We start from the raw sequence: 72,089 nt of genomic DNA, 5'->3' as shown, positions 1-72,089 counted from the left end.
CACTGCTGTTAACCAGGTCGTCAGAGGAATTTGGGCACGAGGATAATTAGGTTGTACTGATTCAATGGGTCGCGGGTTCATTGAATTGGTCCTTTCACTCTGATCTGAGTAACTATCACCGGTATCGCAGTGAGAGGCCTAAGTGTCAGCAGGGAATACTTAACAAGGGAACTGGTTGAACTATGTTCTACAGACTAAACTGCGTTACCAAGCCTTGCTGGAGGGGGAAACTAGCGGTTAGATGTCTAGCTTATCTCCAGAATGATCAGTACGACTAACGCCAAAAACGTTACTTAGAGATTGTAAGTAGTTAAGAGCTCGCGCAAATAAGGTTATCTTTTGTAGTCGACTTGCAGACCCCTCGGGGATTTGATCTTTTTTAGACGGAAACGCCGGCACGCGGAACTTGAGCATCACAGTGTGTGCACTAACGGGAAATCCAAGCCATGACATATAACCCGGTAACAGTAGCAGCAATTGTGTTGAAACACGGTGTGGTGCGCAAATCCTCAAAAGTCCATCACCGAGGCCAGCTAGCTTGAGCATGTTAGTTGTTGCAAGACCTGCTGGTTATCGGTCCAGTGATAAGGAACGTTACCTGGATTGCATTACCGCTGCACGTAGGCTTGGGGAGCATAAGGAAAGTACGGAAATTCCGTTCACTGTGTCCAGTAGAAAGCTGGTAAGGCACAAGTAACGAGATCGATGGGTATGTGGGCGTCGCAGAGCAAAACTGAAGCAGTCGCAGTTTATATATATATATATATATATATATATATATATATATATANACTAGGCTTGCACAAATGAATTTTGAGCCCGATGAAAGCCACGTACTCATATGTTACACATACGCCAGGTTAATCGTCTGAGCAGGTATCCTGCCACCAAAACTATGGGATCCTTATTCTCTTTTCGGATGACGCCACCAAGAGGTATTACAGCTAATACCTAAATATCACTCCTGGTGACCTTATCACACAAGTAGCTACTGCAACAAAAATTAACTAACTCCAGAACTGAAAGAGATGAGTCCAATCAATGCCATTTGGACTCAGGAGGATGATTCTACGGTACATCAACCGAAATATGCAAGAATCTGAACGAAGCGGTCAAAAATTGGTGGGTTAGTGAATAGATGGTGTGAACTCCGAGGAGAGGTTGTGACTTGTTTTACGTACCTTGAATTTGTATTGAGTCCAATCAATGCCATTTGGACTCAGGAGGATGATTCTACGGTACATCAACCGAAATATGCAAGAATCTGAACGAAGCGGTCAAAAATTGGTGGGTTAGTGAATAGATGGTGTGAACTCCGAGGAGAGGTTGTGACTTGTTTTACGTACCTTGGAATTTGTATTAGTTCTGACGGACGTGTGGCAGATAAGGTCAATGCAAGAGGCTAAGGTCGCCTTTACTAAGTTGAAATACCTATGGCGCGAATTCGTATATCTCTGAATCTCACTGGGCATGTATATCAAGCTACAGTAAGGACACTTTCGTTGTATTGCTGTTAAAGGTGCCCAATTCGGAGTGACGCAAGCAGAGGTGATCAGCTTTCGGCCTGGCAGAGAGAAATGAAAACAAATGCAACAAGTCTTGGTGCCGCCTGTGCGAACCGCGTTCCAGGACTGGATCCCCACTATCTACGGTTGGAGGCAATATACAAGAGATGGTTGCTAATCGATGTCAGTGGCGATGTCGTCAGTTTCTATCCAAAATTTCAATGAGTGTCCGGATGGATATGCACCTCGGAATGATTTTGGTAGGCTAGCAAGATGTTCTTTCCCGATTCATTTTCACTCTTCTCTTCAAAACAAGTCTTTTAAATAAATTATGGTTGTACGGCAGTGAAGTATCAGTGTTGAAGAATAATATCACGCTGTCGTGGCTTCCCTCATTGTCGGTCCCTAAGCAAGGCGAAATATCCAGCAAAATGACGCATATCAATGAACTGAAGCTCTTAATCATACACTGGTTTTCGACACTTCTATCGAAGGTAGAGTGCGAAATGATAAAAGGTACGCTAATAATAGTGTACGAGTGCAACCTTCGTGTTACTTAACTGTAAACTGTGTTACCAGTGGAACGCAGAGAACCAAGTGCCTCGCTCTTGATGAGTACGGACCGCCGACAAAACAAAAGAAATTCGGTCAGTACAAGTGCCTCCACAGTGGACAGCTCGCCTCACTGACTCAGGTGTCACCTGTTTTGTGTTACCTGGATCGAACTTCTGTGAAGTGCTGTTTAAGCCCATACTAGCGGACGATGCAGGACTGGTACAGTATGTTGTTTAGTTCCAAGATTCAAACCCAGTAAGGCTCGCTAAAAATCGCTTCGCGTTCAGTGCGATTTACAAAGGAATGACGCATGCACACAGAAGTTCGGCCTTAATGTATTCGATTGACAAAACACACTGGGTCAGCAGTTGCTGTCGCTTACTCCAGCGTGACACAAACAGAATCCCACGTAGGGCTAAAACAGATGAAACGCGCCTAAGAACAGCCTGACGCAGTCGGAAAGGGTTGCTAAAAGCCATAGAAACTCGACTCGATTCAGTGCACATGAGTTCCTCAACTGTCTCAAAATCACATACCCTCCAGGAATCAGTTAGACAGAATCCATTAAACTCTATACCGTTTATATAGGTTTGATTTATGGGCTTTAAGGTGTCTGATAACCAGCTGAAGAATAGACTAAAAGAAGGGACATTCCAATTGGATATTAGTTCATAGTCAATGTGAACACCATTGTCCTCATCTAGTGTTGCAGTTCAAACTACTAGCCAGGAGGTTGCCAGTTCGAAACTCTCTGGAGTTCCATGAGATGCGCACTGCTGATAATTAGCAGTAAGGATGAAACAACTGTACACTGCTTTTCAGCCTTTCAGTACAGACTGGCTCCACTTACAGGACGAAATCTCAATTGAAAACGACCAGATCTCCACACACTACCATTAAAAATAAGAAAACTGGTTGGAACACCAACAGGAAGAATCTATTCGATAACCACATGATCAAAGTAGAAAAGAATCAGTAGAGAACGGGGAGGAGAAAATAGGAGCGAACGCCGATTAGCAGCTGAACCTGAAACCCAAACAAAAACAGTCGGTTATCAAGTGCGAGATAAATACAAGACCCAAATGTAATCAGTAGTCTGCAAGTCAAATTAGCCCAAGCTGCCTCAACACAAGTTTGCAAGGAGCAGAATGCAGAATGTCAGTACATACTCACTTGGCATGACAAAAATGCATCAGGCATCATTGTAAGGGCGCAGGCCATAACCGTTCTCCAGTATTTGGACTGTGGAATTGAACGCGCTGTGTACAGAAACGGAAAGCAATCAATGCAGGACTAAGGGTTCACACTGCGAACCATTTATGTACGATTATTTCGAGATAATCCAATGACAAATTGAACCAAATGAGCTGGGTTACAGAACAACAATCTGGTCAGCCTGTCTACAGCGGTAACAGCAAATGATGAATACGTCAAGTAAGGTTCATCCTGCTCAGTAGCAGTCAACTGCAGTTGCCATACAACGAAGCACCAGTGCATCATTATACCTACAATCAAATAATGATAGTGATACGTGAAACACAACTGGTGCAAGCGAACAAGATGAACACAGATGTCCAACTATCGGGAGAGTTTCTAGGGTTCCATTCAGTAAGTAGACGCCAAACAGGTCAAAAACAGTGGTGAGGAATCAGTGTTACAGCCACGTAGGATCTGCACACAATATATCTAGCAACAAAGAAGAGCCTTCAAAATATGGATACAGTGTCTAAATTCCTGGATGTTGCTGCTTTTAGGCTGATGAACAAATATGCAAAGCGATTCCAGTGTTGATCTGTATTGATCAGGCAGACTAAAACTGAACACACTGTTGATGTCGATCAAAACACCTCCAGGAGTGGTCTCAACATCAGATTGTATTTATCCATTCACCTGCAGTTACGGTGATGATCATACTGAGAGAACTGGGAGGCACCCTTGAAGGCGCGAGCAAAGAGACATGTGCCTGAATATGTCTTATGCACGATGGGCATGACAGACCGGATCGAGGTTCTTGTAGCGGATCGCAATCCACCTTCCCGATCGTCAGACACTTCAATCTGGCCATGTGATACTGATGACATATCCCCCATTTAAATGATCACAAATCGTCGGTCTCGAACATAGAAATTTCGTGAAGCAATAATAATACTCAGAATCCGAGTGTTTGTTCGAAGGACCTGAGTTCAACGTTGCGCCTGATCCTGTGCTGATTCTTAGACCCATACAGAAATATCAAATATCGACATCTCAAAATAAGACTCCATTGGTGATTTTATACCCTTAGCCTGTGTTCTGGTATGACAGTAAGCAAAGTAATCAATAAGCTGGAGACCCATCTTTACCAAGCAAAGGTGAGAACACGATCCTGAACACGCGTGCCATATGAATGTTAGCCCAAGGTGCACATTGACATCCAGTCCAGCACGAATAGTTTACTTTCTGATGCCAGTTTAGATTTAGGAACCAGAATGAATGCTTGCCTAGACCGACAGAGCCAGTCTGAACAAATCTGATGCCACCAGCAAAAAAAGACGGTTGGAGTAACAAGCGCGACATCCAAACATAAAAACGTAGAGGAACTACTTTTGCTGGTGTCTGCACTGACCTAGGGAGTGATGGCAGATAGATGGGCAGCAACAGAGAGAAGGACGAGGAACTCTATCAACTATATTGCTAGACGACATTCAAACGATCACTCTCTCAATGCAACCGCCCCATTTTTCCCGAACTCATGGAAATCATGCTGCATCCGGGATGCAAGGCACACACAATGGAGGTAGTGCTGTAGTTTTTTGAAGTCTATCGAGGATAGCACACAAGACAGAAGTTTTCCGAATCGCGGCATTCAGCTGCTCTACACACTGTTTTACCTGCTCGCGTTCGCTAAGGGAGATACAAGCTCTCAGGCTCGTTTAGCTGTAGTACCCTCTCAGTGCCTAGCCGCCATGCCACTAAAAGGAATACTGTCAGGTTGCCCAAGTCTAGACAGGGGGAGTCGAGAGGCAGAGGTCAGGTTCGAACCACGAACCTTCCGGTTAGTAAATTCGCGGTCTAACCACTGAGCCACCTCGTTCTCAGGTTGATCGGAGAGATGATTTCATCCCCATGAGAGACAGCAATATTAATCTTGACACATACTTCACTGTCGCACAACCAAAAAGTCTGTTAGATTATATTCACATCCCCAAAGGGAAGAGGCTGGATAGATGAGGGACCTGATGCTGGCCTACCATGATGGCACCAATGAAGGAGGGAATAGGATGTAATTCGTAGTCAGAACCTAAGACATCCTCAAGGACGTAAACTGGTCGGATTAGTGGAATAAACGATGCGGATCGGAAGGAAGTCATAAGTGTACACTAATCTGTATAAGGCTGCACGTTCCCAAACACTCGACAAGCAACCCTCAGCCAATTTCTATTTGTTCCCAGGATTACTGGTGGAATCCCAGCCTACACATTCGAATTAAATATGGGAAAGGTTATTGGTTTGAGTGATTCTAGAAAGAGACGCCAATAGGCCTCTCTGCTGTAACTTCTGAGATGTACACACTTGTTCCGGCACAACATGTAACTGTAAATCCAGACCTATTCTCCAAATTTCTGTCCTGTGAGAATAAGGTCTCGGTTCTGAGTCAACCTGGAGGATTCTTTGGAAACGGGTACTCCCAAGTTCCTGGAACGAGGCGATTAAGGAGTGGCTTCTTGTGAAAGAACCACCAGGCCTCGTTAACACCAAGATGAGGTGACACGGTCCTATCTACAGAGCGTCAGAGCGAGTTCCACAGAGTTCTTTGGACAGGCCTCATTTACAGGAAATATTCAGAGAAGTTTAGTGAAAAATCTGACAACAAACAAAGTTGGAAAGATTTAGTTCTATCCAATACTCGGGGCATTGAAACAATCCATTATAAGGCAATCATGCATTCGACCCCATCGTTCCATTCCATTAAGGATACAAGCTTGTGGAGGGCTTGGGCTGCGGACAACGATCCACCCCCCTCCTTCTTCTGAAGCAGGATGAAGGAAGTTTGAAGTTTTGAACTGCGGTAATGTCTATAATAATCGTCTCTGCTCGATATGCCCCAGCCAAAGCCAAAAGATGAGGAAGTGAACTTTGGAATCACGTGTCCAGTGCTTCGTTTCTCGGCTTAAATTTGCCAGCGAATGATGCGTAGCGGAACAGAGGTGAAGCGGCGTTGCAGAGTTCACTTACGCCAATTTTTCATGAACCCCCGTGATCAAGCTGCACGGAACAAACTCATGTAAAAATTAGCTGACTGAATAAGTCAGTGTAACCGTACTATGTGCGAAACTCCAAGGATACGAGACTAAGGTTTTGTTACCCTGACATGGGATTGGAAAAAGTCCACACCAGGAAATGATGAGAAACCCGTTGGAATTGATCAATGCATCTGGAGAAGGGAGCTACAGATAAAGAACAAAGGTAGGTAAGTTGAAAGTTTGTTAGGCTGCTGAAGTGAGTATGATTACCTGCCTGGTCGAACGATATGATAAAGACCTTTCGATGCACTGGACAGATCAACGATAGTAGACCCAGAACGAGCCGATTCTTTTGCACAAGTGCTGATGGGACCTCCGTCAACGATGAGGTCTAGTTCCGGCCAAATTGTTGAAAACTCCTTGGTGCGTAGCAAGAGTGGAGGCAAAAAAAGCATTACGAGTGGTAATTGACTGCAAACAGAACTCTGATTTTCACATCCTTCATGAAATGATGGACCAATGAGTCACACTACTGACGCCTTCTTCTATGCAACATAGAGTCGGGAAATAAGCTGACTGACAATTCAAGACAGGGGAATGCTATGAAAAATAATTGGTTGCTAAGATTTTAAAAGAGTCAACCTTAATTTCTTATGACAACATAACATCTTGTTAGGACAGTCAGTGACACTACTCAATGGTGGCGTTTGAGAGTTTTACAGAGGACAGCACTGACTCAGGACCATCATAGCTTTTCAGCTACTTTTACCCATAGTAGTACCTTCGCAAGATGATGCTTAATCAGGCACTGAATCTTCAGGGAAAAATCGTCGAGTGAGAACAGAAAGGATGGGACATATCCCGGTATTCCAATCTGTCTATTAACTGACCTATCTGTGACAACTGGACTACAACATCCATAATGTGACGGGAACTGGCAAGTTCAAACACCCGGATAACCATGGATAGTCAGACTGCTCGACATCTCCAGATTTTTGAGCTGTAGAAGGTCAGACAACCCAAACAGTAATTGGCACAATTCCAAGCTGCTAAGGTTCAGAAGCGGATGATTAATCAATCCGGTTGAGAGGCCTTCACAAAAGGTAGCGACAAGAGACACCAGAACTGTAATGCACCCCACGTAGTCTGTACACCATCCAGGAAGGAGCTTGCCGGTGCTCAATTAAAAGGTTGGGAGACTAATTGGAATGGTCCTACCTTCGCTGCGGTTGGCACAAACTAAATGTGTTCAAGCACGCCCTGTACTTTCTTAGGCCTTCGTCATTTCCACTGCAGATCAGAAGCCAATGGACTGCCTTATGTTAAGCTTTATCCGTGTCTTGTGGGCAAGGATAAATGGAGTTCTGAGGGAAAAAGTGTTCAGCTTACCTCAATTCTCAAAGCGGACGCATTGCCACTTAGGTTGGCCGAAGTGAGGACCAAAGGATGACCAACGGAACGGAATCCGTTGGTTTCCAATCGTCCCATGGTGGCACATAGATCCCGTACAAAGCCATGATCTGTAACTCGTACACCAACGAGGTGGGCATCGGGATTGAGGTGTGCATTTAGAGGATCGCATGAATGTTTCGGGAGTAGCAAAGTCACCGGACCGGGAAGGAGTGAGTTAAGAAGTCCTTGTGGCAAACCAGTCGTATCACACCAGTACGGTATAGAATCAACCTAAAAAAACAAGTCAGTTAGAGAGCATTCTATGATCACGACGGCGACATTACCCACGTATATTGTGCAGTAAGGAAGACAGTCACAGGAAATAGGAAGGTAGGCACTTTTTCACCACTGGATTGCAGTAGTTTATGAGCATGTAAGTGATTGTGTGCAAGAGCAACTCTTGCTAAGAAATACAAAGCAACACACCTCGTCCAGACAGATCGCCATCGGTTTATTCATTGGGCGACCTTTGAGCTGGTGGATCCGTTTTATAGCTTGCTCACAATGTACGGAACAAGAAACACCGTAGATGGTGTCTGTTGGCACGGCGACCACTGCACCGGATCGGAGAAGCTGGACAATTTGTGGGAGCTGAGCGGCAGCTTGGATGACGCAAAAAAGAAAACAATTTACATAATACTTCCCCACAAGAAAACAGACCGAAAAGGACTGGCTAATGCGCAATAGCCCCAGAGACTAGTGATTGTAGTGACGATGCAGTACGTCGGTTAGTTAGTCGAAAGCATCAGTAAGACAGCGCTATCTTGCCTAGCCTATTAGTGGTGTAAAAGTCTGAGTGAAATGAAGCCATGAGTACAAGTGCACATAACTCATGAGAATTAGGCCTGAAAAGTGAAAAAAACACTATCGGTAGGAACAGAGCATCTAAAGCCTTGATCCCCATTAATACACTGGCTAGCAGTGGAAAGCCGTAATCGGCGAAACGACAGCATTTGTTTTGGATAGGCGGGTGTAGTGAAATCAGAGGGCTTAAGGACAGTGCAGCGGGAAAAGCACGGGGACAGTTCCAAATACTTCGAAAAAGAGGATCCCAGGAGACCGTCTATTGGTAAGGTTACCAAATTTAATATTGGAAAATCTAATATACCAATAACAAAAACCAGCGCCTAAATCTCTGGGTAGGACACGCAGCAATCGGTAACCGGCTCCTGCCTATCTTTTATTCGACCCGCTCATCACGCCCCACCAGGTCAAAAGGGATTAAAGACGGTGTTTGATCCTAACCAGACAGTTTGAACTCACTTGGGGAAAAGAACGTGTTCCAGACAAGAAGAGTTAAGGCTGTTTTCTATTTCCAAGTACTCTTTACTTGGACACTCTCCCTTATGGTTTACGACAGTTAATAACAGGTATATAACACTGGAGTGTGGCTATCAATCGCGAGGGTACTGACGCTTTCTGTGGTTAAGGGAGTAACCAGTTCGGTGATAAACCAACATCAGGATTATGACAATCGTCAAATTTATAAGAAATATGCGAAAAAGAGACCAGTACTGGATAAATGTTGTGAGACAGGACCATTAACGCAGCTAAAACTCAGTATTGTGTCGCTGAACATTACCATCCAGAGTGGCTCATCACACTGGAATCAGGAACGGATGACACCTGAATGTATAGGAAAACCGACTTCTGTGCGGTTTACTCATTGCTGCTGTTTTGCGCGGAAAAGATACTTTGAAATAAGTGAACATGATCATACTGCGAAATAGTATGTTAGCTAGCCAAACGCAAAAGTTTTCTGTGGACAGTAGGCTTTCTATGGAGTCTCACTGATAGGGCGGGCAAAGCAAGTTACCAGAAGTGTATCACTAGGGTCTGTTAAGCAACAGCTCATAGAAATTAAACGATATTGTGGGAGACCAGATAAACCCTGACGAAGCATGGCCGTTCACTAATCCAGTCACCTTATCGATACACACCAGCAAAACTTAAGTTTGCTTAAGTTCGGATTTCGGGAAGGCATGAGATTCTTAATCATGTTGGATATAATTCCTTATGTTTGGGATTCTATTTACCTTAGCAACACCCAGTGGTTTGTCCAGCCATCCTTCGCATCTTCCATGCAACCAGTCTCACACGCCGCCCACACATGTGAGGCCACATAAGATCTGAGTGTTCCCCATTATACAAATCTTGATTCGAGACGAGTTTTATCAGAAAAAGGTCTTGAAGAACAGTCCAACTTAGAGTAGTTATCGGTTGTCAAATAAGTGCCTAAGAGCTTCAACAGGAGAAACTGGTGGATGAAAGTCAAGGAAATCAGCCAAGGCCATCGATGATGGAACTTGGGTCCAGCCTAGTGTGTCTAATTAATGGCCAGACAAGTAAGCTCTCACACTAATCGACCGATAGTGCATCAGTGATCATCATCATCATCATCATCATCATTATCATTATCATCGACAACATGACATCAGTGTTCAACACCGATGCTTCAATGCATCAGCGATAGTCTCTTTTGAAATACACATCACTCTCCGATTGATTGCAAAAGCATGAAGCTGATCGAAAGTGATTGTCTTAGAGGCGTTTAAGAAACGATCGGTGGATAGCAGCAGGTAGGACGAAACGAACTTGCGTACCGCAGTTTGGAGACCCCTGAGTTACAAGTGTACTGGCATGTCAGCGACATGTGCTATGCGTATTCTTGTGACATGCACTTTTACAACGGTGTGAGGCAAGCACCACAGTTATTGCATCTTCGACAGTACGCCATGGTTGAACTAAACATGCAATATGTTCAATGGCTGTCTTGAAAGTCGGGTGGTACAATCACGTATAATCGTATAGGGTTAGACCAGATGTACAACTAGTTTCGAGGCGTTTTGTGAATTTGCTTCGTATAAAGAGTCCTCCGTCGGACGTAGCGCATCGTTTGAGGCATCTAGCAAACCATTCACATGGCCCAAAAACACGATCGTATTCGTTTGTCTCAGTGAGATCAATCAGGTTCATCCAATATGCGCTAGTGAAGTGACGGTGACAAATCCGCATCACTTACTAGAGATCCAGGGTTTGAATCCCAGTGCATTGCTAATGAGCTTTAGTAAGACCACAATACGATGACAGTACATCTCCGCTGGTGTAGAACAACCAATGAGATATATATGGATATAAAGGTCATATGTTGAAGTGTCTATAAACTAACTACCTCTGTTGGAAACCATCAGAATCTGATGTCTTGACTTAAAGTTGATACTGAAACCTTTTAATGTAGCACCCCAGTATAAACACAGAGGGTGTCTAGTTTCTCAAGGGAATATGCATAAAAGATCGTGACCAACAAACGCCGTCATGGACTTTCCATGGGGGTGTCCTCTCTTCAGAGAGCAATATGAGAAAGGTATTATTTCAGACAAACTATTGGACAGTGATTTTTCGGGAGTTACCTACGTGGGAAAAATGCGCGAAATCCTCAAAAAACTTTAACTTTAGTACACGGATATCAGTGCAAATTTATTACCTAGGTTTCGGTAGCCCATCTAAGACGACATGGATTAAGGCAGTAGCAAAAAGGGGGAAAAACCCACCTTCGGAAAGAGAAATTATTTTATCTGTCATGGTTGACGAAATGTAGTTATGCTGCCGAGCACAGAAAATCCTTGGAATTTTGGAGAGCGACAACCAATGTGGGTTCATCAGCTCATTTCTAGGAGAACGTCTAATTTCCAGAATAAAATGGCCTGTAAAGAGAGAATCGGGTGTGCGAATTAATTACGTACAAATACGAGGACCAAATTACGACCACTTAGATGGCACATTCTAGCCAAGATCCTTTTTAATTGTTGTTGCCCAACATGAGCGAAGGTGTATATGGACTTTTGAAAGGTAAACTGCGTGGACGGAGGCTAAACTACAAATGAGAAGAACACGAAAAAAGCGCATCGCCCACAGGTTGGACCCAATGTCGGGCGTGTCAATGCCTAAATGTCAACTGCCAAGTTAACATTGCACTGGGAATGAAGACAACAGAACAGTTTATACTGTAAGAGATGATAATCGCCGTCCTAATTCAGTGGAGTATATGTGTACACTTTTAGGATGAACTGGATTTCTTTGAAAGACAACCAAGGTGAAAAAGCCACATGCAAACTTTTTTCCTTTACGATGTCTGCCACGCACAGGAAAACGAATCGGCTTCGGTGATGAGGTTTCGCAAGTAAAAGGTATAGGTCAGACAGTCGCGTATCTGCTTCTCAACTTCTGCCTGGCTTGAGTAGCCTAGCAATATCTCGACCCTCACGATTACTTCGGGTAGCATCCCAGATAGGAATTGGAAGTGCGTCACACATGAACGACTAACATGTTAATGTCCTCTGCGATGATAATAAGAAGGCAGTAGAGTGTTTCCTCTTATTATTTATGAAAACGGCGATGCTGTCTTCTTCTGAGGGAGCATGGGCTAGAAAACTAGAAAACTCACACTACCTCAACCAAACTTCCCTCTTCAGCCTGGGCACTGGAAAGTACCGTTCGCCCTAACGGCCTTTTACTCACCAATCTCTCCGCACATTTCCCTTATTCAGGTCTTTCTGATTCATTTAAGTGTCAACCGCCTGATAATTGTTCCGCATCTAAACATGTAAAAACTAAGTATCAAATTCAAGGGATTTATTTTGCATTCCTGTTTTCAGCGTCTGTACGCTGCGTCAAATCAGTCGACAGAGATATCTTTCCCACACCTTGTTTCCTCTTTGGATTGATGTTCTATCTCCAAAACATGCATGCAATACCCCGGTTATACCACTCGGGAAGAACCCTTTAATCTTCAGGTCTATAGTGGTCCTGATGAGCTGGCTCCTCGCATCTACGGAGCGGAAATCATGCTTAACCTCAGAACTGGCCCAGTAGTAATAATCAGATAATCGTTCAGCTGTAACATACTTTCGGTGCCTAGCTGCCATGCAACCCGAATGACTATATTGGAAGCACGACGGCTCGGATACTGCCAGGTTGCCCAAGCCTAGACAGGGGAAGTCGAGAGGCTGAGGTCGGGTTGGAACCACGGACATTCCGGTCAGTTAATTTACGCTCTAACCACTGAGCTATCTTAACTGGCCCAATTAAGATCAATAAATATTGACATGGTAAACTAATTGTTTGTGCGGTTCGACAGAAGACGGCCCTGAGTCCTCTATCGAGATTCGTCACGGTTGCTCCGGTCGGCAAGAAGCATCGACAGAGTGAGTCACTCGTGGTCAGATGCCTAAGTGTTCAACCACTGCCCGGAAGTTCGCGGGTTTGAGACTATCTGAGTTCCGTTCAAGGGAGACTGCACCTTAGAGTGGTGATTTATGTACCTCAGCTACCCATTGAGCTATAATGGGGGTTGTCCGTCGGACGCTCACAGTCTCTCATACCACGCTGGTCAATGGTTAGAGGTCTGACCAACACAGTCTCCTGGTCCTCCAGGTTGCGGGTTGGAACATGAGTGGCGACTTTTCCCGTAAAAATTAAAATATAGTTGCATTCCTCACCAAACACCACTGCCTTTAGGTCAGGTTTTTCAGCCAAACGCTTTGCACCCCAATCGTCCACTTGTCTAGGTCAGCGCTCCCTGGCAGTATCCCGACCCAAGTACAATCACAAAGTTGCACACATACGAATGAACTCAGGCACATCGGCCGTCGTGTAGATCGCCTTGCTTGCTGATGCCCCCATTCTTTCTTTTTCACATACATTTTCTTCCCCAACTCCCTATCCCATTTATAGCTTTCCCCTTGTAGACCCCTCAGTTTGGACTGTTGACTCCGTTCGTCATGTGTCGGTTTTGCAAACGTCTGTGCGTCATCCGGCACCGACATCCTCAGGAATCTCGAAATGAATCTTCAAGCCTCGACGTCCAGTCTATCTGGCCACCTTCAATATCCGCACTCTGAAGCAAGCGGGACAGAAAGCTGCTCTTGCTCTCAACTGGAATCGCATGACTTTGATGTGTGGTGTGTATCAGAAATAAGAATTTAAGATGCAAGCACGGTGATTGAGCTAACTGTCCTGTTACTCTCCACTCGCTTCTGGCTGCGCACCTCTGGCGATCCAGAGGTTGCTGCGGCATGATGTGCAGGGGTCGTTATCGTCCTAAAGCACAGGGTGGAAGGATCTTTGCTTGACTGGATACTCGTTGATGGTCACCTTTGTGCTGTTCGTCTGGCAAAGTACGTGAAAGAGTCTAACAGGGAGTTAGTTGATCGATGTCTGTTTGTCGTGTCTGCTTACACCCTGAATGCCCTGCTGCGGAAGGCTAAAAGTTCAGGTATCGTTGTGGTTGCCGAAGATCCGAATGCACAAGCGGACAGGCATAGCGCATTCGAGAATCAAGTAGGTGATCGACATGGATTGGACTCGGTACGTACGGACAATGAGGAACGATCGCTTCCGCTGTGACCTGACTGCAGACTGATTTCATACAGTATAACTTCCGAAATAACCGAAATCACCTGGTCACATGGCATGCTCGAACGACGTGCCAGCTAAGAACTCAGGTTGATCACAGTCATAAGTTACCGATTGCACGGATCAATGACGGCGTTCGTTTTGGAACACATTTGTGAATTCCGACCACGTGCTCTTCCGAAGTCACTTCCCCCTACGTTTTCTAGGGCCGCGCAAGCTGCGGAAAAATCGCTTGGCAACTGAGAGATTGGCAGATCCGGATGTTAGACGAACTCACCAGTATCCGAGCCTCGTGCTTTCCTCGGGCGGCATGGCAGCTAGGCACCGGAAGGGTGTCACAACTGAAAGATTTGTTTTATAGCGCTGGAAGTTTTGCTTGTGGCACAGTGCTGCCGGGATCACCCAAACATTGGATATCATACCGAACAGTGGCATTGCTCAAATCTCGGTGAAGCATCCCATCCGGTCCCGAACATAACTTGGGCCGACAAATTATTGGACGTCAAGTGGAAGTGAGCGTGCATCATCATCAAAGACATCAGTGCTGACAAGCGTGCGAGCCGACCGTGAGTTCTTGTGGACACGGAAAGCCAAGGAAACGGAATGGTCCCAGACGGCCGGGAACGCCCGAAGATTATTTCAGTAGCTTCGCGAGACCGATCCCCGGAAACCTTCTGAGCGAAACCAACAATGATAACAACAGAGCGACCGTCTTGAATAAAAAAGAACGCCTCGCCGAATACTTCGAATAACAGTTACCGTGGCCATCAGCTGTCACTCAGCTGATGTAAAACCTTGGAAAATGAAACTGGAACCCTCTACGGCCTAGTACGTTCATTATTGTGCCATCGAGCTTCCGGTATGAATGACCTCCAACCCGCATTGTTCAAAGATGGGGATGAAGTCTTCAGTCAGTGCCAGTCTAATCTACTGGCTTGCATCTTGGAAAAGGACACTGTCACAGTGAAGAGAGTCAGTGACAGTGTCAATTTTCAGAAATGGGGCTCGTAACGAGTGTGGTGACCACAGGGGGATCAGCTTGACCCCGGTCGCAACGAGGCTGTTGGCTTCATTGATGCTTCATCGCCTTATGGTGGCTCGCGAAACACTGACCTGAGAGCAGCAAGCGGGATTCCGGCCCGGTAGGGGTTGCATTGACCAAATATTCACACTCCGTCAGGTACTAGAACAACGCCATGTGTGAAAGCGACCCACAATTCCAGTTTTTTGGACTTACAAGGTGCATTAGACCCGGCTGACCGGCCTATTCTTTTTGACACACTTGCCCACCAAGGAATACCCCGGAAGTTCGTGAGCGTAATGAGCTATTTGCATTCTCGGATTTCCGGGCGTAAGGGAGTATACGGAGAGCTATTCGAAAGCTTCTGTACACACAGTGGTGTCCCTCAGCGATGTCCAATCTCTCCATTTCTGTTTAACTCACTGATCGATGTAACCAGGAGAAGTACGCTGGAAGATCTCAGAAACACTGGCGTTCAAACAGCCGGTGTAGAAAAACCCCTAGAGCTGGGATATGCACACTACATTGTTTTTGTCTTCGAAGAGAAGGCGCAGGTGTTTTCGGATGAACTGGCCAAAGTCATCCCGTCCTTTTTGCATGCACTTTACACCCACAAAGCATGCTTCTGGAAGTGCAGTCACTGAACACGCCACTTACAATCCAGGGAGAGGCACTGGAAGTTGTAAAGGGTTTTACGCATCTTGGAAGCTGTATTGATTCTGAATATATTGTAACACATGGAGCCAATGCACGAACCTCCAAAGCCCGGTTAGCGTCTGCTGATTTGGAACACCTGTGGCGTCAAAGTAGTGTATCCCTGAGTCTCAAGCTACGGCAGTGAAGCATCAGTGTCGAACACTGATGTCATGCTGTCGATGATGATGATTCTCAAGCTACAGTGCCGGCTGTTTTGTTGTATAGCTGTGAGACTTGGCTTGTCCGAGAAGCAGAACTAAGACGTCTTCAGGCGTTCGACGGCCATTGTCTCAAAAATATAGCTCTTGTGGTTTGGTACCAGCGAATCCGTAACCAGACAATGGATAGCAAGTATTCGGTTGTGCGACTGGGACTTCCAGTGAAGAGTATTTCCAGCACCAGATTTGTTGATTAGGACATGTATTGCGTATGCCAAAGAAGGTGCTGTTTTGCACGCCCCATTCAGAATCAGAGAGGTGGACGATCCTTGGCTAGGTTCATAGGCATGAAAGGGATAACGAAACGTTTGAATACTGTCGGAGCTGCTCGCCTTCCAGGTTGGGGACCGCGTTATCCTCACTGCGCCAGATTGGAGACACTGCAAGGTATGGATACTCATCGGTATCAACGGCATTCTTGTCGTCAGTTTCTATCCAAATAGCCTGAATGTGTCTGAAGGCGTAGGTACCTCGAAACGATCGTAGTACGTTAGCACTCTCATCCTCTTCTTCACAATAAGCCTTTTAAATAAGTCATGGTTGTACGGCAGAGAAGCATCACTGTCATCATCAACAGAGACAGCAACATCAGTGCCGACACTAGTACTTAACTGCCGTAAAACAATAAACTCTATCTAATTATATTTGAAGCCTTAGAATGAAAAAAGAACAGATGACGGAGGGGACCTAGTATTGGCTTATGTCAAGCATTCTGAGGTGTCCATACCTCTAAGCGCTCGGACAATCTGGGAAGAAACTGATAACACGAACGGCACTGGCGTTGGTCAGTTGCCATTTCTTGAAATGTCTCCAGCCAAGCGCAGAGGGAGTCACGGGGACCCCATTCTTGAAGACGTTCTGCATTAATATCTAAACTCTTCGTAATCTCTTTCATACCCTTCCGCCAAGTCATACGTTGTCCGCGTCGCAGTTTGCGCTATTCTGAAAGGGGCACGGAGAGACACTCCGTGTTTCGGCATGCGTGGCACATGGCCGAGTAACCGCAGTTGATGGTGCTGGATGTTTTTCGCGATATAAGTACCTGATGCACAACAAAATATCACCCCGTTCCTAATCCGTTGCCGCAATCCAAAACCAGCAAAGCTTCTGAGGCATCGGTGGTCAGAAACCTGGAGACGCCTCACATTATCTGTCCTCAGAGGCCATGTTTCCAACCATACAACACAACCCTCACCATAACCTGGTACACAGGACCCTCACGACGAAACGATATACCCTTCTGATGTCACAAGCGACATAAGCCACCAAACGTGATTCTAACCTTTCAGATTCTTGCGTCGACTTCATCAGACCTACTTCCATCTGAGCTAGTACAACCACGGGTTATGTATAATTCTGCAAAACCTCCAGCGGTTCTACTTGAACTGTAAGGGTTAAGAGACTGCATGTTACAAAGTATGACTTTGCACTTTGCATGTCGAAAGATGGTATGATGGCGGTCGGTTTATTCAATAGTTTGATTCTCCAGAAATGAGGGTGATATCTGAGTACTCTAGATTGTCAGGGTTTTCATCAGTGACAATTTGAACACCGGAATTTTGAAGTCCTTCCAGCGTTTACCGCATTATTTTTTATAAACGACGGAGTTGACCAAGAGTGGAGAGAATGGACATCCCGCCGAACATCAATTTTTGTAAGGAAACTTTTGGAGAGCTCAGCACACCCCCAGTAGTAAGTGAATATAGGGATCGGAATGTTTACAAACTTCTGGGGAATACACTGTTGAGAAAGTGCAGTTAACAGCACTGACTGACAGGAAGAATCGAAGTATCTTCAAAGTCAAGGAGGACCAAGGTTGTGGGTCATCCATGCACACGGCATTGCCCTAACACCTGAGGGACTGTGAGGGTGTGGTCGGCGCAGCATCCACCCTCTCGGTGTTTGTCGGTCTAGGATTCACAGAAGCCTTGTTGCAACCGTGGTTAATACAATCACGTCGGGGAGCCTTTATGAAATGGATGTGACGTCTCCGAGAGCAAATTATTACTATTTGCAATTGTCTCATTGCGCAGACGGTATTGTGGGTTTATCTTAGTAGCTGGAGGTCACTAATCCAAGTCGCGCCTGGAAGACAGAGAAGTGCATAGTTTGTGATGTAGGAGTTTCAGGTCTCCACTACGTGCACTACGAAAGGCTCACTGTGTGTCCAAGTGGTGCTGTAGTATACGGTGTCTGTCAGTTTGATTGACTTATATGTAAGTATTGGTGACGTACAACCTTGCTCACTGGGCTTTGCTTGTTTTCCATCCGCAGAAGTTGTCCTGAACACCCGCCTTCGGAGAATCACTGTCCCCTGGTGCTTCCACAGCGTGCACATTACACTATGGGACACAATAAGCGCCGAGCTAGAATGTTCGCTCTTGATTGGCCTATGTCTGGACCAATCGCGACACGCCTGACTTTGGCTGTTAGCGATCTTGTGTCATCCGTGTAGTCGGCGTTACGAATGGTCATTCATGGCATTCATGAGCAGTAGGAGCAGATTAGTTCGGTTTATCGACGTCAACAGACTTCAGCAGTCTAACCACATAGAGATAGTCTGGTCCTAAAGCTTCTGGAGAGGCATGGTCTAGGCTCAAGTCCACCGGGATACGAACACTGCCTCATACAAAACCTTGAGTAACTCTCCCCCCGCTATCAATTCACACATATCTTTCCGGTAGGTGATTCTGACGCTTCAAAGGCATCCTGGATGGAGCTTCAGCGCAGTCGGACGAAAAAAATCTACATAGAAGCATGCTTCTAGGTAGCTTGTAGGTAGCCAAATGCATTTGGCGTCTTTTGGAAAAGAAGTCGCAACTATTTTTTCAAAGGATAACTGCAGGTGACACAGAAGACGAGCTGGCATTTTGTAAAATGTTGAATTGCTGTAAATCAGAAATCCTTCAATGGAACATGTCACGATACTGGACCTCGCACGGAAGCACAAAAATGTTCTATTCAAGTACATGAGACAACGCCGGCTAGATAAGCCAACTGTCTTGTTCTTGAGGGACAGGAACGGGGAGCCCACAAGTGGTATATGAAGTCTACAGGGAACACCATGCAGGCCTGTATTCTGTCCTAGCGACCTCGTCACATCCAATCCTGTCAAGACAACTACGAACGACTTCTGACCAACTTGATCTCCGTCAACTCTTGCACAAGACAAAGCCCTTCATCGTGTTGGGGCCAGACGGGGTCCATCCAAGGATCCTAAAGGAACACTCGCTCACACCGGCGAAGCATTTGTACCTCGTGTTTCGTCAGTCGCTCGACGGAGCCTACCTTCCTTCTCTTTGGAAGGAAGCAACTGTCACGTCAATTTACAAAACCAGCTATCGTCCGGCAAATACAGACATATTAGCCCCACTAGCTCACCGCGCAAGCTGGTGGAACACATTCTGAAGCGTGCCATCTTGAATCACCTCACAACAAACAACTTGCTATCCCCGGGGTAATAAGAATTCCTCTAAACCGTTCTTGCATGAAACAAACACGTATTTATTTATCGACAGCCTAACCCAAGCTAAGGACAAACGACTCATATCGGATGCCATATTTCTCGACTTTCCAAAGGCATTCGGCCGAGTCCCCTATGTCCCGCCACTCCACAAACCCGAGTCCTACAGGATACAAGGGGAAATTCTACGCCGGGTTAAGGTGTTCTTATCAGATAGAACATTCCGATTGAAAGTAAACTCGACCTACTCTTCTTCGGCGCCGGTCTTCATTGGAATTCCTCAAGGCTCTGTTTTGGGATCACCACTGTTTCTGCTATACGTCAACGACCTACCAGATGTTCTTTCAAGTTCATGTCTGCTTTTTGTGGTTGACTTGAAATCTTGGGGTTCTAATGCCGTTGTGTTCAGATTGATATAGACGCTACAAAGCAATGGCTGGCATCTTCCTCTGAAAGGAAAAGTGCATCTATATGTCATTTGGAGGAGACTCAGCGAACGCCTTTGTCGTGCATGGTGAGAATGGACCATAAGGGTGGATACTAAAAAGGATTTAGTTGTCTGGCTGTCTTCATACATGTCCTCATTGCATCATGAAAAATCCACTCAAAAGGCATATGCCGATCTACGGATGATTTGGTGCGCCTTCCCCTGTATTACTCGCAGGACTTCCAGATACTCTATGGAGCCTACGTCAAATCGATCTTTGAGTACACCAACCAAGTTGTCTACTCAGGACGCAAGAAAGACATAATCCTCGTTCAGCGTATCCAACGGAATGCTAGAAAAATGGTTGGCGGCCTTAAATCCGTTGATTGTGAAACGCATCTCGCAGTGCTTGGCCTATTTCTCCTGGAGTGTCATCGCCCCAGATGAGACCAATACTTACGCCCTGTTTGAACAGGGTTTGGCTAACAGGTTTTTCACCGTTGACCTAACTAACACATGGCGGGAACAGGGTAAGAAAATTCTCAAGCTCAGCATACGCACCTTTATTAGGTAACAGTTTTCCTCATTTTGGATAGTGGGTGCGTGGAATTATCTTCCTCCGACGGTTGTTCATGCTGCAACTAGTACCCAGTTGAAAGCACTTTCAAACACCTTTCTGGTTGAGTCCTCGCGGTGGAAGATTACCGCCTCGCGCTGAGAACTTAATGAGCAGTGCTACACCCTTTTTGGTCTTTCAAGTGAACAGAAGCTGCTGGACGGAAAGAACGGACCAGACCCGGGAATTTTGGGCGAAAGCCGCGATTCTGTGTATCAATCCGTGAATCCGTAAACAGTTCACTCTAACGACGTAGATTTGCCACAGAATGTAGAAGCGTGTGAGAGGCGTTACCTCCATATCTTTCAGAAGTGTATGTCTAAGCCAACTGACCCAACCAAATAAACACTGGATTTAGTCGAGAGCAGCAGGTTTTAAGACCGGTACTTATTGGTTTAGCGGTCACTTGAGCGGTACACTTACAAAATGGCAATTTAGTTACTGGCTAGTACCCCAAAGTATTAGGAACCGAACATTAAAATACCATTGAATACGGGCGGCGGTGTAGTATTTACAGACCAACAAAACGACATACCGGTGGGTACCCGGCGAATGGAAATGATCTCTTGAAACCATGATATTTTCGAGGTTCGATGACAAAATCCTTATCTCGGTGGCGCAGCATTCGATAAGGATCTCTGTGTGGGGTTTGGAGGGGAAATGAACGTGGTCATTCCCACTAAAATGCATACTTGCTCGTCGAGTGATTCAGATGGTTGTAGGAAAGTAACCACAAGCAGCCGGACTGAATTTGTGCACGTGGTCGCGTAAGTGCTCCTTATGATGACCGTAATCGAGCCTCCATTTGGCCTGGTTGGCCCCCGCAAGGCGCGGAGTGGAACACTAATGTAACTTCGCCCCCCAGAGCTGTTTAAGCTGATAGGAAACAGAACGGACTTTATCGTCTCCAGCATTATCTTAAGCAGTGCTGTTATTCGAAGTGATGCAACTACCCAGATAGGTAAATCTGCCCACTTTCCCTAGTGGTTGTGATACTAAGACCATCGTTTTTGTGCTCTCCCGGTCTTATAGTATTTTGAAAGTGCAAGGTGCACACCAAAACACACGGCACGATTATTTAGATTATTTTGTGTCTTTTATCTGGATACAGTCTGAACTGGGTAGAGCATACTCCGAGTCTCTAGGGCTTCCCTGTGAATAATCTCCAAGGCAGAGGTAGAAGTCTTAGAGGGCGTTTCTTCGGTAATTAATTCGATTATGAAGTTTAACAAGAAAGGCGAAGAACGGTTACCCTGACGGATACTAATCTCAGTGGTGAACTCGGGAAAATACTCTCCGAAGACTTTCATGTCCCGACGGGTGTCAGAATATAGGAATCAGGGAAAGACGACCAAAATACTTACCACTCCCTTTAAGGCATTCGCCGCCACAAAGCAGCGCGATTGACTGATTCGAACGCTGCTTCTAAATCTAAGTGCACAACAATTATTCCTATTCTATGCGTGTGGCGGCGTTCAAAATATAGTCCCAAAATTATGTGGTTAGTGCACCCACAACCCGAATGGAGTTCTGCCTAACTCACAACTCGACCTCTCACGAGTGTTAGTTAGCCTGTAGATGATGATACGTGCGAGCAACTTAGAATCGATGGCGGTTAAACGGATACCCTGGTAACTCCTATCCAGATATAATAACTTCTTGAAAACAGTGACAACGTCGGATATCCTCCATGCATCTGACTTTTCCTTCGTTGTCTAGATGCTGTACATGAATCGTGCCACTGTGAATAGATTTCTCCATCACCATACAGTACAGGAAGAAGACAGTCAAGATGATGAAGTCAAGAACGGAATCAAACATTCAAAACGTTGAATTGTCGACTTCATCATCTGTTGCTGCCGAGTAATTCAGATGTTGTTTTGAAGTCTGCGATGCGTTAGGCGTTATTCTGAATTGCTGTTCGAAGTGCTTTGCTCACTGAAACGGGTTTCAAGACTTGGATTGCATGCTTGTGCCTTGTTTTCCTGCACTGACTTCACTGACTGGCGGCTATCTTCGATTTTGCGAACTAGTTAGAAGCGTGTTTGGATTTTTCCAATCACCGCCTCATTGTCCATTCCTTGGACTTTACTTGATCGCCCATTTTTGAAACTGTGGGTCAGGTGTCATTCCTGATTTCTTGCTGAGTCGTAGTCTTCCCTTTGGAATCGCCTGTCTCGCCTCGATCAAATGTGTGGATTGCTGTGAGCTCCAACTTGAGTTGTGCCGTGATCTTGTTTTCGGGCCTACACAGTCAAACGCTGAATTCATATTATTTGGGGTTACGAACCAGTCTTCAGTGGGATGACCGGTTCGTTCCCCGTTCGTCCAAACACCTGCTGCGGCTAGGGTTCTTATATGACGGAATTTTGCAGACGGTGAATATCTAATGCTAACTGGTTTTGGCCGCTAAGAAAGCAGTCGTAACGTGGACTCAAACGGAGCATAATCTAGCTCCGTAAACGATTTCTAAAAGGATTCACAGTTTCGAACACAGAATCACCGTCTATGGCTAATTGCTGTGTGGTAATTTGGAATTATCATCAGTATCACCATCATCAACTGTGAAAAATTGCGTCCAGGTTATGCAGTAGTTATGGCTTCCAAAAATTCGTCCGCTGTTTATTTTGGGGATGAATAGCTACACAGATACAACTGGTGCTTGAGTACAGGAGTCTCAGTAGATTTTTCGTTGGGGAGATCGGGAGAGGAAGCTATGCACGGTCGTCCGTACATATGGCGTTTCTCTAATATCTGACGGGGTGCGAAGATTTGGTCGACGCAGTCTCTACCCGGTCGCAATCCCTCTTGATGTTCATCGGTCAAGGATTCCCGTGCCACCGAAGAGTCGGTGAAGGCAGAAGCCTTGTTACAACAGGAGTCAAACTAACACCGCTTTGGTTACTACATTCACTGCGAGTAGCGTTTTCGAAAATGGGCATTATTATCGACTCAACCCAGTTATCCGGAACGGACTTCTTATCCCAGATAGACCCAAGTAGGCCAGAGAGGCATTGGGCTGAGGAATCGCCGCTACCGTTGAACAGAGCTGGTGGAAGGTCGTTAGTACCAGCAGAACGGTGACGCTTGAGTGAACTCGGACATTTCTGAGGCTGAGAGGTTCCATCTCCACAGCCTTTTCCGATTGAAGGCCGACCGACCCTACTGGAGGCAACAAGTGGCCATATAAATTGTTTGAAGTATCGTGCCCAGCGGTCCAAATGTTTTTGTTTTTTGGATATCAGAGATCCATTGTGGTCCCTGATAATACCGGTTGGTTACGCCACGAGACGGTCGATGTGGCACGAGAGTATTGTTAGTTTTGTCATGGTTGTACTTGGGCCGGAATACTGCAAGAACGCCAAGACTTAGAGAGAAGGACGGTTATGGTCTTCAACCAAGGCTTACCCCATGCAGCGGTTTTGGTGGGAAATATATTTCACCACACATGTTCTAACCCCCCAACCTGAAGGGCCAGGAGACTGTTGGTCAGACCTCTTACCGTTGACCAACCTAGTGTCAGGAACTCTGTGGGTGTCGCATGGATACAACCCATTATAGCTCAATGAGTAGCGGTGGCATGCAAACTGTCACACTACGCTCAGTTCCAGTCCCTTTGTGACGGAGTTACTTACATTGGCAGACGACTCAGTCACGCAGTCAGTGGTGTCCGTACATCAAGGCTATCGCTTCAATGCATAGCTGTCCGTTTTCCACCCCTCACAGCGACTTAATGCTAACTAACTGATAATGGTTCCACCTCCAATGCTTGTCTGCATCTCACACGCTCCCATTCTCGGGTGACCAAAACTGTAGCAGCTGGAACCAAATTATCCTTCGCACTTGGTTTATAGGTTTAAACTGAACTTTTTGACGAAATCTCTATTGGAACTTCAAAATCTCGAACAGTTAACAAATGGGTTACTAGCCCGTGTGCTCCAACAATGACTTTAACTAGATACTTTTGGGGGTATTATTTTGTCTAAACGCAATGGTTTATAGCATAAATGGCGTAAGAATTACACCAGTTTCCAGAGATGACGTTACTGTGTACTTGATTCTGATGAACAGGCATCTCTGATACGTGGTCTGGTTCGATTTAGACCTGTCTAGGCTTGGGCAACCTGGCAGTATCCCAGCCCTCGTGCTTCCTTCGGGTGGCATGGCAGCCAGGCGCCGAAAGGGTGCTACAGCTGAACACTTTTTTTCTTTCGATTTAGACCATGCAACTCAATCCAGTAAGCGGTGTCTGTTGTTATATCAGCATACGTCACGGCGGACTGCAACCTAGAAGATAAGATGGATGGTTTCTACCGAGATCTGTTAGCAGAATGCACGGATATTTTTTATCCTGGTGGTGGACACCAATGCTGATGTCGGCCCTTCAGTCCTATAAAAAGCATGTGTATGTAGTACTACTTGAGTTGATGCTTGCGGCAAGGATAATGGGAATTGACTGCTTCATTCTTGTAAACTTAATCGATGGGAATGTATCAGTTTAGCTGCTACACCCATGAGAAAATATCTCCTTCGTGGGATACGCCAAGAAGGAAGGTAGTGGAAATTTTCATATCCCTGGTGAAAATATTCAAGGACAGGTTTTCTGCATCTTTGGTTCGCATCGTTACGGGTATGAACCACCCATCGGGATCGACTCAGAATTTCATGTTTGCCTCACCCAACACAGCATTTAACGTAAACTTAGCTGTGCAGTTCGCATAGAAAGTAACGGCATGATCATCAGTGTTCCGTAGGGTTTCGAACCACTTACAGTCCCGTAAATCCCAAGAAATTCGCCGAGATCTTAATGTACTGAGTTTGGCATTACCCACTTTGATTTTGTAGGAGGTCGAACTCGTGGTCTAGCTAGTAGTAACTGAATATAACTTCTGCCAAAGTAGAGGTTGATGGTTTCCAGCGGGTTCACACTTGTGGACTCTTCTGCTGTTGCCGTGATCCACAAATCCAACTTGAGCACTCTCCCGTTATAACGAACTTTCTTCCCGGTTCACATGAGTTCTGTACAACTTCAACTGCTTCACATAAGTGGTTAAGCTTATAGCCTCACTGACTTATTCTGTGTGATGCAGTACTTTTCATTTTGTTTCAGCCTGATATCCTAGCCGTTGACCCGGAAACCTACCAACCATTGATTCTTCACCGACGTCTACTCGGTTATAGTATTTGACTAAGTGCAGGCGAAAAACGTGATGCTCCGCAACAAAGTCAATTGTTTGTCGGATTCTTCAAGTGAGATACACATGCACGATGTGGTTGATAATCTCCTGGCGAAGTTGGAGGCTTTGTGCAGGGAATGTCGTTCAACCCGAACGGATAACGCCCTATCCGTCCTGTGTGAGGTAAGCCAACTTCGGATCGATCGCTCTACGATATCCTAATGATTGTTTTCTAACCGAATGTGTGGCTCTGGATTTAGTTTTTTTGCCTGGGTCTCGGCTTTTGGCGAAGAATGACCCTTATTTCAGGACAACCCGCTGTTCGGCTCATCGACCTCCTTTTAGGTCTTGATGCATTGTAGCTGCTTACTGACCTACCTACCCACCCTACCTGGCCGTTTGGATTGGCTAAGTCCGTTTGGCCGTCATAGTTTGGGATGTACTTTTTTCTTGAACAAAAACGCCGACTATTTTGACAGTATTCAAAGCAGCTGTTTACTATTTGATTAAAACGGCAACCGACTACCTGCTGGGAGCTCACCAATTAGGTGTATCTTCATAAATACATAAATACCATATATTGCATCCAGTAAACGGTTAGTCTTTGCAAACTGAAACTAGAATTTACGGGTGAGTTTTCAAACAGAGCGAAACCGGTATCAGCCCATCGGCAAATTCAATTAGCGTTCCAACACTGCTTATCAAAGGAAGCGAGTGAATCCTCATTTTTAGGTGACTTTTTAAGATCAAGATACCTGGACTTCCAATTTATATCTTATTTGTGAATAGTATTCGCAGACGTGACTCTTTAGATCAGCTCTTTTTTCGATCCGATGAATCAGCTGGCGCCTATTTTCGATGATTCTGAACTAATGAATTACCTCCACAGGGTTTACGTTCTTTGTCGGCGCATGTGCGGGCAAAATGTATGGATGTGTTTGCCGCATTGGGCCGTCCCAAGCTTTGGCTACTTGCCAACCAAATTGGGGATCTGGTTTTGTGGCATACCGACGACAGTGATGCTCGTGTGCGTGAACGTGCATTCGACTGCCTTCGAATATGGTCAGTTTACGCGCCTGAGGAAATCACCGAACCAAAACTCGTTGGCTCTTCTTCTCGGCCGGAACAGTCGCAATGTCAGAATTCGACAGCCCAAGAAAGGCTCGGTTGGATGAAGACGAACTTAGATTCTGTCTATGCATCAGCCTGTCGGGGTCTACTTGATGCAGAGACTGTGGTAAGTTTCGTACCTTGGATGTTCGTAGATCAGCTGAAAAAGCCACTTCGAGGCATTTTTTTGAGTTCCACCCAGCTAGTCAGTCGTTTCATGCGGTCTTTCAGAGGAGGCAACCGTTTTTAATCGAACTGCCACTTTTATAGGGAAAATTATTTTCTTATACACTTATACACTGAGTCCGATCAAACTAAAAATGTATCCATGGGACGTCAACAGTGGAACCTCCTAAAAATCACAGGACGCTTTACTTTCGGATTTTCGTGGGCGTCTACTGCTTATTCGCAACTACCTGATTCTGATGCTTGTCGTTCATTACTCGCCCAGGACTCAGTCAACAGGAACCTAGGTGATGGTTGCACGTCTCCCGTCTAGCACATTTGTGTTTTATCATTCAAAAGATTAGCACTTCGTGTATATTTGTAAAGCACTACTCATAAGGTTGTTGAAAATTCGCTGACACATTCGCAGCACATTCACTTGCCTGGAAACATCACAAACGAGAGGTGCAGCTGGGTTCCAGGAGAATCTCTCGAAAAACCAAATTAGTTTGCAAATGAGTGTATTTCGTTGATTAGCGCTTCAGTTTATCACTTCTTAAGGTAAATGGGCTACTCCACGACCCTGAATGGGACGCGATTTCAACATAGAATCGCTGTATACTCTTCCGTTCGTTAATGATGCCAGTTCATTTGAGGTAAGAAATCACACAGCCATGGTAGGCGAAAAAAAGCAAAAACCGTTCAGCTTTAGCACCCTTTCGGTGTCTAGCTGTCATGTCGACGGAAGGGGGCGCTAGGACTAAAATACTACCAGATTGCCCAGCCCAAGACAGGGGCAGTCGAGATACTGAATTTGGGTTCGATCCGTGCCTTAACCCATGAACTATCTCGAGCTGAGCTCTCAAGCCGAAGAATTTATGTTTCTGTTTGGATGCTTCTGATAAAACGGCACTGTATCATTAGTTCTGGGATTATTACGGTCACATAGCTCTTTATAGTAGGTGCTGTCCCGAGATTGCCGTGGGCATAGTACAGACGCCGCTACCAATATACGTCCCTATTTTTCATTCTCTGAAGAATTTTCACTTTCTTCGAAGTGAGGGTTTCCTCCCTCAATAACTCAGGCATAAGAATACTGCCAAGGCTGCGCTTCACACATAATTTTAGTGCGTGCGGAACTGACTTGTTTGCATGCTGGATATTATTCATCAGCTGGTCTTTCATTGACGTACTAGCGACCGAGAAGTGAACAAAACTGGTTCCGTGAAAAACCCTGTTCTTAGTGTGTCGTGATCCCAAACTCGTATTAAAGTTGAAAAAAATATTAAAATACCGTTCAGCTGTAGCACACTTTTGGTGCCCAACTGCCATGCGACCACAAGGAAGCGCGAGGGCTGGGATACTCCCAGGTTATCCAAGCCCAGACAGGGGAAGTTGAGAAACAGAGTTCGGGTTCGTACCACGAACTGATGAGCGATACCGACCTCTAGTGTTTCAGTCAGCCGATGCTGACTGATGCTGACCGATGCAGGCGCGTTACTCGAGATGTTACACAGCCCATGTCTCTGATGGAATGTAGAGTTGAGTAGTCAATCTAGGTGTCGACCTCAACTTATGTATGTCTCGCTGGCATCCGATACAGACTCGTCTGACCTACCGGACGCCTGCGCCTAGTATGGGCTACCTGGTGCTGTATACAACTCAGTGGTGCCGATGTGAACTCGAGGGAATAAGATCCGCGGACAACCACGCACAAGCCTTGTTGCGAGCCATCAGCCGGCGTACGCATACTGGCATAACAATGAAAACTAACATTTTCACACTACGGCGCTGGCCTCGTTCGCCAGTTCCTCCAAGTTTCAGCGATAGGTCTCCATCCCACAAATGAATTACCATAGAAATGCTCTCAGATTGTAAACCAGTAGTGAGATTACTATTGGTTGTCGGGTACAGTCGGACTGGTGTCGATTAGAAATCACAGCAGACTTCTGGTAAATGTCTGCCACAAGTTGAAGAAAATTATCTGACCAATTCTCTGGCGCTGCCGTGGTGGTCTGGACTGGTAAATTGGTGAATTGTTAGTCCGATTATGCTTAAGGATGTGCGCCCGCAAGTAGCGCAGATTGAGGTTACTGTGGTTGTGCTCAACATTGTACGGCGGTTTCGGATGATGTGCCGGCGTTCGAGCATTCCGATGTGTTGTACTTCATGTCCCTTCAAGGGTGTACAGACGACAGTCCGCCAAACCGTTCTGTCAAATACCAGTTCTTCTCAGGATCAAGATTACAGTAGCGGAATTCCGGCCGTTCGATAGTTTAATATCCGTCCCTAAGCTAACCTCAAATAACTGTGATTATCACCCATTCCTTCTAATTGGCCTACCTAGCATGGCTGGTTGTGCATGATTTGATCTTGGTTCGGGATTTGATCTGACCTTTTAATTCTCTCTCTCTCTCTCACACACACACATCGGAATCGGATTTACCTTCAGAGTGTTGGGTCTAGCCATGATCTAAAAGGAAGGGGCTCTTCCAGTACCGGAATTTCAGACGACCCTAATTTTCAATTTCTTTCTTCAACAAACCGTAGAAAAGTTGTTTTAGACTGCGAATTTCAACGGCGCTCCCTGTAAAGACCCCAATTATCTGACAGGGGTTCTCCTATCATGGATTGTCCTTTCTCCGTAGTTCACCTTTGAATTATGATCTCATTGTGAGTGGCAGGCCATAACTTTGAGTTGTAGTATTCTCCTCGACTAACGGCTCTTTCTGTAGTGACTCCCTCTTTACTACAGCATTGTGTCTATCCACGGCGTTCACAGCTGTTAGGCTGTTTGCCGCTCCACAATACGCCTGATGAAAACGAATCTGTTTGGCATTTCTGAGGTTATTATAGAGGGTTATAGGGTGCTGTATCACCACGCTTACTACAACTGAATCAGGTTGCCAGTTTACAATGGGATAGTTTTCCTATACATTAGTTTGACTTGTTGGCCTAACCGTTGTCCTTGGTTTCAGCTTTCGCTCTTCGTCAGTCCGATGCTCGACGGAAGGCACACCAAAACGCTACCATAGACTTTGTCCAACATTTGTCAGTTTAAACATGGAGGTTGCACCAGCTGTGCAGAAGACGGGTGCATATGGGATTAAGGAGGGGTTATGTCTGGGAAGCATTGTTTGACCACAGCCCACTGGTTTTCAGCTTCTGTTACCCAGCGCTCTCCTTCCAGTGTACGTCCCATGGCCACTTCCCTCTTTGACATTGTCCCTCTCCAAATATTCGTTTCAACATGGCGATTATGTTTAAACTCATTTACTTATTTCTCACTACTGGAATTCCTCTCCTTTGTCAACACAGAAGAGATTCCAGAATGTGATAGAAACAGCTCGATTTAAAGCTTCAATGCGAGCACAACATTGTCACACTTTAACCTACGAAGTGTTGATCAGTCTTGAACAATGAACGTTCAGAGACTAACACAAAATGAATGTGAGATTTCTCGCCTTGGACGTGCGGTGGGACAGAAATCAACACTGCAGAAGCCGGGAGCAACAACCCTCATACCTCCATTCTTCTGTAACTCGGAATTCCCCCCTATGAGGGGGCTAAATCCACCAGTGGTTGTTATCCACTCTTATAGAGTATAGATATGCAACTTGAGAACAAAGTTTTGATACAAAGGAAAGTTTCGCGCAAACGTTTTTGGAGCCAACCTCAGCACATTTTTAAACATACTATTTTACCCGTTCTAATATCGTCGAGACGTAATCTCAGTGCTTAGCTCGTTGAAGTTGACTTCCTAAAGAACTACCTGGAGGATGTTGCTGCAATCGCTCGCTTTTCATGAACAGTATGCACCACGTGCGGTTCGTTCTGCAGTTGGCGAGAAAATCAGAAGTACAGTTATTTACATAAAAGAAACTACTCACAAGGTTGCTGAAAACTCTTCGACAGCTCACGACCGATTTCGCCCTTCTTGGGGCTCATCAGGTAGGCGCAATCCCCGAGTTTCCGTCAACCTTATGCTCTACTCGAACCCAAATTGAACTGTTCTCGAGAAATACACCAATTTGCAAATCAATTTGGTTTTCACGCGAGATTCAGTTGGTCTCTCGTGAGAACTACGGTTACTTTGAACAGCCTCATCCAAAGTTAACATTTGTCTGCAGTTTCCATACAGCTTTCGATTCACTACACTGGCTTCTTGACTCCCGTTTCTTCTTAGTCCATGTTTTTATTTTTTAGGTGCGCCGTACCAGCTTGCTCTTAGTCGCTAGGCTGAGCACACTTTGGCCTCACTACGAGCTAACCGACCCTCTGGCCATGGGTTTGCCATTCCCTTCTGGCTCTTCTGATCGTGTGGCTCTCGGTCAGTCCTCTTGCGGACCTATTCTCATGGCGGACGATGCATTTGCAAGGATATGTGTACGCCTTCAAGATCCCGCAAGACAAGTCAGGCAGTTGGCAGTACAACTTTTGTCCGAACTGGCCAATGTAGGTTGATTTTTGTACATTACTGCATATGGCTAATAAATAATGAATACATACTTGACGTTTGTTTCAGTCAGGCTTTTCACCCACCGTTTGCCTTCTTCGGAAATGCATTACACTCTCATTGAACCGCAAGCATTTGTAATTACCATCAGTAGTCTGAGATAGGCTTCAATACCGAAATCGTAGAACGGTTGTTCACGCTAAGAAGATACTGTCGATTTTCGTGCTACTGACATGCGCCCTTATTTACTTCCGGATTTACTTGAGTGATTTTACTATGATAAATGATGAATTTGGCAGACCTCATATGTGTAGCAATAACTTGATGACGTTCCATAAACCCCATACTATGTAATGTTCAACTGTCTCAAGAGGTTAGTCAGCATTACACCTTGGATGTACTTACTTCATACCACTACAGTAAACTCCATTCACGGTGACCATTCCTACAAACTGGAAGCTTTTAGTCAGTCCGATGGAGTTCCCATCGTAGCTATCGCAGCACATAGCAGCAGTCAACCATTCTCAGCCAAGTTCCCCCGTTTCGTTTCTAACGAAACTGTCTTATGCTAGTGATAGGGAATGCACGTAATTTGAAATTAACTAAAATTGGTTTCACGCTTGACACTGTCCATCCCGCCGGAACGTTCGCTCTTTAACGAACTAATTAGCGGTTGTTTTAGACTTCAAGGTGGCTACTCACTTACTACTTACCTACTTCCTTCAGAGAGTAAATCGCAGCCCAAAAACGTCAGTCAAGTTCCCCTAGAGCTACCATGACAGTGCACTTCTTTCTCAGTACTGAAGTTTTCTCAATGCGCGAGGGTCGTCAGTACGCTTTGACCCGTTCTGTAACAGCATTCTCCCTTTTAACTTGATAGATTACAAGACTGCTTTACTGTGCCATCTGATACCATTGCTATTCTATTTTATCTACAGTCAGTTGCTTCCAGTTGTCTCATTCAAACCCTGGAAAAAATGGTCATGACTGATCGCCGGGTACGTCGTGCCAAATCCGACGAGACTCCCATGACTGCGAAGGTGGGCAAACGTGGAGCGAGCGAACCGGCTACTGGTTCGGGTAGCATCATGTCCACTGGACCAAGTGGAGCAATTATCAGTGGACTGGAGGATGATTATTTCGGTATGTTGTCCATTGTTTTGGTTCGATAGGCAGAAGCAACCTTAATATTCTATGAGGTTTGTCAGTAAATCTCGTTTTTCTATTGATTTTTTCTTCAAAACAGATGAAGGCAGAATCATATAGAACCCTATCTTTCAGTTGCGAGCGATCTAGTTTAACAGAACTCAATTGATGCACTAGATTACCGTTCTTTCAATTCTGGTGAAGTGTGTTGACGAAGTCTCCTTTACCCAGTAACGTGGAGCGAATGCGGTTACCGTCACGCTGAGTCGTGTAGGCTCCTTACTCCTTGATTAGAATCAACGTGGTGCTCCCCGTATGTGTGACAGGAAGCTTAACTAATTCAGCATATTGTCACCTATCCAAACTGCCTGACAACGTGTTGCTTTTCGTTATTTAGCGGACTGGTCTTGGGTGAGGTGCACGAAGGATGCCGGACCAATCCCATTCATGGTGTCTGGCGGTATTCTTCACTCTCCTCAGTGCCTTGATGCGTGTATGAGGAACGCACTTTCCTTCAACTGAAACAAACGTTATATTCGGTTCACATACCCAGTCAAGCGGTTTGCTGTGCTCTCTCGATTGTGAACTTTGGGAGAGTCAGTCTCCGAAATCACCCTCAACTTCTCTAAGTAAAAGGAAGGTGTCATATTTAACTCACCTGTCCAGTACAACCTCAGCGTGGAAGCTAAGGCATCTCCTGTTGCCTTCTCTCGTAAAAAAATAGCGGTACTTGGCTCGTCCAATTAATCCTGTCTCTAAAGTTAATGTGCATGGATCAGCTAATTCTTATCCACCTGTAGCACGTCTCCTCTTTACTTTTCTGTTTCCCCATGCTTTTGTGTGGAAATTTGTAGATGAAACCTGTCAAACTTCCTTTGAACTGCGTGCGGAACTGTGACTCCCTCGGGTAGTACTAAAAACGCATTATTTATTTTGAAGCGAACGCTTTTCTATGGGGGTTTTGTCGCATATTGGTGTATACCCTGCGGTAGAAATTTTGGCTCGTTAACACCCTTTGCTTTCCATGGGACTGTTGCATGTTGGGAGGGTAGATCACTGTATTGTTGACGCTCGGTTTTTCGGATGGCTATAAAAAACCCATTTCGAAAGGGCAACATGATTGGTAGTCTGCGGGATCTCCAGCATGCGCCACCCATCAGATAAGCAACAAGACTAGCGCTCAAAGTACTTTGTTTAGGGGTCGGGGCGTGTTCTGTTGCAGGCTAATCGCTTTCCGCATTTTTTCCACAGAGGTTCGCTGTGCAACCTTGGCCACCGTCACACATCTTGCCTCACTAAACACCGAATTTGCCTCCGGTTGTCAAGATCTTTTGGTGGACATGTTAACTGATGACATTCAAGAGGTGCGCTTGGCCGCTGTTTGCGCTTTAGGAGCTGTGGGTGACCAGGTAAAGAGGCACGTTTTATTGACAGTTGGACTTTATCCTACCCATTCTTATAATCGAATTTAAAGGGCACCTGCTGTTACGTTGAACTTTCTACAGAACTTTTACTGATGGAATGATTTGTGGACGCCAACCGACTGTCCGTTTAGACTAGCTTCAGCCGGGAACTTTTGAGTAAAGTTAACGACCAGTTAATTCCTATACCTTTCTGTAAACAATCTATGGTCGACAGACTATACCCATTTGGAACTTAGTTTAGTCTTAAACAAAGAACTCGATTGAATCCTAGCTTATTATCGTTGATAATATTATTCAATTCAAACTGCTGCATAAAACTACCTCATGTGTCCGTTGATATGAATTCTAAGTACTGAAGTGTATTTTTTAACACAACATTCATGAAAACCGCTTGACAGTCCACTACCACTAGATGCATCCGATCTGCGACTTAACGAGTGCTTCTGTCAAGACCTCGACTACCATGGAATAGCACAGTCCTGGTGTTTCAAATTGGTTACTTACCAGTTATGTTTTACACGTTTGTGAACGCTTCGATTACTCAGGCAGTTTTGTGAAGCAATGTCACGTTTTATTATATCCTTTATTTGCTAGTTCTTTTGCTATTGATCGACAAATAAGATACAACTGAGGATGCTTTTTCTGGTAGTCAACGAGGACTCCAAGTGTACCTGTGAACAGAAAGATGAACGTCAGAGACAGCTTCGAACCTGCTATCTGTTGTTCCCCGAACGGTTCTCTCCAAGTTTGCTTTGGCCATCTGGTTCACCGAAGAAATGGTGTTGAATATGCCCCTCCCCCTGAACAATGGTTCGGCTACATATTCATGTACTTACGTCCACAGTGGCACACTCACTGTTCCCCGAGACAGTTTCTGTAATGTGTAGTCTTAATAATCCAGCTTTTTCCCATTCAAGTCTGTTTTGCTCTCTATTCGTTGTTCTAGGTTCCCCTACAAAGTGAGCAAGTTGCTATTATCACATCAGCATTAGCAGAAAGCTCTGGTCGTATACGGCGTCGCTTGCACCAGCTCTTGGCTCGATGTCGTCTCTCTTCAGCACCTTGTTTGGTCAGTCTTCTGGATGGTTTGTTACACAATCTGAGGCGGTATCCTCAGGACCGAGATAGCCTCTGGCGGTAAGCGATGTTGCTCTTTTTCTATTCACTATCTCCCCATACTGCTTCTTCGTTCCTTCGTCGCTTCTGTTCACTCACAAATCCTTGTATTGTCTAACCATGATTTAGTCTAAATGCACATGTGTAGAGGATTCAGACGCTGTCATATGCGTCAGTTTAATTGTCAATACCATTGATTGGGCTTGGTTCTCGTAACTGTGGATATTTTCCAAGACACATTTGCTATGTAAACTCGTAACCAACAGAATTAGTCTCCTATACATGGGATAGACATCTGACTGTATGCTTGCACATTCCAAAGATTGCTGATACTGTTTTGTTTGAAGCAACCTTTTCGAACCGCGTGCCCGCGAATGCCCTACTTCCTACCTGGACACGCCCCGTTCGGTCACGCCTCCCCAGCCTGTTCAGTTCCTAGCCGGTCTGAATCGTGTATTAGCACAGTATGGACATCCGTCCCTTCTGTCCTACTTCTTTTCGTATCTGGATTACTTGTCGCGGTGTATTCTGTTACCCCATGGGCTTTTTGGGCATAGCGTAAAACAGTGCTGCATCCAGACTGGGCTGGTGTACCAATCAGGGCCCCGTTGGTTGGATGGCATGCCATAGTTCAATAAAATAACAACCACTAGTCTGATAAAACGCGACACCTTTAACGTCTCACTCAATCCATAAGGATTTACAGTTAATTTGGACGCATTACAATTTTCCATTTGTGGCATGCCGCTTTCATCACAGGGTTAAGTGCACTTCTCACACTTTGTTCAACGCTTTTCTTCTCAACTCATCTGTGGCCGTATTACTCCAAGTTGTTTTTTATTCCAGTTGTGCAGCCTCTGTCGGCCGACGTCATCCCGCATTTGTTGAAACTTGTCTGTCCAGCTTGCTTCGAACTCATTCTTGGTTGAGTGGTCCCGAACCCAATTGGGAAGACCCAGCTTACCTAACTGTCCTGTTGCTCGTATTGAACGCCGAACCAGGGGCTCCAGGAATACCCGCAAAGTTTCCGCGCCACATATCGGCCACAAAAGTAAGCCGTTGTTCCCCATTGGAGATGGCTTCTCGTAAGAGGAGGCTTATAAGGGCCGTACAGCATACTTTCTAGAATTTCTGCCCCCCAATTTTTTCTACGGTTCTGTCGCAAACAAACTAACCACTGACGGAGTGTTGTAGCATCATATACTAAAAATGCAATTTGTGAGATAAATTGACTTCCCCTCTCTCTCCTAGTTATGTAAAGTTCGTTGGAAGATCAAGCATGGAGCTTTGTCAAAGCTTGACATCGCTCGTTTACTGTCGCTTTTTGGGACAAAGCGGCCAACGCATTAGCGGATAAAGGGAGTGTAAGCCCTTTTCATTTTGACCTCCATTCCTGAGAATTAAACCAGTCGTCTTAGTACCAGAAGGTTCATCGTCTTCGAGTTTATTGGTCCTTTTTCCCGAAGAAGTAGCAACAAAAAAATCCCTTTACCTCCAAAACCTTTCTTTCAGAAAGAACGTTTTTTAGCTTTCCTATCCCTGCTGATTCCGTCTTGTCATTTAGATAAGCTACTGGTGCTTTCAAAGTAGTCAAAACCCGACAGCGTTTTGAGTCACTTCTATCGTCCATGGCAGTGTGATCTATCCGAAAGCCCAAACTAACATCTGGTTACCTTAGAATTCTGTCGAACTGACTTGTATGTTCTTGCCGCACGTACATAGGTTTAGCGGTACGCGCTATTTTTCGTTCGGACATAAGGGCACAACCTAGATCGAGTTCACCTTCTTGAATCTATATTCAAGTCGTTCCCGCCATTCGACACCAAAGGGTAAGACTATTTTTTCTCAGCCCTACTGAAATTTGGACTCAGACTACGTTGTACTTTAGCACTTGCTCTGGTCTTTGCGGATTTACATGGGGGATTGGATCGTTCCTGGAGCTGTCCACATAATATCAGCAATGACTGTCAAATCAGGTTGTCTCCTAATTAGATGCCCATTTAACGCGGTCCTTCTGCTGTCTTCTGATTGCCTTTAATTTTGCACAGGCTAGATATAACCGTGTGGTGTTTGGGCGGTGGTTGTGCGGATTCGCGCTGAAATAATCATATCAATTACTCTCGGTCGTATCTACCCCTATTCTACGGTGTTTCTGGTCAGTGACGTTATCTCGCCCATTCTTACTGCTGGGATAAGCCGTTCGCAACCAGGCATGTAACGTGTAAAAACCTAGCTTTTCGTGCTTCCAAAAACGTGGACAGTGGCACTAACAGCCGTACCGCCACCGCTTGGACAAGCCTCCCACCGCCAGGTGGATCAAACCTCCGGGTCATTGGCCCTCGAGCCATGTCCTCTTAAAAAACCGCCTATGTAGGTATATATTTGTTCATTTGAGGCCAAAGCTACTTACCTGAATGGGTTAGTATGATCGCTCTAGGGCCATCTGTAGGATTTACCCACGCATTGCATGACGATCGAGCAAGGGTTCTGACAGCACCAGCGGATAATTATTGATCCGTCAGATCTCACTTACGCATCGACTTGAACTATCGATAGACCAGACTTGTGACCATATAACCCAAGTGATTGGACATGACGTCCCTCTTTTCCACCACCTTTCTTCATTCTCCATTCTCAGGTTTATTTGCGTGAGTTGGTTCCAGGTCTTCTTCCTAAGCGGACTGCTCCTTCGAGCGATGGCCCAGATGACCGTGTAGTGCCTATGAAGGTAAGAATTTTCACTGTTCATTTCATGTGGCTTAAACTGAGAGGTCGATGGTCGGACACTGGTGAACTCGCTTTCGAACCTTCACACATTCATGCCAATTTATTTTGAATAAAGCACAACACTGAAAAGAAGAGACAGGAATTCTAAAATTCTCCATACTTTTGGATCTCCAGTTTTGGCCCCTCTTGTGGTACTCTTTCTCATCCGTAACACTTGACGAATGAGAAGGGTTAGGGGTTGCATATACTCATCTGCTAATTAAGCTGGTATTAACAGGTGACGTCGATTACGGCCAGTTAAATTGCTCGTTGATGATGTTCTTCAACTGGACGTGCTGCTCAAAGCAATGAATAGATAATCGTTCAGCTGTAACATCCTCTTGGTACCTAGCTGCCTTGCAACCCGACGCAGGCGCGAAGGCCGAGATACTACCAGTTTTCCCAAGCCTTGACAGGAGCATTTGAGATGCCAGGGTTGAGTTCGAACTACACACCTTCCGGTCAGTAAGTTCGCGCCCTAGCCACTGGACTGTCTCGAGCTGAAGCTACAAAGGTCGCCTCATGTTTCAGTTGGGACGCTGTTCGAAGTATCCCAGTACATTGTCTTAGTCGAACACATTACTTGTAAGTCTACTGGAAAACTTCGGCACCCTACGACCTGTTTAGCCATTCCTGGGGCTCTCCAGGGACTCCTCGAGTTTCCGTCAACCTTATGTTAGCCGCACTATCCTCGTCCTGTACTTACGTTTTATTTGAATGGGCTTTTCTCACACGTTTGTTAACGAACGAAGTTACCTATTTGCTGTTGTTATTCGAATAAGGACAGGCTCTCTAAACATCGAACACATTCCACAAAGCATCGCGTTCAACTGGTCCAGGTTGGTCGTCATATCTACTCACAGTTATACGTTAAAAAGCTACGTAAGACCTGACGACAACGTCTTCGGTGGGAACTCTGTGGAATAACATTTGGATCTTGTGGAATTGGGAGAGAACTTTGCCTCGGCTGAGTTATCGATAAGATAAACCGCAGAAATCAGGACACATCTCTTCAAGAGAAGCGTTAAGCCTGTGAATCTCCGTAGAATTGGATCGATTGAATCGAATTATTGGAACGGTTTGTTCTACAACCAAAGGGGTGTCCAGAAGTTTTCGCCCGAGCGCATAGCGTTTGGATCGCCCCACCAAATCTTCCCTTGGATACCGAACATGTTTCCTCCGTGACATCAGTGTACATTCCACACCTCATTGAAGATGCATTCTATGATCGTCGTTCGTTTTGAGGGAAATTTTGGTAGTTTATACTGTGTTGATGATTGTTATCGGTTCTCGGAAGAAATAATTCACCCTCGATAGGTGAACTGGCCTGGCTTCGCCATGTGCTGCGTTTGCCTGTCATCAATCACTCACCCGATCGGGATAGGAAATTACCCTGTGTACTGCATCCTGGTAGGCAAGACCAGCAGCATTGTCCGATGCTGCGGTGTGCTCCGTATTACTATATGGATCAGAAATCTGGCCCCTGCGCACTGAGAACGGTGTCTTCGGAGCGTTGCCGGAATCTGATGGGAACACCGGACCAGCAAATGCTGAAGCTCGTCGAATGGTATTCTGGAGAAGTAACTCACCCTTGACAGATTAACAGATCACACTGCATAGGTTGCGCTGGCTTGTCCACGTTCTTCGTATGCCAGTCGACCGACTTCCTCGAAGGGCTCTTTTCGCACAACCACGTGAAGGGTGGAAGAGAGCCAGAGGCGGTCAAACAATGACTTGGTAGCGAAGTATAAAAGCCATTACCAGAAAATTCAGCTGCGCTGGTCATTGCCGTCCTCCTGGATGGGGACCCCGAGACGGGCCAAATCAATGGTTGGGGAGATTGTCAGACATGGCCGAGTCGCGCCCTCAGTGGCGCTCGTGCATCCAATCTTTTACCTTCAATGCATAGCTCTCTTCCCAATTCCCCTCATTAAGCACCAATTTGTCAGCCCCCGCCTCCAATGCGCAGCTACCTACCCCACCTCCCCGAATCATCGGTGAACGAAACTGTGGCAGCTACAACCACCGTACGACAAGTACGTGGTTCTTACAGCTAACGATGCTAATGTTGTTGGTTCTAATCTCATGTTCAACTCCATGGGTGTTCTGCTGGAGGTTTGAAGGACAAAGATTAATTGTTTTCAGCTCCGGTGTTAAGTAGCACTAGACCGAAGTTTGGTGACCCCCCGTGTGGACAGTCGTGCGACTAGCAAACGTGTCAAGATTGGGTAATTCTATTTAGAAAATATATCTATTCATTGTCCCACCTCCATATTTTCTGACAATATTTGAATGAAAGTTCCTTCTCGCCACTAAGTGCTCCTAACCACCGCTTTATCTTCTGTGACCAGTTAAAGTCTCCGTCGTATTACTGCGTACGAAATCAGATGTTCACTCTTTTAGACAAATGAAATGCCACCAACTCAGCTCTATGGATTCATTATCAGGATCTCATAAACCCACTGGGACATTGCATGTCATTTCCTTTCAATACGCCCCATTTATCTTTCTTTAGCGTCTTCGCTCAGACAGCGATGGCTCTTGTGCCGGTTTAGAGAGCCTTTGTCGATTTCTCCTTGATCTGATTTCTCGGATAGTCAGAGTGTTGACCGACATCCAAAGTAACCTGCCAAACACAACGACTGATGAGGGCGAAGCCACAGAAACTCCGGGGAAGAATGAAATTAGACTGTAAGTGATATGCTCTCGATTGATATTTCGTTATTCCAGGGCATGCCGCCATCGCCAGAATGCAATCGGATTTGAGACGCAATTCTTAATGTCACTTTTGAATTAGGTAGTGGTGGATGATTAAAAAGCCCCGAAGTGTTTGCGTTCGAATTCGACGTAAGCTACAGCTCGTCAGAAGTGCACATAAGCCGCCAACCAATGGTGTGATCGTGAGGGTGGATCGTACATTTTTACGGAGTTTCGTTCTTCGCCTACTGGAGATACAATGCGACTTTTCACGCCAACCGATGTGCAGTTTCTAATTACTGACCTTGGGACATTCTGAATTGAGACCGACGCACACTTCGGTCGAAAACCAACCCGAATTCCTGTTCTTCTTGCAGCCGTGTCATCCAACCCAACTACGTTGAAATCGTAGCAATGCAACAAACTAATGCAGCTTTAAGTGACATCTATTCGTCAGCACTGTTGAGCTGGAGAGCTGTATTTCTCGGTATGGAGTCAATTGGGGTAGACAGAAACCCTGAATAGATCTTTTGCTGAGCTAGGCCGAGTGGCTTGTGATCTCACGTGTGAAATTAAACGTACTTTTCCATGGGTTATCATGGGAAAAAAGGGGACATGGACGCTAGCGATTTGCAACTGATAACTGTCCGGTTTCTGAGAGATCCCTTCAAAAGGGGTCGCCTTACTGATCTTTTGAAACGCCTCTTAAAGGTTACATCCATCACGAAAGGAACTAATACAGTTTTTCTTCCCCAACATTCCTTCCTTGACCTTCTTTGACCAAAAGTGCCCGTGCTGTAAAATAGTCTGATATTGTTCAACCAATTTTTAGGAGGTAAGTAAATTTACCCACTTACTTGTCATCTGTACCACGGGAAAAATTCAATTTACGTGTACATATAATATTTTATGAGTTTGCTTGACTAATTGTCAATCACCTGGTTCGGGAAATATCCACCTTGCATTCCAGAACTCAGAAAAGATATATCTTCCTACAAAGGCGCCTCTCGTTGCTGACGCGCTTGGTGTTTACGGACTTGTGCCGTACGGTACGCTGCCTTGATCGAACAGGGCAGCTGAACGGCCTTGTTGAGTGGATGGTTCTTCTGTCCACAGCTGGATGGTGCTTGATATCTTCACTTTTGGATCCATCGCCGTCTTCTTCAGTTACCAGTTCTGATGTGGTCAATGAATCCTCAGAACGCATTTCTGCACTGGAAGTCTGTCCGGGCTTGTCTGCTCCCCAGAGGCGCCGGATATCTAGTCTGTTGAAGAGAACCTTCAACATGGTGCTCAAGGTAAGGGAATCGGATTATCAATACATATATACTTCTCAACCCTCGTACCCCATCCTTCGGGTGAACTACTACCAGCCAGAACGTAATGACTGTCGCTATTCCCGGTTATTCGGTATGAATCACATAAGGTTTAGGGCTCAAATCATAGGCTGCTGTTACGCGTGACGACGCACACTTTAGGCATCCAGCTCTGTGTTTTTGAACGGAAATCCGCCTGCATTTTATGTGGGCAGCTAACTAACTTTGATCCGATCGTTTTGTTTTGGGCTTATTTCTATTAATTTATAACATATTATAGTAAGCTGTCCTTAGCGGAATACATTTATTCACATGCCAATTTAGTTTCGACGGGAGATTCACATGTAACCCAGCTGAATATCTCGTTTTGTGATGTTTTTAAGCAACTGAATGTACTGCACAAAGGCCGCCTCATGTTTCAGTTGGCACGATATTCGAGATATTGCAGTACATGAATCTATCGTTTATGCGAGTTTTACTGGATATGCATAACCTGCGGCGAACTCATGATGACAGCCAAAACTGAACCGTCAATTCGTATGACAGTAAACGGTCTGTTATTGAGAAATTACGATCTCGTGTTCCAATTTCAAAGGAGGTTGCTTTTCACGCAGGTTTCACTTCAGTCAAGGTCGACGATCAAGTGATTACATGAATTTGAAATGCGCCTCTGCTTTTCACTCCATTACTCTGCAATGGCTTTAACGTCGACTCACCAAGAAACTACTGAGGTGTAATACAGAGTGGAGAAAATCCAGTTGTCAGTTCATCAGCTCAAGTTCTTCAACAAAACCTTGACATTCATGATCGTGTTTGCACTCTCCGTTCACGACTTAGTTTTCGTGCTGATCTCGACAAACGTGATTACCTCATTCGACCTCGGTCGTTTCGCTACCTCTTGTTCTGTTGGATCAACAAGTTAATGGGGATATTCATCCGGCTGTTCTGATGATCTTGGCAGTTTGCAGCAGGTACGAGTCTCATGAATTTCGGGAAACAAAAGGCAATGCCTGTTGAATCATGTTTCTCAGGCGTTCGTATTCGCTCAAGTAAGGTTACGTTGCTCTTTGCATCATTTGTATGCCGTCGTACGACAGTCTGCTTATTTCATGAAGCTGTCGATGTAAGGTGTGAACATTACATTGAACTGTGGTACTTTAGTGAGTAGAAATCAGGGCGAGATGGCCCAAGTGGTTAGAGCGCGAATTTACTGACCGGAAGGTCCGTGGTTCGACTTCCCCTGTCTAGGCTTGGGCAACCTGGCAGTATCTCAGCCCTCGTGCAACCTTCGGGTGGCGTGGCAGTTAGGCACCGAAAGGGTGCTACAGCGGAACGCGAAATCAGCTGTAGCTAATACGGCTACAGAGAGAACTTTTTGGCCTCAGAAATGTCATTTATAACATTGATTTAGTCCAGTACGAGGCTCATTAGATGCCCAATTCCGTGTGTCAAAAGACTGGAATTTCAGTACGTAACGGGCAGGAATGTATGTTGGGACAAAGGTTGACAGCCGAGTAACAGCAATAATAACAAGTCGTTCGATCGTAAAATGAGTATGAACACGTCAAAAAGTTAGATGGTCCTATTAACCTCACTGTGAGTGTTAAAATCACTTAATTATTTGCGGGTCAGTAGGCAACGAGACAAACTAAAATGCATTCAATTGGGGCGCAAGTCAGAAGTAGGGAAAAAGTTTCTTGATTCATTTCTCTATTTTTGTTATACCCTACAGGCGGAATATCTCTTTATCGGGAAGACAAAAGAAGAACAGAATTTGGTCTGTCAACTCTCCGAAACTGTTCTTTCCCTTATCCGGAAAATTTCAATGGGTGGTCCGCCTGACTATCAGTTAGTCACTCGTGGTCTTTCTGTACTAATCCCATTATTCTCCGGTCTGATCGCTGCAGATAAAACGGATTCTTCGGTACGTTCCCACTCTCTGCTCTTGCCCTCGATGAATCGTCTGTTCCCGGTATATGTTTCCCTCCTTCAACCCTCCTCCATGGACATCGCCTCGGATACGGCCAGATTACACGGACCGCATCATACATTACCAGCGTTTCTTTCTGCCAAACTCAACGATGAAGCAGATGAAGGCAGCATTTGGACAGTCCCCACACACAATAGCCAATCTGTTTCCAGCAATATTATTCCAGAGATACGGTTCACTGCCACGATAGCCACCGCGTCTGTCCGAATACGTGCCATTATCATTGGGCTGAGTTTGGAGTCGGCCAGGTTCGTTTGTTTTGTTTGAGTCACACTTCTCGTTTTCTCTCTGGTTTATTGGCCAGTCGTTGGCTGCTGTCAGTTTCACGGTTTATCGCACGTGGGCCTTCTAATTCACCCGGTAGTCAGTAGAGCCGCACATCTGGTCATGCCTTGCGTTGGTATCATCGCGCATGTGGTTTGTCTTGCGCGAACCCGAGGCTACTACTTGTTCAAGGTTCAATTTACATTTATCGTGGATAGCTACGAGTAATGTCCTAGACAAGAGTCTGATCTGCATTATCCGTTTACAGGAAGTAACCACTGTTTGTGCGGGCCCCTTTCAAGAGAGACTGAATTTCTTTTCAAAAACTCGTGTTGACTGGAAACCTAGTATATTCGTTTCATGATGACAATATTTGAACGCCTCATTCACCTCACCGGACTGTTTCCATACTTCTTGATTCCATGCTATACTATTCGTCCATCATTTTACTCGGTGGTTCGATTCCTATTCGGTAAAGATAGGTTTCTAAGTTAACCAATAGGTTTATCATTTCTCGATCGTTTACGTTTCAGAGAGCACATCTGTGTATTGTTCCGGCGTCCAGATGTGGCGCATGTTCAGCACCGTGAACCGGTCAACCGCCACACCACTGCCTCAGGACTTCATGAATGGTGGCCCCCAGTTTCTTCTTGGCACTTACTAGACGAAGGACTGCCTTTGAGTTACGACGAATTACATCCTCACACCGAGGTAGTGGAGCGCGTCGAGTTGCGCGCTCACATGGAACTAACTGCGGGACGTTGGTCTGATGCTGGCACGGTCGAAATAGGTTTGGGTTATTATCTGGAGAGATCAGTTGCATCCGGTCAACCGACAGAGGATCAAGTTGTTTCATCTGTTCCAGTTCAAGCTAAACATCGTATCATTTTGCCCCTTACCCCAATATCGTTGTTCGCAAAGGTGCGCTTTGTTCCTTCTGCTCCGATTCCGCAATGGTAACAGCATCCGGCTCACTGTACAGTTTTGTATGATATTTCTGACTCTAATTTCACAAGTGCCTGCCTCAGCACTGACATTTTTTGTTGAATTTTGTCATTACACCTATGGCTTCTTGATGGCCGCAATCGGATCCGCAACATCTTTTGTCCCGGCTGGCATCCGGTGTGACTCGGGTGCCAAGTCTCCTGACTAACTGGTTTTCTTGGACCTTGATAGTGTGCTCGAATACCTAGTTTTACAGAATAGGTTGAAGCATGCAAGTCGCTGACTGGGTGATTTGCTCGAATACATCCATTTTGAATGCAACTGTTCAGCAGAACGTCTCAAGTTCGTGAACGCAATCCTTTCTGTTTACTCAGATGTTTCTGGGCACGTGAAAGCGTCCTCCATTCCTTAAGTTCGTATTTTCCCATGGAAAATACTAAAAAAAAGCGGTGTTCACATTGTTGTTGATGTGAATCCTGCGGATTAGGAGCATGCAGATGACAGCGTCCCAATTTTTTTTAACAAAAGTGCAAGCAACATTAGTTAAACGAACCACCATTCATCAGCTTCCGTTTAAAAACCCGGAATACACAGAGTGTACAATCACAATTCAACCTGAAGCACTGGAGGTAGTTACGTTAGCTGTGATAAATGTGTCTCGTGGAACGTATATATGGGACCCGAAGGCCTGAACAAAGTTCGCCAATCCAAACCGCTTGCATTGTCAGAAAACCTGTAGCACCATCTGTGTTGTATAGATGTAAGAGATCCTCTATGGGCAAAGAATCTGAGGTGTCTTCAGATAATTGGCCACCAGCGCGTTGGCCGAGCGCACTCGGATTCAGCAAAAGGTACTTTGAGGCACAGCAGATTTCATTGAACAAAGAACGGATTGACCCTGGAGCAACATATTGGCTACATACACCTGCTGGCCAGCGTAATCCATTCCGAACAAGTCATTAACTCTCAGTCAAATTGAAACCACTTTGATCAAGTTCCGCTGACTGCTGTACTGTCTCACTACTCTCCGTCATCTACGGAGCGCTTCTATGCTCGCACAAGTTGACGAAGTGCATACAGCAATGATACACTCGACCTACTTTATCATCCCAATTTTCGTCGAAATCAACTCACGCCTAGTTTTTCTTCCCGATTGTATTCCGTACGAAAAATAGTTTGCAAACTCTCAGATATTCCTGTGGTCGTTTTTTTCTCATCAGGGTTTTGCTAGTTCCACTCTCTGGTCCCGCTTGTCGCCTCGATAATTTAGACCAAATCACCAAACGGTAAAACCGATAAAGTCATCACTAATAATGTTCTAATTGGTAGGCTTGTCTCAATTCCACTCGACTGGCGGATGAGGTTTTCGTTCGTCTACTGTGTCTCCGCTCATCTCAGTGATGCGTGACTTGAATTCGTTAGACTTGCTACTGTGTGCCAGTGTGTTTGAGTGAGAGTGAGGAGCCAGACAACTTTACACATTACGTTTGTTCACCCGCACACACACCAGGTGGATTTTCCGTTTTCTGTTAAGCATCGGTGGTTACTATGGTGTTGCTTGATTTCTGAGGGAGTATCTCCTGTGTACGTGTGTGCGCGTGCATGCTCCCTCTCCGTATACGCAATGAGGATCATTGTGACAAAATGTCTCATCAAATAGCTGTCATTTTCCTCCCCGCTCTGACGGGAAGCAGCGAGGCTTGTTGCTTTGGAAAATTACTTCACGATTTGTTCAACCATGGGTGGCAGCGTTATGCTAATGAGGCGTGTCTCTCTCCCTCACCACACGAGGCCAAATTATTGAATGCTCTTACCTGTTTAATTGCACTTCCTGTCGGGAATCAAAAACCGTCTTGAATGTGGGTTTTCATACCGGGTATGGGTGAAAGAAACCACTCCGAAACTGTTTATGAGCTACTCGTCATGTTGGTAGTCTTTCTACGGCAGAACTCATCCCGTTATTTTTATCCATTCATTCCGAAATTTCTGTAGGTTATAAATTCGCCGGATGATAAGCTGAAGCTTTTTTGCTGTTTGATTCAGTGCTTGATTCTTCTAGAGGAACAATCGTTGAATTTAGCTTACCTGATATGTTTTAGTTACCGCTGAATTGTTCTTGGCTTTAAACTATTGCGAGCACGCTGCTGTATCGGCTCATGAATACATCCTTCTTCCGGTTGGTGATCGCCTTGATCAATCGCCTGGGTTGATTTTTCGTAATTTCGTAGTACTGCTGCAGGACACGTCGGTAAGTAAGTCTCTCTTACGGTGGACATTTTTGCCCGCTTGAAGCAATCCGAATATCTGTGTTCACTAAAGAAGTTTCGTAAATAAATTCCAGTTCTAGCAGTCATTGTGTCATGGGAATCAGCTCCCCAAGCACCACCGGGGGAAATCAACTCAAGCTCTATTTAGCCGCCAGGCACGCGACCGACGTGATGCCATCCAAGGCAGTATTCGTGAACCGAAACTTAAACCAGCTTAATGTGTAGACATGCTAAGCGACTTGACCCTATCCGAACGCAGGGCCTCCAACATGTACATTCTCCCAATTGTTACCATGAGGACTGACGCCATGTGGGCGAAACTTGCCAGCCGCTGCCCTTTGACAGAATGCTCAAATCCAGAAAGGCACATGCGGCTTTTTTGGTTAACTCTGGACCGTAGGAGCTCGATCTTGTTGCCGTCGTACCAAGGACAGTTGACGTGAACTTAAAATCCAATTTGGAAGTTTAATAAGCAAGTAGCTAAGCTAGTTATACCCTAAAAATGAAACTGAAGTTGACACTGGTTAACTCGTATTACCCATACTCCAACCATAAATTGAAGTGAGCACTTGACAAGGCGGTGTTTTAGTGCTTCGAAGCTTTTGCAGCTGAACAATCCGAACCTTAGCGTTTAAAGGTGGCGTTGGAAGCCTGTTAGTGAATAAATTCAGGTAAATTAACAGGAGGGACGATATTCCGTCTGAAAAATCCCGACTTAAAATTGCAAAGTGAGAAGGCCGAGAGAATGACAAAGCAGACGGTGACCACAATATCAGCACGTCATAAGAGTATTATTCTCATGACTTTCGTACCAGATCTCCTAAATGATGGAAAAAATCATTCGATTGCGCTCACGAGCGTTTTCCTCACGTTGAGAACCGGATGAACATTGTTGTAGTGGGAGCCTGATATGATTGCCGGTTCGGTTTGTGCCCACAGCCGCCGTTAGGGATGTCAAATATGGCTTGCCAACAGCCTGATTATCTTCGCATAAAGACGGTGTTTTTGAAAGGAGCAGGCCGATTACAGAATGGACCACCTGACTGTCAGTATTCCGGCCAAGTTTGCTTTGTAAAGCTTGTCGTATAAAAAACAAAGGGTTTAAAATGTGTATCATCTAAGCCACTTTCAATGGGTTGGATTTTGTTTACATAGGCATGTCGGCAAAACAAGTCCCCAACCGCATTGTTACTCATTGAGCCAAATACAACAGCATCGCCAACCAGTGTTCCCGGAAAAGAAACTGAGAGAGAGAAAGGTAGCCCAATTAATTCAAACTGTTTATCCTGACGGTACCTGTTGATTGGAGCGGAGCCTGCATGATTACCTCAACATTATGCGGGCTGATAAAATGTACGCAATCGCATGAATCATTCGTGGTATCACTCCTTTCCCGTACCCGTACTTATCTTGCAACCTCAGCTGAGCCTGTGGCAGTAGAAACAAACAGGAAACCAGCGTCATCGTTTCTAGCCGACACAACCTGACTGGACCTATTGAAATGCACCAAAACTTAGCTTATCTGCGCGAGATGTGTAGTCCGGATTTCTTTTGTTTTCAACGCAGATGACTGTAATGTAATCCGCCCCACCACCATTAGAAGGAAGCGAGAGATAGACTGAAGATAGAAATCTCAACTTTGTGAGGTCAGGTACCGAATACACACCTGAAGTGGTCGTTTTGAAAGTCAAATTTCTCACCCCTCAGAAAAATGATTATGAGGCACAGCTGTATGTTACTACACAGTGATATCATTGCATTATTAACGAACTGACTGTTTCAGCGCTGCTACACTATGACCTCGCTAATAGTTTATAGGACTTATCTAATTAACAGTCATCATAATTATCTTACCAGCTTCAACACATTTTAGAGGGAAAATATGTCGGTCTTTCTCAGTTTCTTTTACCAGATCTAATAAGGAGCGGGAAACGTACGATCTAAATAGGAAACAGACTTCTGTTTGCACGCTTACTCCGTAGAATTTGCAGACTTAACTGAATGTCATTTGATTCTCTTTTTCACTGTAGTCTTCACCTAAAAGTGTTAATCAAGACCGATTCATCTTTCAGTTGGACTGACATTCAAGGGATCGACGTATCTTCCTTGATATGACAGTACTTAAAAGCTCGACTAAGTTATCATGTGGACGTGACCCCCGAGCTTTCGGTCGGTCCTTTTTTTACTTAAATACCAAACCGTACGTAGGTGGAATTATAAACTCATTTGCAAAACAATTTGATGTTTTCGGGACTGTAGAAATTCTGAGACTGGCAGTTTTCAACTCTATGGGTGATGTTTCGCCATCTCATCGTTTCAACCGACACATGAGGTGGCATCTTCCCTTGATGGTTATCGTAAACGAGGGTTTGAGTCGAATTTACGTTACAGAAACTAAACTACAAGCTACATATTTACCACAAAATGGACACAATTGAATTTTGAAGTACAAGGTAAGACTGATGAAAATTCGGGAACCAGGCCTACCTGAGCTCCAAGAAGGGTGGAAATGTTGGTGTACAGCGGGAAGTTCTCAATAACCTTGTGTGCACTGCGTGGTTTCGAATACTACCTGTCATTTCAGTACTAATTAAAAGTTCGATGAAACTCAAGACGGCCCACGACCGGTTTCTTAATTTAACGGGTCACATTGAATACATCTAGCTCTGAAATATCCGTTGAGGTCATTTCTAACTTGCTCAACATATTTTGAGTATTTTGCAATAAACACTCATTTTCAAATCAAGTTGATGTTGACGGGGCACTTAGTTCTAATGTATCTGAACAACCCGCATACAGTATTCCATTGTTTCGTCAGATTCCGAAGCTGGAACAAACACAAGAGTACACCGACAGTACTGACGTTCGTTTTTTGGAGGCCACCCTTTTAGAGCAAAATTCTCACAATACTGGACCATATTATGGGGTCCTGGCACACACAATTTCGAAGACCTTCCTCTTGGTAATAAGCAGCCGTTCCCACATCGATTTTTCTGGTTGCGCCAACTTAGTTTAGTTTGGAAGTGAGTTGCATTCAGAAATGAGTCTCCTATTGACACCGCTTTCATCGTATCTGGGTGTCAACCTGGAAAATTTAGTCAGCATTAATGAAAAGACGAGAAGACCGTATGGCTCTCTTGTCCTCAGTGAGAATTAGTACCTCAACAGTGCGTGGGAAATTGGGACCTGAGACTACGGTGCTTATCTGGTAACCCAATCTGTTATGTAATTCCAATCCCAGCACCAAGTGGTGGACTATTCTCACCCACCGATGTATTAATTTAGTAACTTACACAGGAATGTGGAGGATCACACAACAGATATCATGCTGTTCGTTGATCTGCCAGATCTAAGTACTAATTGCGCGGTGTAGTGACGAAAGCTGTGTGAAAATCTAATTGTCGCTAAGCATCAGTTTACTTCCAGCCTCGCTTTCAGATGATGGCTATGATCCCGAGTGCTCACTTTCAGTTGCTTCCGGCAAATTTGGCTCGATGGCAAGAAATTGCAGCTGACCGGGATTAAGCTGGATACCGCATTGTAGTAAATGGCGTATCGGACGATAAAATCTGACAGTCCGAATTAAAGCCCATTCTTACTAATCGACCGTACTGAGTAGTATTCATCCTATCCTGACTACTCACATCGTAAGTACCTGCAGTTCCGACCCATCAACAAGCCTTCGGCAACAACGCGGTCTGGATAATTTACGATTGAAGCGGGGCATCGAACGCTGTCCGTTACAAGTGATCGTCATCGCAACAGCGTGGTGGGTAAAGAACAGTCTGTTTTTTGGAGATGGTGAGCTCCAATAGCAGCGAGATGCGGGATGAGGTGTTACGAAATTCCGAATTCCAGTCGCCCATCCAGAACAGTTTGTTGGATGTGTGATCAACAGGAAGCTTGGCATATGGATGCTCAGTTGTGTACAGGCTGACAATCATAATTATAACACAGAGAAAGAATCAAAAGAGTGAACTATATTAGTCCTTCGGATAAAAAATTAGGACTCTAATATTTCTCCGTTTGGGGGAAATATGATAAGAACATCACATTCGCTCACCAGATTTGCAAAGTCTTCATACAACATTGTATCAGCAATAAAGTCAGATATTTGCGGGATGAGAAATTCAACCACATAGTGACGGCACCAATTAAGTCACTTCGAGACTCAGCTGCAGAAATGAAGAGAAAATTTCAGGAACACTCACCGATTCAGTGTTCTCCTCAACTTGGACAATCAACTAAATGGGAGGGCTGTTTCCTGGACACGGAGGATTTGCGTCTGGTTACTCTGGACGGTACAGTACACCAAGGTACTGGTTGACATGATAAACCACTTCCGGAGAGGACGCCCGCAGTATTGCGACTTGCCGACATTTGCTGTTGTCTGACGTGGGTTGTTAATAGACAGTGCTCACAGCAGGACTACACGTACATTTGCGCACCTGTCTGCGCAAACAGCCACACACAACCTGGACGTCAGTCACCAATATGTTGTACTTTATTGTGAACCGTTTCGGCTGCCGAACTGACAGCAGGGGATAGGCCAACAAATACCGCAGAATCGGGCTCGTTTTTTGCTTTAAAGTACGAACGTCGTAAATGTCAAGACAACTTCGCCATTCTTGCCTCACGGTCACATACTCGGCTTTTTTCACCCCACCTCCGTGGAGGTAACAACCTATAAACTGAGAGTAGATTTGTCCACTCCTTCCTACACCCTACATTACAGTGCATTTTGATCCCAACGACAATTGAATTGTTACGGTGAACAGCTGAGAACAGATATGAAGAACGCTCTGGCCAACATCGGAAATTGGCGGGAGTGGGCGGGGGAAGAGAGTTGCTGTAGAAATAAATGAAATCAAACAGAACAAGAGAACCGGGTAAATATAATGTCGTACGTTGTACCTTGTATATGTAACCGTTCACCACAAACAATTTCCGGTCTCATTGTGACAGCTGGACATGCGGAAGTTGATAAACCTGTACGTCTTTTTCTGTGTGTGTCTGTGTGAGAATTGGTGTTTGTCTATCAAGAAGCGAAAACAAGTTTGAGGGCGACAGGCCATCCGGAAAAACACCGCCTCTGAGTTAAGGAACTGGTAGGCTACTTTTTCTCTCAAGTTTGTGCACAATCTCATTTTCGTGACAGACACGCACCTTTCCCTCGTGCATTCATTCTGCTTGATTGTGGTCATGTGAACACATACACAAACAGGTTTTTCCATCTCTAGTTTCTTTCACTGGTCCCGTTTCCGTTCCTGGGTCGCTCACTGATTGCTCATAATTAGCCGGAAGAGTGCGGCAGTTGGTGTGACAGTTTCAAGAACTGAAGACAGACCGTTTGAGTTGGGAACCTCCAATGTGATCTTGCGAGCGATTAGCAGCCCTTGAGGGAAAATGCGGCTGGTTTCAAAGTCACTGGCAGCAGCAACATAAAGAGCAAACACTGACAAATGTTTTTCAGGTCGAATGAGCTGTCAAGCTGCAGCGGAAGTTTATTATCTTGTATTTTGTATGCTTGCGTCAATCACCGGGCTTCAAACCACTTGATGATCAGGGCAATATCACCCGTGGTTTAATAGCATGTCTCACATAGTAGTTAAAGGGCAAGGAGCGGGTCTGAATTGTTGTGACAGTTACAAACTTTCAATTCAAGTCAAGCTTTTGGCAAGCATCCCCAGATAGTAAGTGAATGGTGCCAGACTGTCAGCCTACTTACTCAAAGACTCTTTAAAGGCTTGGGAAGGGGAATCACCATGATTCCATGTAAATCACAAGGGTGCTGTCTGCACGATACGGAAACTTATGTGGCCGCTGGATTTTGCTAATATGCTGTAACAAAATCCATTCCCGCCCGCTTAAGTATGGTTGCCGTTTCGGCCACCGGGGTTCGATCTCCTATGGACCACTTCTGAGGGGCTTTCAGCCACCACCCTGAAAACCTGTACACTTCCTTTCAGATCTATAGGAGAGGAAAATGCTATTTTTTTTCCAAATATTGAGATGGTAAAATTCTATAACTGGCTAAGAAATAATCAAGTAGTCGCAGTAACATGAAAATATTGTTTCATAATCATCAGTAGCATGTATATCAGGCTTATAGTGCACATCTCAGCATCGGTTCACACGGGCTGAGTCGTAGTCACCCCAAACACCGTATAATTACCCTCTGCAGTTCACACGCTCACACTGGGGAGTCATGTATATTTTTAGTCCCCAAAAAAGAACAGCTTAGCGAAATACACTCATCTGCATACCAATCTGGTTTTGACGGTGACTCACCTGGGACCTAGCGGAATCTCTCTCTTATGCTGTTCTTAACGGCTTGGTATCTAGTGGTGTGCAGATGAGTGATAATATATAACGTAGAGTTTGAAAGGGTGCAGTTTGACTTCGGGGAGCCTTCTTTCGAACAAGACGGAATACCGAGATAGTCCATTTTGAAACATGACGTATTTGCATATATTGTCCTGAGGAAGGACAATATGCCGCATTCAGCCTTGAACCGTAGGCTCACGAAATGAGCGGACATACCACTATTCTATACTGTATTTTAGAGCTCTTGAATTCTTTTCGTTGGAGCTCTTCAGCGGCTGCTGCTAACCGCTCTATCCAGATTGATTGGATGGTGTAGGGAGTGCCATAATCCGGTAATTGTTCTTGAATCCTTGTGGCTATCAGGAACTCGATAAAGGCAAGCGCATTCGGCCGTACGGCGTACGACACTTTCGGTCACCGATCACGATCGAAAAGAAGAAGAGACATAAGACAATCGGGATATTGTATAACTTCTAGTTTCTTTAGCTAATTTCGGTGAAAGAAATACAGTTCTTGAAGTGAGGAAAATTCGTCCCTACTGCGGAGACCAGAAAGTTCAGAAGAACTCACTTTAATGAGTCACAAAAGTATCACGGCCAGGTCAATTCAGAGGGTCGCCAGGGCGAAGTGATGACGGCAGATGAGTTTTATTAGGCCAGTGTAAACCTCTAGGTTTTTCACATACTGTTGAAAATAAGAGCAAGGATGAAAGTAATAAACATTATATCAAAAACCACCACCCACCCACTGTATGTGAGACCTTTACACAACGGCGTTTAGTGACAGCTCTCTCACGATTTATTGTGATAATAATGAGAATGGCAGCTGAAACTCGCATCCTTCCATAGAGTGACCCAACCAATTGCCAACACAATGGAGATGTTATTGTTGACGGAAACTCGGGGACTGCACCTACCTGATGAGCCCCAAGAAGGGCGAAACCGGTCGTGGGCTGTCGAAGAGTTTTCAGCAACCTTGTGAGTAGTTTCCTTCATGAAAATATACCTAACTTCGCTTAGCAAACAAGCAGCCATGAAGCTACGACTTCCAGTGATGCCAAACGTCCTTTATTCGGGTGATATCTTGTGACATTTCAGGTTAATCGCCCAACAGACGAAACTGCTGCAACATTGGATTCATCAGAAACGTCAGTCGAATCTGACAGCAAGCCTCTAGGCCATTTTGAGATACCCCATCGTTAAAATGTAGATCTTATAATGCCGTGAAATTAAATACGTGTGATTGCAATGACGTTCAATGCCTTCTTCGTTCAGGTCGATACTGCAAATAATCACAAAACCTAACCTCCAAGAGAGACATCCATAAATAAGCCAAACCTCTTTGGGGGAAAGGTAGGGCAACTTCGCGTTGTGTTTAGGTTGTACTCACTTCGGTATTCCTGTATACTCTTTCGAAAGAAGTGCTGAGACATAATATGAGACCTCTTTTAGTTGTGCAAAACAATTAAGGTTTTGCTGCAGTGACAACAGCGGTTCCAGTAGTTGACAATCTTTAAATCAACCGAGTCGAACTCTGTTGTGCCAAAACCGGCTATCTGTATACGAAGTTCCATCAAAAGCGATATATTCGAGGTAATGTTGAACCCAAATCATGAATCTCCTTTGAACGACTTAGCTGTGCGCTGTTATAGTGACTGCTTCGAAGCCGCTACACCTCGCCATTCTTATCACATTGTTGACAGTTGACTTTTTATGACCATTGCCAATCGTCTCACTGGTGGCCGAAAACGTGTCTGATCGTGAATCTTCATGAACAACATGGATCTTTTTCTGGCTTCTTAAATCTGCTTTTGTATATGGCTCTTCTAGGCTTCGGAATAGTCTAAGGGTACTCCATGTTCCGCTAACCATAGAGGAGGAAACCCCTATAATGCAGCATGCTTATGTGACTGTTCGTACGACAACTTGTGTCAGAGGCTGCAGTTAGTGGTCTCCCATTGTGGGGTTAGACTTTGATCCTCGTTTCACTTTCTCTAAGCTCATTCACTCGTCCGTGCACATTCCTGTTATCAAGACCATCATCTCTGTGAACACTCAGTCGGTCGTAAACGCCAGAATCATTTGAAACGAGTTTTCAATTTGACTGCAGCTCTTCTAGACTGTATGCCCTCACCTCCCAGGATGAACCGCATCACTGGCATTACCCATGACGGAGAATACGATTCTAACATACCTTTGTTTGATCCTGCAAAACACGCACCCCAAAAGAGAAATATTCTGACTGTCGGCTGTCACATTTTTACGGGACCTTCTGTGCTCACCATAAGTCCCAACAATTATGCTTGCAGTACTACTGGTCCAAAAGAGAAATCTCGAAACTGATGCTCAAACGAATCACACATATCAAGAGGAAGTTGCCCTCATGACTCTGCTATGTAAATTACATTGTTTAACTCTACGAAAGGATAAATTCGAGAATCTCCACAATTGGTGAACTGCTCTAGTGCATTTTAGTCTAGAGGCTAGAATATCGACCTTTTTATTAATAACTTGGTTTTCACTAAAGCCAACGGTATGTAATTGTCAAGATTCTTTACTTTTATGGTTCCGCATCAGCCATTATTACTGGTGACAATCATCTAGTCTTACGCCAGGACATGAATGCTACTTGGAACGCGAAATGTGAGGTAGTGAGAAGGGATCTGGTGGTCGCTGGCTTGTTCACTGAGCTGGGCACCTGAGCTACTGACATTTTCCTGTATAGAAGGGATCTGTTTGGATCTCAGAACACCGAGACTGATTGTGCTAAAAACCGGTCAGTTTGCATGAGCATCCGTTACATACCTCATTGGAAGAACGTGAAGCAGCTCAGAATCAGAGCATCACTTCCTGGATGAAACGTCTGGGATAGAAATTCATCCCCCCACTTCCACCTCACTTCTTCCTATGTAGAAGTTTGGTCCTTAAAACCTCATCATGCGTGTAAGGTTTAACAACTCAAATGGGGCTGAAAATACATCTTGTAAATGATTCTACAGGAAATTCAGGGAAGCCTAGGGTTGCTGAATCCTATACATCAAGGAAAGGCTCTCCTATTATCTGTGCGCTTCCACTGTACATTTAACCACTTCGAAAAGTGTTTAGGATGTACCCAGTCTTTTCTACAAGGGTTTTGGACCAGAAAAGGTTAGAAAAACAGCTATCTACAGTTTCAATTTCGGCGTGTAGCCTGTCTTTCGAATGTGGTTCGGCATGTGATCCAAACTCCAGTTTTACACTTCAAATTTACTCCTGCTCGCACTGAGGTGTCTTAGTAGCATGTTGAAAAAGTGTGGATTTGGCCATCAGACAGCAGTCTGGTCACCTTCTGGCTATATAAAGCAAGACAGAGGAAAGAAGTTCTGATACTGTTGCTGCTCTCCAACAGCAGCCTTTAAATCCTCCATGACTGTGCCTAACGATCAATCTACTTGATGGGGAAGCACTGGCAGACAGTGCCGGTGCCCTACTTATCCCAATTGATGATGGAGACGAGAAGCAAATAGGGACGCACCAATATTCCTGTAATACTACTACCACTACTACTTATAATAAGACTGTATTAATAACTTTCCTTTTGGTGAGAACTCTTGAACGACTTTGAACGTTATACGCTGTTCAATTTATTGTTTTCTCTGTCTTACTGGGACTTTACATCCATAGGTTGAAGTTGTTATTGTTGGCTCCAGCCTTTGTCATTCCAATACAAAGGTTTGAAACTTGGATATTATATTGCACGTTATTTTTATAACAGACCAAGAAAACAGAAGAAGGTTAGTGCATGAACCCTCAGCCTCATATTGATAATATGATTGAACATATCTGCGTAAAGCAGACATTTTCAGCCTTAATAAACTTTGCAAGTGTAGGTCGTTACTGCGCCTTCATATAAAAATTGACTACTCGTCCCAAGTCAGAGTTTCGTTTTGAATCGTTTCCACTAGACAGTCATTTCAGTAATACAGTTGATTTAAGTTCGCATACACACAGGCGTTTAGTGATGCAGATTTGACTTGCTTTTGAATTCCGATGACGAACTTAAAATGCGTAGTGCAGATGAATCAGCAAGTTCTTACAGACATGAGACCTTGTAAGAATCCTCCCAAGGACAGAAGTACCATGATTTTGTTTCTAGTCTACTACATAACTGTGCAGAAGTTTTTGTACCGTGTTTGAGTAAAAGAAACCAAGGCAACCTCTGAGAAAGTCTTTGTAAACCTTTCCCCTCGAAAGAAAGATTGACAACTTTTCTGAGGATTCTGCACATTAATCTGGGTGGAGCTTACTGAGGATCTCGACAAATAGCAACTATTAATTTGTCAGTCTAATTGCGTCTATCCACTTCCGGATTACTTTTGTTCACACTGCGTATACTTCCACCTCACACTGCAAAAATGATTTCCAGAGCATTCTGGCTCTCTATCTCTCCTCCGAACATCTGCTGTGAAGGGCACTGCTTTAACCAGAGGGTCAACGACACCTCTTTCAATTGGCAGTGCTGGATATCTGTTAGGGTATGGGAAGCATTTTTTGTCTACATCCCGCTGGTGAACCTGAGGTCATCAAAAGAAAAAAGTACATATAGCCTTCGAGAAATACTCTCATTTGCAAATCAATTTTGTTTTCACGAGAGACTCAATTGAATCTCTCGTTTGTGATATTCTACAACTGAATGTGCTGCGCACAGGCCGCCTCATGATTCAGTTGACACGATATTTGAGACATCGCAAATGAGTGTGTTTCTCGAAAACAGTCCAATTTGGGTTCAAGTAGGACACAAGGTCGACGGAAACTCGAGGACTGCGCCTACCTGATGAGCCCAAGAAGAGCGAAACCGGTCATGGGCTGTCAAAGAGCTTTCAGCGACCTTGTGAGTAGTTTCCTATATGAAAATACATATAGCCTTACATGTGCTTGGTGTGAATTTTGCCCGAGAAAGCTCGAAGCCCTCCTGATCAACATTGAAAGTGACGCACACCGGCTGTCATCGTTAAAAGTCCTAGGAGGACACAGTTTTTAACTAGTGTTAGTATTCGCTAGATTTCCCCATCTAGAAACCGGTTTGGTTCTAGTGGAAGACTTAACTGCATTCCAATTAACTCTGTCGTTTGTGATGTGCTTCTTCAATGAGTGTGCAAGTGAGCGCATCACACGAATCATCTCCCATTGGGGTTTGACCGGAACACAGGGTTGACGGACGCCAATGGACTTCGCCAACCTGATGAGCATAAATAAGGGCGAAACTGTTCGTGGGAGATTAATTATTTTCATCAAACTTATAAGTAGTACGTTCAGTCTGGATATATTATTATTTGACATCAGACGAACCGTAAACTTGAGCAAGAGTCTTGGACAGCCAACTATTTATTCCTCAGTTTTTTGAGATCCATCAAGCGGACTCGTTTTCCGAGCTTTCACGTTGGTGATTTCATACTTGAACGGCAATTGTAAGGAGTGATAGCGTGATTCGGACCGCGCGATTGGAGAATGAGCACGCTATATCCCGTCTAACTGCGAGTTAATCACACTACTGATCAGCCACTCGTGGCCGAACGGTTGGTTGTTCAAACTAATAGCCGGGATTTCACGGGTTCGAGTCTTCCCAGAGTTTTGCGAGGTGAGTAATGCTGACGATCCACAATAATGACGTAACAGCTGCACAGCGCTTCTCAGCTTTTCAGCATATTCTGACCTTATTTACAGGACGAAATTTTCACCAGAATATCTATTTACACATATATCCGACCACATGTGCAGGTATGACATAAGGCCGATAGGAATTAAGGACCCAGGCTTATATGGCCTGCACAGCCGGTAGTTGGTCGGCCTAGCGTTTTCATCAAGTTTATGAGGTCACGTGGAGAAAATACTTCAGTCTGTTGTATAGCACTCAATCCGAAAATAAAAAAGCTTTAGGGAAAGGAGCATTAAAAACACTACTCGTGCTTTGGATGATAATGACTTTAAACAAAGGATTCAGCCAAGATTTAGTTTAACCGTTCTTTCCCAGAATACGAATTTGCAAGAGAACGTTCTTCGGCTAATATTGTTACTGTTGTCTTAGGTTCTCATATAGAGTCTGCAGACAATTCAGTTCTGTCCGTTCTAAGAGATTAGATGAACAGGATCGGCTCGTTCACAAAGAAAGGATTTGGTACGTCTGCAAAGCAAACTGTGATATGTCGCGTGCAAACACCCTAAAATTATTTGCCGTCTTTTCTGAACCGACGCAATGCACATAAAAGCATAAAAGCAACGTATGTATACAGCGTTCATGTACAGTTCATCAACTCCCAGTATGAACCTTTTAAATCCCATGTCCAAATAGCTTGAAAACGGCACGTAGATGGGCCAAAAAACCCTAAAAGTTCGATCAAACCAATGAGAGGTCTGCCGAAGGCATGTTTTTGGATGTTGTTAAACGTAGGCCTTGAGCAGTATTTTCAAGTCGTGAAGAGCAGATTGTCACTCTTCTAAACATTCTACGATTTATAGCGTGAAAAGCCCTATGGTTGAAGTAATTCGATTTTTGATGTTCCCGATTCGGAACTGCGAGTCACGATGGCGAACGGAACGTTGGCCCGGTAGTGTGGCCAGACTCGTGATTCTTACTGGCGGTGCGATCACACCGAATCACGACACAACAAGTCAGCGGGCCCGGCAGACGAAACCGTGTGAGTAACTGGGTCAACAGCTCGTACGCACATACACACACACATGCTATAATGGTAGCGTCAGACGAGACGGCATTTGCAAAAAGATGGATAGGGGAACGGAAGAGATGGAGATCAATAAGCGCACGCGCGAAGTAAGCACACAAGCGGTGAAATTATGAGGATATCAATTTAGACTCAATATTCATAGACTATGGCTTTTCAGTTTGCTTACCTTCACAACTATGAGAGATCCTGTAAGTTGCAGATGATTGTGGAGAATAGTGACCTTATTGGTACTGAAAATGCTCAATTTCAATCGCTTTGAGTACCTTTGACAGATTATTGCAGCAGGCCTAAAAACCGACAAATACACCCATTTTCATACCAATTTGGTTTTCACGTGAGACTCGGCTAAGACCCAGCTGAATCTCTGGACCTAAAAGCCGGTCTACACTGATCTGATACTGCACATCAGTCAAATTAGGGAAAGTAAAACCGTTACAATACAGCCTACCCCAGTGACACTGTCATCAGATCTACAAGTAACATCGACGGTGCACTTCCGCAAAGTGTTTTGGTTACGTCTCGTAGCATCTGTCAAACGTCAACCAAATTAGCTCGTTTCTGTCATAACGATGTCAGGCTATAGTGTACTTTATCGCGATGACAGGAACACCATAGCAACCTATTCTTTGTTTGAAAGTTGGGTGCTATTACCAGTTCTAATCAAACCTTTTCGGTTGTAATTTAAACCAGTGATCATCAAATTGTGGGTTCATCTTTCTTGGTTAACCCCAACACTACGCTGCGGGTATGTCGAAAGGCCAATCATGCTCTCTTCCTACTCCAACAGATAAAGCAGACAGGTAGAGCTGAAAACTATCTTCTACCCGAAAGATATTCAAACAGGGAATTTCTTGAAAAAGCACCCTATGTTTCAGTACGTGCGGTTTATTTGGTTTCTGAGGCCTCTTCTGTAGGGTTACTGTGCCCCTCACGGGAAAAGTCCAACTCAGTCGAATTCAAAAAATGTAGTCGAACCCTGAGAAATTTAGTTATGCAAAGTTTTCTTCAACTTCAACATTCTTTCAGCTAGTAAGATCAATCTTCGAAACCACAGAGCTGCTCCTCAAAGGGAATATGCTTGGAAGAAGAGTGAGAAATGGCTTGGCTCTGCTAGCATTTGCACTACAAAGGATAGACAAGCTCTAAGAGGTGTTTCCAAGTTGGCAGCACAGCATGGCCACTCAGGTCCAAAACTGTCTTTTCTGACTGAAAAATGGCTTCGGCCTACAAACGGGCCTCTATTTGAAGATTGCTAATCCGGATATAAATGCCTCCGATAACATGTAAATCAGAGCAGGGCGCACCTCAGGGTAGGGATTTTACAATGCATTAACGACGTTAAACAGCCAGAGCATGGAACTGGCGTTACAAAGCTTTAAAAAAATGCTAAACGTCCTGCCAAGTGAGACAAGTATTTTCTTGTTTTGATAAAAAAATGCAATTAATGTGCATTTCTTGAATTGAACCTTTTTAGACACAGTCTAAACGTGCACACTACTCACAGGGGGTACTGAATACATTTCAGTAGCCTACTACAGATTTCGCCCTTCATGGTGCTCATCAGGTAGCATCTATCGAATGATGTCCAATTTAGAATCAAGTAGAACAAAAACTCGGAGACTACTCCTGTCTATTGGGTCCCAATTAGGGCGATGTGGTTTTGTACTGTCGAGTGGTTTCAGCACCCTCATGAGTGGTGAGTTACATCTAGTCACTCTACTGCGAGATGCCGAATATCGCACCAACTATAATATGAAACGACCTTGTGCGACAAATTGAGCTGAACGAGACCGTCACAAAAGAGAGATTCAGTTGGAGCCATCTGAGTCCCATGTCAAAACCAAATTCGCATGCAAATCAGGGTATCCGTTATTTTTGGCACAATTTTTCGGTTCAGTTGGCCTCTGAACTTCATTCCAATTAGCAGTTCATGAGAGTAATATGGAAAGTACATATGTTTCAGGGTTGTGGCACGTAGTACCGCAAAACAATGTGGATAAGAGGCCCATATACCTATTTCTAGGAAAAATCATCTCTGAATGATTGACAGGCTTAATCAGATTTGTGGTGTACCTGTTCGCCTTACAACGGGACGATTTGTGTAGAAATCAACGACGAACTTGGCTACGGCATCTTAATGTGTAGTAAAAAGCAACTAGTCATGACGAATAAAAAGGGGATGTCCTCTGAAAACCTTCCATGTTTTTCGCTTTTCTGTCCGTCGAATTTTTCAGTCAGATACTTTCAGATGCAATCTCATCGAAACCGCGCGGCACCTCATAGCGAACATTGCTGAACGTTTCTATTTTACCGATTCTACACAGCATCAGCATCCCTATTTGCTTCCAGTAGGGTTGAGGGAGATTCCTCAATGCATTTTCCATCAAACCAGTTATTATCAATTTCAGATACACGGAATCATTATACAGTGCTTTAGCCTGAGGCTTGTGCCTTCCATTCAGGAAGAGCACGATTTCGGTCATCCAAGAGATGCTCCGTCTTGGGAAGAGAACTATGTTTGACTCTCAGTATCAGTAGGTCTGCTTCATTTTTTCACCCACAAGGATGACCAGAAAGTAAAATACCGGGAAATATTGACCTAAGTTTCGACTTGCACATCATAATTTTTGTCATAGACTATTTTCAGTGCTAGCAATGTTGTGGACCTACCTACCTATTTTCAGTGCTGTCACAAATTATGTGAGAAAGTTGTTAAGGACTTAAAACCTTTTCCAAACAAAGGAGAAACAAGAATGTTCACTGTTGGAAGGACGAAAACATATCCGTTTTTCAGGAACGTCTAAATACATGGGTGAAAGTAGTAAAGTTGAACAACTTGCACGAGAATGTTCGAGGCAGCTCGCAGCAAGGTCTTTTACATTCCTAATGGATCAAACGCTGTGTGTACAACCTTTCAGGAACGGGGACCGGTAACCAATCTGTAAATCCCTTTACTGGGATTGGAATTTGAGTAGTGGAAAAGAAAGACCTTGATGTTAGTCAACAGGTTAACCAAGCTCCATGTAGGTCAACTGCTTATTATTTTCAGTGACGAAATTTTGCTCGCAATGGGAGGCCTGCATTTACGAGTTATTTACGTTAGCAAGCTTCAGTGAATGCCGCGAAACACTAGATAACTGTTTACTCCCTGTTGACGGTCATTTAATGCGTGCGCGTTACTAATCTATTTTGACATTTGGATAACAGATAAACTTCCTGATAGGTGTTTGGACACTGGTCTTGATTCACCAGAAGCTGTTCAACAGTCCTATTACGACGAAGCGTCATAATTTAATCAAGCACATCACATGACCTGGTGCTGAATATCCTCTCGATAAGACAACTTCACAAACAGAAGGGAGGACCAATGAATTTGAGATCTACCTATCATTTTTCTTAGGTGTGCTTTCAGTGGACTTGAATTTTACACTTATCCACATAAGCATAGTTCATCTACATGTAATTATTCGAATGTCTTCCCCCTTCTTTCGAGACAAGTTTGAAAATTACAAGCGGAGAAACAGCCACAAAGTCTGATTGGAGATTGGGAACTATGAGCAAGAAAATACCGGGGGATGGCGAAAGCAAATGGGCACGGCATGACTCTGTGGTAGCTTCTGCCCACATCCTGGGCTGAGATGGGGCAACGCCTTGCGTGTATGTACGGAATGCGTAGGTGCACTTGTGTATACCAGCGTGTGAGTAATGAGCGGTGTTCGTATGCCAACTAAGCAACTAAGCGACTGCAAATTGAGCAGTTTAACCAACACCGCCTCCAAGATAAACGGACAATAGCGCCTCCCTTCAGTTTCCCTCTCCTTGTGTGTTCGTTTCTGGTGAATTCCAAGTGGTTGTTGATAAGTTTGTGGCTCAAACCAATAGTAATGGCAAATTGTCCTAAAATTGCCATCCAGCCGTTATGTCCAAATGTTATAATATTTCATATAATGGAATCGAGTAAAAGGTGTGTGTAACATGGGAGAAATCTCCGTCTGTTGCACGGGACAATGGAATCACAGGGTCATTTTATCGGCGTAGAAGAAAAATCCCAACCATCGCAAGCTCTTCTGGTCTAGCTTCACCATTTCAGTCAATGTGCCAACTCAGATCATTTATGATTCATGACATATTGTGTCAGAATGCGAACCACCCAACCTTATCGAATTCCAGTGATCACAGATTTGCAATAAATTCAATCACTGCCACAACCGAAACGGAGTACAGTTCAGAGGACGTGACAAACGCGGAATCCCTCTGCGATTTCATGAAACAAGCAAACCAATCATCCTACGATGGACTTCAACAAAAATGTTCACATAAATCGAATGGAAAACTACCTGGTGTTTTGGGGAATGGTGTTCCCTGTGGTGATGGTAAGTAATTTAGTGGATTTTAGGTACATATTGGCTTAACAGTAGTTAAGTATGGCAAATATGCAAGTATAACGGTACGGATAACGTAAACTTGAGCTTGGTCGTAGGTTTCTGTGTGACTATCGACTTCATACGGTGTGAGCCCCTGTCATACATGGCTATAACTTCTATTGGAGTTGAGCAGTAGCGGTAGGTCTCATTTTGGTCCATCCCCTCGAAAATTCACGTTTTATTGATATAAAAACAAAGACTTAGGGGTGCGTTCGAGCAAGTTACTCTCTTCTAGAACGATAATGCCATTTGACTTCGTAATGCATCTACTTCTTTGCGGATACCACACTGGTTAGCGATTACCGTCAACTGGAAGCATCACGGCTAAAAACGATGGTTTCCATTAGTAATGCTGGGAAAAATCCGTGTTCAATTTGAAGAAGTATCAAAATTAGATCTCACTGTGCAGATTGAACACAGACGACTTTTCAAAAGCGCCTTTGATGCGTTCCAGTCAGGCCAAGCTGAGCACGGACTTTTGTCAAATCTCACTTTCTGCTTCCTACAGATGTTAGTAAATAATCGGTTTCTGAAGGCTTTTCAAGTGAGCATTCAGCGGATTTCAGGTAGTCGTCAACGGATTCATTTTCTACACTCCGGAAAAAACATCCACTTGGTGAATTTATAACTTAGAGATACCGTTCAGGGACCTTAGTTCTGTCCAGGAAAAAAAACGCATTTTCAGGGAAGTTTCACATTGGAAAGATGTACGAAGTCATAGTTAAAGGTTAGATAATCCGGTTGCTGATGTATTCGCTGAAACGGAATACTCGGTGACAAACGGCTTTGCATCAGTCGGGGTGATGCCAGTGATACACACAGGCTGGAATCAGTACTATTAACAACTGTGTCCACAGTTTGAGGAAATTTCTATCCGAGAGTTTGGTTAGGAAAACAGCAGGTAAACAGCAGAAACATTCTATCTGGTTGGCTTCTTTAGTCACCGTGTTGTGATTTTTCACTTCCTACATGAGATCAACAGGGAACTTTCATTTACGAAGGCATTCATTAACATACTATCATTTGGTGGTCTTTTTAGTATCCTGACAGTAATTTAAGAAGTCAATGAGGATTATGAAAAATAATGACGGTTCATGCCTAAACTTTCAAGGATAGGAAATATCTTCTCCCATCCGCCCGATATTCAATTTTTTGGAAAGCAACCATGCGTATGAGAATTCAAAGTAAGCAAACCTGCGGTTGCATTGCTAAATCAGGCTGGATCGGATGGTTGCTGAACAACACTCATCCTCTATGCTTAGAATGATGGGACTACAGCCTACTGCATTGATAACCAATCGATTTCCGATAAAAGCTGCGTGAAATATTTAGCTTTTCAATTTTTTTGCTGATTGAAAGATCAAATGGGCATCGTCATGGGCATAGTTAGCGCCCGCCCTAAAAATGAGCAAGACGAAACGCGAATCCGTTTATGCAGCTATAGCTGCATCATCGAGACACATCCAGGCTGAAGTCGAAAACAATGTTATTCGCCCGGGCAGATCTTTCGGACAACACTTCACTAAGGGAATGCTTGATTACACACTATTGCACGTTACTAGCTTGACTGTTGTAAGTCTGTGCTCCCAACTGCGTTGCTTCGATTAAAGAGATTGCACTGGACACGCCTGAGCTCCACACACTTGGGCTCTTCGTCAGCCAGATTGATGGACAGCACACACAAGGCTGCGCTATGTACTCTGGTGCAATTCCAGGTTTCAGATAGCAGTGGTCGTATTGGAATTAGTATGTCAGAGGCAATGTTAGCAGTTTATAACAGAAGCTGCAATTAGGAACTAAACTGACGGGCGTATGGAGACAGGTTGGTCACATCGAACTTGTTGGAGTTCATCCTTAGCACACACTGCAAATATTTGAAGGACTTTTCATCAGCCGACATGATTTTAGACGTTGCTTGTTGGGATGACCATCAACAATCATTCATGAAGCCCGAAACCTATAGGGAACTTCAAGACGGTTAGAATGCTGCGGAATCAAGAACCCTTCTACCGAGCAATTATTTGGGCTTCGTCAGCCAACCAGGGTTGAACCCACTGTATCGTTAAAGAACATCACTCTTTAGTTCCAATGAATTAAACAGACAGTAGAAAAATCGTTCAGCTGTAGAACCCTTTCGGTGCCTAAATGCCGAAGGATGCACGAAGGCTGGGATATTGCCAGGTTGCTCAAGCCTACACAGGGGAAGTCGAGATGCAGAGGTCGGGTTCGAACCATTGACCTTCCGGTCAGTAAATTAGCGCTCTAACCACTTGTGCCAACTCGCCCCAATGATTTTTAAACTGCAACACACTACGCGCACCGAAATGTACACCGATGTACGTCACTGGAATTGATACATGGCTGTTAGTCGGAATTTTTCAGTTGGTCTCCATAATCAGGTAGCACATGAATTTTAAATGATACTAGTTAAATTCATAGGTTCCCAGAATTATACCATTGCATGGGAATTTCTAAGAGGATAATCCAGGTAAATCAAATGTTCATAAGCAATTCAACTGCACCTAACAGCTTTCTTTTCTCACTTAAAATATATTCATCCTTCCATTTTTCAACCTGAAAGTGAAAATCATTAAAGCCATTTTGTCAAAGCAGTGTCCAGTATCCATTCGTAGGAAATTTGGAAATCTGACAAGTTCCATCGGATCTTCGTGGCATTCGCAAATCGGAGAAAGCCATGACAGAAAAGTAGTTAGTTTCGGATTATAATGTGATGTACCGACGGGAATCCCAACAAAGGAGACTTCATTGACTAGGAGAATTTAAGCACGATCACTGCCCCCGAATGCGTTAGCTTTTTTCTCAGCATCGTCAGAGGTGATACCCGTTAAAGCCTACTTGTTCATTAGTAGGATGTCCAGTGAGCAAGATCCGGGTTTCGCCTCGCGCTTTGGGTGCATCAACAGAAGAGCCACGCACGCACGTGCTGTACAGCCACCGACCGAGATCAGCGATATATGCCACTTGTCCTCGTTAAAGAGCTTAACCACCCAGATGTAGACTCACTCACCCATCATTTGAACTTCGTACTTCAACACAGAAGAGTAAAGATTATCATGCTGACTAGGATAGCGTCTATAAGTTAGTGTGGAATATATTCACACACTGTAGTACGCGTGGCCATGACGTACACAGAAGAGCTGGAAAGGTTATCTGATTATAAATTCACACACAATGGTTTCAAACTTCGCCCACAATAGGACGGAATTTGAAGCGCAGTAGGCTGACCTACATAGCTTGCAAGCTTACAAGTGGGTACGGGTGCTTCTTTCAAACTTTGTGAGGGATAGATTAGTTTCTAAATATGAGTGAATAAACAATTAAACAACTTGTAAATAGTGGAGAGACCTTGAAAGTCAGTTGCAGTTTTGTTTTCCGGCTGAAATCAGTCTACGCTAAAAAAGAAACTAGAAGCACTGTATGGCCGTTTCATTCTTGCTTTAATATTAATTACTAGCCGCTCAATGATTTCTAACAAGGATAGAACGGCTGTACCGTGCTTTCGAGCATTTCATTTCCGGTTTACTGCAGTCACTGAAACAATGATCTCTAGGTATGTTCCCAGTTCCCTTCTGGTCGCTTGTCAACCGTAATTGCCTGGTTTCAGTTGTTTCACTAGTTTGCTTCACTAACGTCCAGGTACACTTCTCATGAAGTTGTACGATACACAGCGATATGCCTTTTTCACAATTACACTTGTCAGTGTGCATGATGTCTCAGTTTGAACTAGAGGAATAAAACGACACAATGTCTTGTGTCGAATTAGTTTTCAAATCACTGTCACCCTATTTTTCCACAGATACATCGGGTCAGAACATATCGAGCCGGTTGACTGTCACTCGTCCTGCTCAGACAGACACCCCGTACTCAGATACAGCCACATCATCCACTAGCTACTCGACAGCTTTCGAGCCGAACGAAGAAGAAACACCCAGCCCATTTTGTACTGAGAAGCACAATCCATTGGCGACCGAGACAGATCAAGTCTTGGGGGTTGCAAGAACCTGCGGTTCGTACTCTGCTGAGAAACACAGTCTCTCAAGAAGGGGTGATTATCAAGCCGGCGGGAAGATAAAAAAGCCGAGAAAGGCAAGGACAGCGTTTACCGACCTGCAGTTGCATGAGTTGGAGAAAATGTTCGACCATCAAAAGTATCTGAGTGTTCAAGATCGAATGGAGCTAGCTGAGCGTTTGCAGTTAACGGACACACAAGTCAAAACTTGGTATCAGAATAGAAGGTACGGTAAAATTAATCGATCATTGTGCATCCCCATTTTTGAAGACCACTTTACCGAATTTACTAACTTGCACCTAATGATACAACCTGATTTCCTCTATACTACAATCTGCGACCTAAGAATGTTAGGCTATTGCAATTCTTGATCCTTTTTGTGTGGTGTTGAAGCCGTTTACTTGCAAGTGCTCTCAACTTTCCTTACTAGATTCGTTTCTTGTTAACTCCCTCCTCTGCTGAAAACAACGAGATGAGTCAATTTTCACTGAGGGCTAAGACGGGAAGCAAGATCTAGGTAATACCTTGATTCCGGGAGCTATTGTAGTCTCATATGCGCCTTTGTAATGAGTTACACCACACGGACCATAAAGTATGCTTCAACATGAGACCAGACGTGTTCAACGGTGAATAAAATAGACCATACAGCTGTACTTGGTTTCCTATCATGATGACTCGATATACGCAATCATACAATCAGCATTGGATATTTTTCTCTCGCGATCAGCGAGATAACAAAGTCTTCACACCCCTGGTGTCGATTTGAAATCCGCGGACGAATTTACTCATTTCTTCGGAGAGTTGGAAAAGGCATCCGTGTTTCTGGATAAATCGTTTCACCTATCTTGGAAGTTTTTTGTTAGTTCTGAACGTAGTGTAACAGATGAGCAAATGCACAAATCTGTAAGACTTGGATGGCGTTTCCTAAGTTAAGACAACTGTGATGGCAAAACAACGTTTCGATGAATCTTAATGGATGTATATCAGGTTACAGTACAGCTGTGAGACCTGGCAGAACTGGGACGTCTTCAGGGCTTCGACAATTGTTGTGACAGAACCAACCTCGTGCATGCTGGTATCAGTGAATGCACGACGGGGCAATCAGAAAACGGGGACTTCAGTCAAACACCGGAAGCTGCGATTGTTAAGCAACTTATGGTGCATTCCAAACCATCATTTACCGGAACAAGTGTGTCTTCCGTACCCAGTTTATAGTGGCGGAAGCTGAGAGGTGGTCAAACTTTGACCTGGGTGACGGGCATGAAAGAGACTACAAAACGTCTGGGTGCTGTTAGTGCAAACCGCCTTCCAGGATGGGGTCTGCCTAACCATCCTGAGTCTGGTTGGAGACGCTGCAAGATATGGCTGATAATCGATGTCAGTTGCGTTCCTGTTATCAGTTTATATCCAGTGTCTGAATTAGCGCCAATATGTAGGCAAATCAGGATGGTAGTATAGCTCTAAGCCCTATCTCCATCCACTTTCATTCTTTTTTTCCTAATAATAAGGCCTTCATGTCAATTACGGTTGTACGGCAGCGAAACGTTACCGGTAGACTCTAATGCTGTGTTGTCGACAATGATGACGATGTGATGTCGCTGATATTGACATTCCTTAGATCAACGGTCATACTATGCCATCATCATATCTTAACATCACGCTCTCTTGCAAATTCTAGAATAGGTCTGGTGCATGGTGAACGTGTCTATAATAACTTGTTTGATGTGAGCCCAACTAAAAAGAACCCAAAATGACCGGCCCTATAAAACATTTCAACAGAATACCACCGAGGAGCCCAGCCAACTTAAACAAGGAAAAGCCTAAGTCTACAGATTACATAATTCCTCAGAAGGAATTTCACATCAAGCATCATGATTCTTCTCCATTGGGGCCAATCAGGGCTAGAAACAATGAGGGGCGTACCCAGAAGAATTTGAATTTTTATTGGTTACTTGCCCCCGACCTTGGTCACCAAATTCACTGAAATCTCAAGATGAATCGGGTTTCATTATTATCCGGTGGTACTAACCACTTGCTTTTGGTATAGTGAATGTACAATATCAACACCAAAAGAGTACAGGATCTGCTCAGCCTCACGGATGGATCTATAGGTGGTATGCACGTTTGCTGATATATCAGACCGATAACTAGCAGAGTACTCTGTTTCACTACTTCTCTACGTTTCAAAACGTGTACGTTCAAACTGTGGTCAGCAATTCCTAGCAAAGCGATCCCATCATATTAGTCGTTCCAACCCTGGTTGATGTGTACAATCTGGTCTAGCTTCCGAACGGGATTCTCCTATTCCATTCTCAGTTCCATTAAAACACTTGTTACTCATCCCTTATACATTCACGCGGGATATGGGCAAATCCACCACTGAACTAAACTTCTGAATACTGCGTATGTCCGGGGTGGTGATATGTTAAGCATCACTTAGTTATCAGCACAAAAGTGATCAGAAAGACTCCGTTTAGTAACAGCTAGGATGATAAATGTTTGGTCAGAGCAACTGATTTAGTCGACTAATCCAGCATAGGAGCTAAACTGGGACTTTAGGCTCGGTTTGCACTACCACACTGTCGATGATGATGTTGGACATCCAGGTGTCCAACAAGGAAACAACCTCAAGTGGAAAATTTTGGTAGGTCGACGATTTCAAAGAATGCACAAGAAATCGTGAATGTGAACAATCAATCGAATCTCATAATTGGCCAAACTTGATATATTTTGAAGGTTGGAAATTTAAAGATACACTTTATATAACGCCGCACAGGTTTTCCACCAAGTGACTATCAAATTGTCGACTGAACTTACCGCACGAAAGGTAAAACGCCTCGACAGTTTTGTGACCTAAAAGCATTTCCTAGAGAATGGTATAGAAATCAAAGGGACAGAAAATCAAAGGTTTCATGGTTGTTCCTTGGTCGACTGAGGCTAGGTCAACAGTTCATGTCAGAACGGAGTTCTTTGGATTCGTTAGCTTATGACGTGCATAAAAAGTCCTTGCATTTGCGCACATTGAGATGGTCACTATCAAGCACCGTTCCAACTGACAGATGTTCACTTTAGTTCTGAACTTCTGTAAGTTTTGCTACTTTGCTGCTTTGTTCGGGATATATTCACAATAGTTCCATACTGTCCAGCAACAGTCTGCC

General features: G+C 44.5%; 2 protein-coding genes across 2 annotated transcripts; one reads left to right on the top strand and one right to left on the bottom strand.

The window, feature by feature from the left end:
• Positions 1-2,985: 2,985 nt before the first annotated feature.
• On the bottom strand, positions 2,986-12,768 carry T265_02622 (hypothetical protein; the record flags this gene model as incomplete). The annotated part of the gene is made up of 7 exons (XM_009166920.1): positions 2,986-3,086; positions 3,234-3,319; positions 6,554-6,702; positions 7,673-7,966; positions 8,162-8,337; positions 11,287-11,439; positions 12,501-12,768. 6 exons carry the CDS (start codon positions 12,766-12,768, stop codon positions 3,253-3,255), a joined length of 1,107 nt encoding a protein of 368 aa, XP_009165184.1.
• A 13,032-nt stretch (positions 12,769-25,800) lies between these two features.
• Positions 25,801-45,267, top strand: T265_02621 (hypothetical protein; the record flags this gene model as incomplete). Its single annotated transcript, XM_009166919.1, has 12 exons — positions 25,801-25,950; positions 26,657-27,004; positions 31,249-31,497; positions 32,437-32,641; positions 33,896-34,053; positions 35,015-35,205; positions 36,031-36,235; positions 37,823-37,912; positions 40,466-40,641; positions 41,618-41,945; positions 43,696-44,201; positions 44,751-45,267. 12 exons carry the CDS (start codon positions 25,801-25,803, stop codon positions 45,175-45,177), a joined length of 3,033 nt encoding a protein of 1,010 aa, XP_009165183.1.
• Between the last annotated feature and the right edge of the window lie 26,822 nt (positions 45,268-72,089).

This window comes from Opisthorchis viverrini (genome assembly GCF_000715545.1).
Source record: "Opisthorchis viverrini unplaced genomic scaffold opera_v5_33, whole genome shotgun sequence".
NCBI classification, from domain to species: domain Eukaryota; kingdom Metazoa; phylum Platyhelminthes; class Trematoda; order Opisthorchiida; family Opisthorchiidae; genus Opisthorchis; species Opisthorchis viverrini.
The sequence above is the reverse complement of the archived record's forward strand: the minus strand, read 5'-3'. Positions and strand labels throughout refer to the sequence as shown.